This window comes from Meles meles, unplaced genomic scaffold, assembly GCF_922984935.1.
Source record: "Meles meles unplaced genomic scaffold, mMelMel3.1 paternal haplotype, whole genome shotgun sequence".
NCBI classification, from domain to species: Eukaryota; Metazoa; Chordata; class Mammalia; order Carnivora; family Mustelidae; genus Meles; species Meles meles.
Window position 1 is genome coordinate 481,442 of NW_025721111.1, and position 72,089 is coordinate 553,530.

Below are 72,089 nucleotides of genomic sequence, written 5' to 3' on the forward strand. Positions count from 1 at the left end.
GGGAGAGGTGACACAACTTGATGGCACTTATAGTAAAGGAGACTATAGTCCTGAGGTGTCTGAATCCTTTCAAAGTTCTTATCCTGCCATCCAGGACATGGTGGTTGTTCTTTTCAAAGTAAAGACATCTTTAGAACCACATAACATCTTAACAGAAATATGTGATTATAAAGCTTGCCTTCCTAGAACTTATTAGTATCTGAAAATATACTAGATTTCAGTTTAAATTGCCACTAATGCAGGTTTGTAAACTATAAAATATCACAGAAATATCTGGATATATTACTAACACCAAAATTGTGTGTGTGTACACACACACACACACACACACACACATACTGGGCTCGGAAGTATATGTATATATATATATATATATACACTCCTATGTTACATATATTTTCACATTTATTGTTTTATTTCAAAATGTTTGTCTCATAGAAAGAGGAAAGACAGTCAAAAGTCAAAGTATTTCTTTCTTAATCTCAGAAAAGTATTTATAAACTTTTACAACGGTCTGGTGTGGTGACATTTTTGTTAATGAAATGTTCACATTGATTCTGGTTAGGATGTTTATGAATAAATAGAGGATCACACACATCCCAGACCAAAATGACAGTAGTGAGAAGCTTCAGCTCACCCAGCCATCAAAATCTGGTTGTGATAATAGGATGCAGAAGCAAGGTGCAAGCTTAAAACTAATTTTCTTGTTTCCTTGCAGAGCCAGTGTCCCTGAGGTATGTCTCCACAAATTAAATATTACACAAGTTTTGGGAAGACAAGAAAGAAGCAGCTTATTGTTAACAAAATTGAATAGACAGCCACAAAATGATAAATGCTTAAATCTGAATAAGCAAATTCATAAATTTCATTACTTTTTTTCTAGCCTTGAAACTTGAACTCTACAAAAAATAAAAACATATGATGTAAAATTACACACAAATGATGCATATGAATGTACAAAGGAGCTTTATTTTTAATCTCAAAATTGTCAAAAGCCCTACCAGTAGGTAAAAGGGATAACAAAATTGTGGTATACCCACACTGTAGAATACTGCTCAGCAATAAAATGTAACATGGCATATTTATATGAAATTCTCAGAAACCCAAACTAACCTATACTGACCCCAAACAGATCACTGATCACCTGAGGACAGGTTGGTAGGGCAGCAAGAAAGAATGAATCAAAAAGGCACATGGGGAAACTTTTGGAATTATGAAAACGTTCATTATCTTGATTGTTGTGGTGGGTTCATGAACATAATGCATAAAATTCATCAAACTGCATATTTTAAATATGAGTACTTTACTGTCCACAATTATACTAGAATAAATCCTTAAAAATCCTTAAAAAAACAAACAAACAAACAAAGATTGATGAAATAAAAAATGAACACACAATGGTGAAAAGCAACCAAACCAACCAAACCAAAAGCTAGTTTGTTGAAAAGAACTAATAATAATAAATGAAACTGATTCATCCATAGACTGATCTAGGAAGAAAAAAGAATTCAGAAATTACTGATATCCAAAATAAAAGAATAAATGAAAGCAATAACTAAAATGATAGTTCATATATATACTAAACTCATAAAAAATATTATGAATAACTTTGTGGTGATTAAGTTGACAACTGGGATGAAGTGTGCACATTCCTTGAAATAAACTAATTACCAACACTAACTCAAGAAGGAGTGTTTTATTCCTGTTAAAGAATTAAAATCATAGTTTAAAACTGTTCCGGAAAAGAAACCCCTCAAAACTTAGATCACTTTTCTAGTGAATTCAACAAAGCATTTTAGGAGGAAATACTGGCATTCCCTATATGCCCTTCTGGAAGGAAGAGGGAACACCCCCCCAGCTCAATATATGAGTCCACCATTATCCTAGTGCCAAGACCAAACATAGACAGGACAGGAAAACTGCAACCCTATCCCTAATGTGTATGGACTGCAAATACTTAATAAACCCACACATAATGCTACTCTAACTGTAAGAAAACATCAGACAAACCCAAATGAAGGTCATTCTACTAAATGCCTCAAAATTGTCATGGTCATCAAAAATAGGAAAGGTCTGAACAGCTGTCATACTGTAGAGGAGCTTAAGGAAGATATAATGACTGAATCTAATATTGTACTTGGGATAAGATCTAGAGATAGAAAAAGGACATTAGGTAAAAATCTGGTAATTACAGTCTTCAGTCAATAACAATGTATTAATGCTGGTTCATTAGTTGTGACAATTGTGTTACAGTATTTTAAGATGTTTATAAGGTATACTGGTAGATGGTACTCAGAAACTCTACAAATGTTTTGCAACTTTCCTGTATATCTGAATCTATTCTAAAATAAACATTTAAAAATAAATGTTCATTTTTTAATAAATGTTCATTTTTTTCAAAATTTTATTTATTTGTTTGACAGAGAGAGATCACAAGTAGGTAGAGAGGCAGGCGAAGAGAGAGGGGAAGAAGACACCCTTGTGAGCAGAGAACCCGAGGTGGGGCTCAATCCCAGGACCCTGGGATCATGACCTGAGCCAAAGGGAGAGGCTTTAACCCACTGAGCCACCCAGGCACCCCTAAAAGTTTATTTAAAAAAAAAATCACTCTAGTTAATTTAGTTAATACTAAAAAAAGAAAGCAGCAAGAACATATGATAATTCCAAAGTTGCAAGAGACATATTTGTCAAAATTCAACACCCATACCAGACAAAACCCTACAAAACTAAAAAGACAATTCCTCAATTTAATACTGGACATCTACAGAAAAACTCTATAGCTGGCTATAGAGATCACAAGTTGGTAGAGAGGCAGGCGAAGAGAGAGGGGAAAGAAGACACCCCGGTGAGCAGAGAACCCAAGGTGGGGCTCAATCCCAGGACCCTGGGATCATGACTTGAGCCAAAGGGAGAGGTTTTAACCCACTGAGCCACCCAGGCATCCCTAAAAGTTTATTTAAAAAACAAAATCACTCTAGTTGATTTAGTTAACACTAAAAAAAGAAAGCAGCAAGAACATATGATAATTCCAAAGTTGCAAGAGACATATTTGTCAAAATTCAACACCCATACCAGACAAAACCCTACAAAACTAAAAAGACAATTGCTCAATTTAATACTGGACATCTACAGAAAAACTCTATAGCCAGCTAACATCATACATTATGGTGGAAGATTATTTTCCTGTCTAAACTGAGGAACGAAAAAAGTTAAGTCTCTTCACACCGATTCTATTAAACAATATAGTGGAGGTTCTAGCTAGTACATTAAAGTAAGAAAAGAAAAGGAAAATTGAACAGGTCAGAATGGAAGAAGTAAAACTGACTTTATTCATAAAGGAAATGAATGTGTACATAGAATACTCTGAGAAATCTACATTAAACTAAAAGCGCTTTTTAAAGAAAACTAACAAGTGAATTTAGAAAGATCAAAGATTAAAGGTCAATAAAAAATGTCTCAGTTGTATTTCTACATATTAGCAATTATCAAATGGAACATGCATTAAAAAGTTTCAATATCAACAAAAAAACATGAGCATCTTATTAGAAAGTTCAGTAAGGAAATATGATGTTATTGGCAAGAATAGACATATAGAGTGATGGAAGAGAATGGAATTCAGAAGTAGACCTATACAAATATGGTGAGCTGTTTTTGGACAAAGTTTCCAGAAGGAAGACAGACCCTATTTATCCAATTGGCAAAAGAAACTCTACACAGTCATTGGTATTGCAACAACTGGATATCTGTAAGGATAAACAATAAACCTCTACCTTTACTTTATGCCATACACAAAAATGAAATCCAATCTATCATAGTCTTAGTACAGAAGAAAACATAGAATACTATATGTGGAGCTTTCAAATACTCAAATATTTCTTATTTAAGGCACAGACATACAAGCTATGAAAGAGAAATCTTGTCCAATTGGACTTTATCATAACTAAAAATTTTTATTCCTCAAAAACAAGTACTAAAGAAAATGAAAAGACAGATTTAGAGGAAATATTTTCACTATATACATCTGTCAAAGGACCTATATATTCAGAATATGGAAAGAACTCATATAATTCGCTAGGTTGGCATGTAAAGAAATGCACAAAAATTCACTACACAAAGGAAATGGGCAATGATTACATGAGATGATGTCCAGTATCTTAGTCTTCAGGAAATGCCAATGAAGACTGCACTGAGATACCACTATATACCCAATAGAAAGCATATATATATATTTTTTTAATTGTCATTCATTTACTAAGTTTTGGCCAAAATGGGGAACAACTGGAGATCTCATGCATTGTTGGTGGGTATGCAAAATAGTATGAACACCTTAGAATATTGTCTGACAGTTTATTTTAAAGGTACAGAAACACTTACTATAGGATCCAATAATTTAACTCTGTTGCATTTACCCAAAAGAGTGAAAACAGAAAAGACTTGGATACAAACATTCACTGCAGTTTCCTTCATAATAGCCCTAAAGTGAAAACAACTCAAATGTCTATTGACAGGCAAATAAAGAAGCTAACTGTGGTATATCCACAAATGGCATACTGCCTGGAAATAAAAAGGAACAAACTTCTGATGCATGTAACATGGAAGAATCTCAGACACATTCTACTGAGCCAAGGGAGACCGAGACAAAAAACAAAAATCGGACAAAAGAAAAATATTTCCACTTGATAAAAAGTAGAACTATCCTGAGCTTTATGGACCTCACAATCTAGGTTTCAAACTAATCGATTAAGAAGAAGAAATTGACATGCGCACAACTGAAGTGGAAAACAATACACAGCTCTCTTAGTGAGGGATAGAAGAGGACAAAATATTAAGAAGGGACTGATGAGGGGCGCCTGGGTGGCTCAGTGGTTTAAGCCTCTGCCTTCGGCTCAGGTCATGATCCCAGAGTCCTGGGATCGAGTCCCGCGTTGGTCTCTCTGCTTGGCGGGGAGCCTGCTTCCTCCTCTCTCTCTCTGCTTGCCTCTCTGCCTACTTGTGATCTCTCTCTGTCAAATAAATAAATAAAATCTTAAAAAAAAAAAGGGACTGATGATTCACATAACTGATAACATCCTTTTCAACATACATGTCATACTTCCAAATATCTGATTTTGCAACAAGTCATAAAGAAAAGTCATAAATCATATAACATACAATTATATTCCCTGGCAGAGGCCAGAAACTTAGATGGTAACATTAAAAATTACAGTAAACAGTTTGTTTTGTGAGATTAAGAGTCATTTATGACTCTTAATCTCACAAAACAAACTGGGGGTTGCTGGGGGGAGGTGGGATTGGGAGAGGGGGAGGGGGCTATGGACATTGGGGAGGGGAGGCGAACCATAAGAGACTATGGACTCTGAAAAACAACCTGAGGGTTTTGAAGGGTCAGGGGTGGGAGGTTGGGGGAACAGGTGGTGGGTGATGGGGAGGGCACGTTTTGCATGGAGCACTGGGTGTTGTGCAAAAAGAATGAATACTGTTACGCTGAAAAAAAAAATAAATAAATAGAAAACATAAAAAAAAAAAAAAAAAAAAAAAAAAAAAAAAAAAAAAAAAAAAAAAAAAATTACAGTAAACATTGGGGAGGGTATGTGCTATGGTGAGTGCTGTGGAGTGTGTAAACCTGGTGATTCACATACCTGTACCCCTGGGGATAAAAATATATGTTTATAAAAAAATAAGAAATAAATTTTAAAAAAATTTAAAAATTAGAGTAAAAAGTGAAAATAAACCCAAGAACTACAAAATGCAATATACAACATTTCAACTTCCCTACTTTATACTAGAAAATACCCAGAGCTAAGTAACTAATTCCATTAAACAATGTAATTTTTAGCCTCTGTAAGTTGGAGATAAAAGTAGCTGAATCATTTCAGAGCCATTCTATAATTTCGTTTAAGTGATGATCTCTCATCTGTTGTGTGCAACTACTTCGGACAGAATCTAATGGCCACAAAAAGGTTATAATAGTAATAATGCAGTTTCATAAACCTAGCTTCTAAAAATGTTCTTTATTGTATGAGATAGGAAATCCTAAAACTTGAAATGATTTTATTGAGATAGTATATAGTACATTTGGTAAGGTCACAAAATGTAAGATCATAGAGAAATGAGAGTTTTGGAGGGGAGAGGGTGGGTGAGTGGGAGAGTGGGTGTCTTGGGTGAGCCTGGTGGTGGGTATTAAGGAGGGCACATATTGCATGGAGCTCTTGGTGTGGTGCATAAACAATGAATAAACAATGAACCTTGGAAATGGAAAAAAAATTAAATTAAGACGTTAATATATACATATACATATGTATGTGTACACACACACACACAAATACATAACTAGGAACATGGTAAATAATAAGCACTCAATTTAATTTGTAGCTTTTATTAGTGTTGTTAATACAAACACTTTGTCCTATACCATTAGAATTCACCATGTTGAAAATTTGCTCAATTGGCCAATATGTTAATGTCACCATATTTATCCAGTCTTCAAAAGCTAGAATCTTCATGCGTACTTCCTTCTTTCTAACATCCACATCTAATTGTCACACTCTAAAGTTTTCCCCTTCAGCATGCTAGCTCTTCAATAACACTTGCCTGAATTTTTTTCAGCTGTCTCCTAAATAGCCTACCTGTCTGGACCATCTCTCTTCCCATCAATTCTTTGATAGAGCAGTCTTTCTAAGAACAAAAATTAAATCACATGATTAACTCTGATTTTCTTAGATTATAGCTCTACTATCTAGAAATCCAAAGTCCTGACCTGACAAAGGTGGTTACCAATCTGGTCTTTGTTTTGCTATCCTCATCACCTGTCATTCTTTCCTAAGAACTTTGAGCATTTGAATAGTACACTATGTCACCTGTTCCCTCTGCTAAAAGTCTCCTACTTATCCATCAAACCCCAGCATGGACAATGTCACCTCTAGGACACTTTCCCTCAAGGCCTAAGGCATTCACTTTGTTGTTTTATTTCTACCTGCATGATAGCACTTATAGTCTATTAAAGTAATTTATTTCTGACCTTATTTCCTTAGCTACTTGACTGTGAGCTCCCTGAAGGCTAGTATAGAAAAACTCTTATCTAGTAAGAGTGCTTCCCTCAGGGTGGGCAGTCATTGAGTAAATAAATGACATTTTTGCAAGAAAATGCAAGATCTCAGAAATAAAACATATACATTGTTACAACTACCAAAAGAGGAGCATATTTATTCCTCAACTCCATTCTTCATGTTATACGTTAAAGCAAACCCATAGAATTGTATTTATTTTTAATACATTTGCATACATGATCTATAAATACAGTAAGTAGAGAGTATTTCTATCAGGCACAGCATCATACATGGTGTTTGTGATTCAATCATAAAATTACATACAGAAACTTTGAAGCCAACTGACAGAAAAAGGTTTCAAGGTGGATATCCATGAATACAGACCAAAATTTCATTTTTAACCCTTGTATTTTTTTAGATTTTCTAAAATGCACATATTTAACTTTCTAACAACTATGTATTGAACAAACAAACAAGAAAATACTCTGAAAAGCCATGGTTATCCAAAAGTTTAAGATGATTAAATCTCTTAATTATAGAGAATGTATCTCAGAAATCTGCTGAAGACCATGCTTATAGAAATTAATTTTTCCCCCAAAATGGAAGGGTTAGTTTTAATGAAGGAGGAAAAAAGCAACCAAAACCAAAGATACACAATTGCAAAATGAAGTGGACAACTGAAGCTTGGTTGGTCTTTAGTTATCCAGGTGTTTCAGGCTCAGGTGCTTTGGGGGGCCTCACAAGCCTCAAATTAGTGCCACAATCCTGTTCTTTGCTTTGTGTTTATATGCACATAATACTAAAAATGCTGTTTGGCAACACATAAAAAACTCTTTCATTAATAAACTCATTAATAAAAAGACAACCGAATTAAAAATGCTCTAAGTTTTAAATAGAACCTTTCCCCCAAAAGATACAACTGGCAGGTAAACACATGAAAAGATGATCAATGTCATAATGAAATGAGAAGCAAAAAGAGTCACCTCTTCATGCTGGCTGAGGCAGATATAGTCAAAAAGCCAGAAAATCACAAGGGTGCTTAAGGGCATGGTAAAAGCGGAGCTCTTCCATGTTGCTGGCGGGAGTGTATGACAGTACAGCTGTGCTGGAAAACAGTTCGGCAGCTCCTCAATGAGCTAAACAGAGGATTATCACAGGGCCCAACAATTCCACCACAGGTCTATACCCAAGAGAAATAAAACATATGTCCACACAAAAACTTGTATGTGGATTTTCACAGCAGCATTATTCATAATAGCTACAAAGTGGAAATTATCCAAATGCCCATGAACCGATCAGCAAATAAACCAAATGTGGTGTATCTACCACCTAATGAAATCTTATTTTACAATTGAAAGTAATGAAGGACTAATGTAAGGTACAACACGGAAGAACCATGAAAACGTTACACCAACTGGAAGAAGCCAGTCAAAAAAGACCACCCGTGCATGACTGTGTTTATACAAAATGTCTAGAAGAGCTGAAGCCATAGGAACCAAAAAGAGAAGAGTGGCTGCTTAGAACTGCACATGGGGAAGAAGGGACATGCGAGACAAAGCGGAAGGACAGCTAATGGCTATGGGTTTCCTCTAGGAGGGATGATAACTCTCTAAGTCTATGGTAATAGGGGGCGCCGGGATGGCTTCAGTTAGTTAAGCGTTGGACTCTTGGTTTCGGCTCGGGTCATGATCTTGCAGTACTGGGGTAGAGCCTTATGTCCTGTCAGGCTCCCTGCGCAGCAGGAAGTCTGCTTCAGATCCCATCTTCCTCTCCCTCTGCTCCTCCCATCACTTGTGCCAAGGCTCTCAACTTAAATAAATAAATAAAATCTTAAAAGAAGATGACTGTGGGAATAGTGGCACAATTCTGTGACTATACTAAAAATAATTGAATTGTATACTTGCAATATTTTTTTGAGATTTTATTTATTTATTTGACAGAGAGAGAGAGAGAGATCACAAGTAGACAGAGAAGCAGACAGAGAGAGAGGGGGAAGCAGGCTCCTCTTGAGCAGAGATTCCTGATGTGGGGCTAAATCTCAGGACCCTGATACCGTGACCTGAGCTGAAGGCAGAGTTTTAACCCACTGAGCCACCCAGGTGCTCCTGAATTGTATACTTTAAGTGGATGAATTCTATGGCATAAACTGTATCTCAGTAAAACTGTTTAAAGAAAGGAAGAATGCCATCTGGCCCCCTTTCCAACAAAATACATGATCTGGGAAGTGAGCATTTTCATTTGCAAATGGAAACAGTATGTGTTCCCCTCTGTCCACCTCTAGCTGTAAGAGGACATAAAAAGTACATGGCAAAAACATTCTAGAAATCTAGTTCAGTAAAGTGAAGATGACTGTTGGTTATCTATTGATGCCTAACAAATACCCCCAAACATAGCAGCTTAAAACAAGCACGTATTGTCTCACACAGTTTGTACTGGTCAGGAAAGAGTGAGTGGCTTAGCTGGCTAGTCCTGGCTCAGATCCCTTAGGAGGCTGCAGTCAAGTTGGGGCTGCAATCGCTGAAAACTTGGCTGGGGTTGGAATACCGGATTCCAAGCTCTGTCATATGGCTGCAGGTTGGAGGCTTCAGTTCCTCCCCTATCGGCCTCTACATAGGACTGTTCAGGACACTGTTTCCCACAGAACGAGAGATCAGAGAGACAGAGTATGACAACAATTAAGTCAGAAGCTCGGCCTTAATCTTACAAGTGATACACCATCACTTTTGCAATATTCTACTGGTTACACAGATCAGTTCTGATCAGTGTGGGAAGGCATTGGACAAGAGTGTGACTACCAGGAGGTGGGAATCACTAGGGTCATTATGGAGGCCAGCTACCAAAATAACGGAACCTAAAGATCCCACACAAGTGAATGCTTGACCTTTTCAATGAAAGGATAGATGGGATTCGGAGTCCTTAGTAGGACCACAGACACACTCCTGGGGATGCAAGCCTTGTGATAAAAAGTTTTGCAAGGAACAGTCATGCCATTTTCTGTTCTCCATGTGATGAAGCTACAATTCGTATAAAACAAAACTGAGAAGTTGACGACTGATGGGAGAAGTACATAAATGATGTGGTCAAACTCACTCTCCCCTCCTCCCTACCACTGACAGATGAGCAAACAGCCCTTGTTGCAGAAAGGCTGGGTGACTCTACCAAGGTCAAACCCTAATTGAACAGGAACAAGATCCGATTCTCTGTGTCCTCTCAATACACCAGAAGCTATACATCAGAGAACCAGTGGCAGGAACTCATAGTACAGATGATATTGTATACACGTGAGCATTACATCACATGCATTAAATGGCCAGTCACTCCAGAAATGATACTTCGTTTTGTGGTTTTCTGATACTGGCTCTGTTACTTTCCCAGGCAGTAGTGGACTCTTACCCTTATTTCCACTCCAACTGAGAGCTGTCCTACTTAGCTGGAAGTGAAACGACTCACTCTTTCAGCTCAGTGAATATTACAGAGTCTCTGTTCTATACCCACTACTGAACATGGAGATGTGAAGAACAGAAGACATGGTTCCTTCACTCACAAAGCAGATAGTCAAGTTGATAAAACAAGACCTAAACATGGAACGCTAAGAAAATGATGCCCCATGTGACAGGGCAGAGCAAGGATTTATGTATTTCAACAGTTTTATTTAATAAAAATCTTACATAATACTTACAGTGATCCAGATACATTATATTATCAATTCTCTGAAGTCCCTATGAGCTTATACTCATTTTATAGATGAGGAAAGCAGGCCCTGCAGAGGTTAAAGAACTTGTCAAAGTTCTCTGTCTTGTTAAGAAGCAGGGCCAGATTCTACCCTGGTAGGATGGCTACAAGGTTTATATTTTCTTAACCAACATTCTATGAATCTTCTTCATCATAGGGACAATTATTCTCCCATCTACCTCCTAAGTCCTTTTTCAGGGTTTGAGGGAAGGTCAGCAATGGAATTTTAAAGCTCCTCTGAGGAATCCTAGCTTTCAAGGGGCACAGGGGAAGGGAGGATCTAGTCCCGTAGAGTAAGGATGTTTGGGGACAGTGGCCATCCCTGTGGAGAGGGGTGTGGAAGGGGAAGTAAATATCACTATTGAGGCAGTCAGTGCTTTCCTGGTGCCAATATGAAAGATGAAACTGAATCATAACTGTAGTTAGGAAATTAAGCTATAGTTGCAAAGAAGAAATTAAATGGATACATTGATCTGCAAGTGCAAAAATAAATTAATTTGACTATCAATATCCACTAGAAAGTGGAGATTCTTAATATAATCTTCTAATGATGCCTTCGCAGCATCATGACATAGGAAAACAGCACAACATACCAGGAACAGATATATCAGATTATTTTTCAAGAAGATGAAAAGTAGTTTGAAAAGAATAAGGTGACCTGTGGGTCTGAAAGCATTTTTCCTTACAAAAAAGCAGTAACTTCTATTTTGGTAAAAATTTGCCAACTTTGTCATGTCATAAAGCAATCGGTATCTCTTTCCATTGCAATCAAATTTTACACCTTTGGAAAATGTCCTTCACAAGGAAAGGCCTTGCAGGCCACTGGCAATCTTCATGTATCTAATCCTACTTAGTGTTCTTCTCATCACACACCCTGAATTATCTATGCGTCTCTCCATGAAAACCAAAGGATGCATGGTCCCTAATTGTAGAAAGAGGCCTCCTGCAGAGCCGGCTGGCACAGAGTACAAGGCTGCACAATGATGAGTATCCACACAGGTTTTCTTCTAAGACAATGTGTCTATGTAGTTTATTTGTGACTTTGAAAAGCTATTAAGGATTTTTAAATAATTCCTCTAAAATTCAAAATTTTTTTTTCAAAATCTTGTACAAAGAAACTGTATAATGATACGGAAGGTATACAGAGTTCCAAAAGAAAGTCTAGTAACTAACCATTCCTGTAAATTATATCTAACTGTTACCATAACTGTCTTAGGCTCCTCGGTATGAGAATGGCCTTTTTGAGGTCATTCAATTCATTCCAGTTATCATGTCTGGGAATTTCACACTGAATAATCACAAGTGGAGGTGGTTTTGCATTCTGTTATGAAAGTAGACGTGGCCACTCTTCTTAGTAAAACACTCCAGGGTACAAATGCACTCTACTCCTTGCATATGGAAGGATGATGTGTTATCAGCTACATTAGATGAGTATTAAAGTTGTAATGCTAACATAACGTAGAAGAAAAGGAAATGGGGTAATGAGAAGTGTATAGAACACAATATGGGATATTCTAGGTAAGGTAATGTTAGTGTATGTGCTTTTGTGTGGTGTGTGTGTGTGTGTGTGTGTGTGTGTGTGTGTGTGTAGTCATACACGACAGGAGTGATCAGGCCAAAAGGAAGCAGAAGCCAGCCAGCAAACAGCTGCTTGTCCTAGATATCCAACACGTTCCGATGTGGCTCACTCATCTTAGCATCCTTATCCCAAAGTGGCCAATTCTATATGTGTCTCATCTTGATTCATAGCTTTGGCACATATGGCTCTCCTAGAGACCCTATTCTGGAGGGGTCAAGCAAATCACGTCAATCCCCTTGTCTTAGCACCTTATTTCCCAGAATCATTCCACACATACTTTGAACTTCTGCTTAGGGAGATCTGAGGAGTTGACAGGGTCTACCAAGAATAAATACCAGATGTCCTGAGTCAATATTGCATCAGGCCAGATCCAGAAATATAATTATCTTTTAAAATAAATTTAATATTAGAGGGGCGCCTGGGTGGCTCAGTGGGTTAAAGCCTCTGCCTTCGGCTCAGGTCATGATCCCAGGTTCCTGGGATCGAGCCCTGCATCAGGCTCTCTGCTCAGCAGGGAGCCTGCTTCCTCCTCTCTCTCTGCCTGCCTCTCTGCCTGCTTGTGATCTCTCTCTCTCTCTGTCAAATAAATAAAAAAAAAATTAATATTAGAGTTCAGTTTAGCTTCTAGATTGCATCTTTCATCCTTTTTAATTTCTAATTTGCCCCGGGGCTCAGACAGTTTTCCTATGAGCGTTCTATTTACTTCTACTTCTGTTATTACTACTGCTACTACTAGCACTACTACTACTACTACTACTACTAACAATAACCTTCATACACAGAGCACTGATCACATGCTGGTGATTCCACTAAGGAATTTTCATATGGAAGACCCACTGAGCCTTCCTTACCATATTAAGAGATAGCTAAGTATCCCTGGTTTAGAACCTTACAATATCATAAAGCTAGTAAGGACCAGTATCACGAGTCACACCTGGCAATCTGGCTCAAGAATCCATGCTCTCACACTCTAGACCATAGTCCTTCTGTTTGAACGATTCAAAGAATACACCATCAAAACCAGAGGACTGTCATTTCCAATCCCATCTCTAAGTCTATTAATCAAGCATGTGACCTAGAGACAATCTTTGACTCAATGTTCATCACATAAGAAGCCAGGCTCAATGATTTTCTTCTGGTTACACAATGCTATAATGATGAAGTAGGGACTCTTCACTAACAAATTTGACTTTGCTGGATGAGTCAGGAGGTTTAAGGCCTGAAAATGAAATGTATCTCAGGGAAGGAAAGAGGCAACGAATAATAACAAAGTCAATCTTCTAAGAATTTTCCCACTTTGTATTTTGTGATGCAAGCATTAGATTTAAACCTTACAGAGGAAACCACTGAGACTCAGAGATTAGGTGATTTTTCCAAGGTCACACAAAGGATGGACAGCGGGCATGGGAATGCAGCTAAAGCCCCAGCCCTTCCTGTGACACCACAATGCTTCCCTGCCTGTCCTCTTAGCAGCAGGGAGGAGCAGGGAGGCTAGATCAAAAAGGGAAACTATTTAAGTCTCTAGCATAAAGTCTTGCAAAGAGCACACACACAATCAAGTAATTTGGATGTGGGGATGGTAATAGGTGAATATCAACTGAAAAGTGCTAACAGATGGCAACTTCAAAAAAAGCAGAGACATTTCTCTGTAACTTCTACAGGGTGGTACCTATCAAAACAAAACAAGTGATTTTCTGGGGGAAAACTTTGTATGACTTGAATCTCTGTATGATTTGAATCTGTATAACTTGAATCTCGCCCTGAGTAAACAGTGAAGAAATACGATGAGAATGTCAATAAATGTGGTATTTCTAGATCAGATATATGAGTTCGTGGGGTATTTTGCTGCATGAAAAAAACTTTCTAACAATAACTCAGAGTCACTTTGTCAAAAGGACTCTGCCTTTCTCTCTAGCCAGAATTCACCAATAATACCGATGAACAAGGAAAGTCTCTCATGTGTTGACTACCTACAGGAGGGTAGGAAAGGCAGAAACTTAAGAAACTACTAAATTGTGCAAACTTACTAAGATCTGTTCTGGTCTGGAAATGGACTCACTTATTCAGTCACTAATTCAGCCAACAAATCATAATTGAACACAAGTTATGTACAAAATGTCATTTTAAGTGGCAGGGACCCACAAGTGAGCATGGCGTAGATGGTGATGTCAAATCAGGGGCAGGAGTGCTTACAATGAAATGCTCTAGAAGCCTGGATGTTATCTCTAATGGGTTAGAGGCGCACCTGAAGGAAGTGACAGCTGAGCCAACGTGAGAGTACAGTATTCCCAGGACACTGCAAGTAATTAAGAATGACTAGGATTCAGAGTATGCGTAAGGAAGTCTATGCACTTATTTTCACAAATCATAATTATGTAGCCACAGAACTGGAGGTAGAAGGGTTTTATGACATGATAAGTTCTACACACTCTCATTTTATGTTTAGGGAAACTAATCCCTCTCATTAGGTGCCCAGTATTTTACCATGAGGACGCTAGCACATGAAGTGAGGCTGTTCTCAAAGACAGAACTGAAGCCGTTACATTTGAGAGTAAAAAGAGCTGAATGCAGCCACATTGGAGAACCACAATGACACTTAACTAAAATAATTACTTACAGAAATCACCTCTAGCTGAACTGAAATGTATCCACATACAAAAAAGAAAAGTTAAAGATCTATAAATGACCACTCCTTATGTACTGTAAAGGCTAATCGAAGAACACTGGAGATAACACTTCAACACAGTTAACTCACCAATCAACCTAAGTCTTCCTGTCTTTTAAAACTAGCTGCTGGTGGGTATTAAGGAGGACAGGTGTTTCATGGAACATGGGGTGTGATGCATAAACAATGAATCTTGGTAAGTGGAAAAATAAAGTTAAAAAAATTAAATACAAAAAATAAACAAACATACTGTCTTATTAAAAACATAAATAAAATGAGATCTTATTCGTTACATTCAATAAAAATTGAGGTGCAACAGCTATCAAATGAAGTGATTCTTATAAATCCCATGTGCATGTTTGCTAAACCTTGGACAATAATTTTACCATCATTAATTACTAAGCAACGCATTACTGGGAAACATTAGAAAGAGCAATACCCTGTCACAAAGCCAAAATTAAGTAACATACAGTACAAGAAATATGCAATGTTATGGTGACTGTGCAGGGTCATAGGGAAGTTCTATTTTTAATTTCTTAAGGAATCTCCACACTGTTCTCCAAAGTGGCTGCACCAACTTGCATTCCCACCAACAGTGTAAGCGGGTTGCCCATTCTCCACATCCTCTCCAACACACGTTGTTTCCTGTCTTGCTAATTTTGGCCATTCTTTCTGGTGTAAGATGGTATCTCAATGTGGTTTTAATTTCAATCTCCTGATGGCTATTGATGATGAACATTTTATGTGTCTGATGGCCATTTGTATGTCTTCATTGGAGAAGTGTCTGTTCATATCTTCTGCCCATTTTTTTGATATAATTATATGTTTTGTGTGTGTTGAGTTTGAGGAGTTCTTTATAGATCCTGGATATCAACCTTTTGTCTGTACTGTCATTTGCAAATATCTTCTCCCATTCTGTGGGTTACCTCTTTGTTTTGTTGATGAAGGTCAAAATTTCATTTTCGTTTTTGTTTCCTTTGCCTTTGGAGACATAACTTGAAAGAAGTTTCTGTGGCTGATATCAAAGAGGTTACTGCCTATGTTCTCCTCTAGGTTTCTGATGGATTCCTGACTCACACTGATGTCTTTTATCCATTTCGAGTTTATCTTTGAGTACAGTGTAAGAGAATGATCTAGTATCATTTTCTACATATAGCTGTCCAGTTTTCACAGCACCATTGATTGAAGAGACTGTCTTTTTTTCCACTGGATATCTTTTCCTGCTTTGTCAAAGATTATTTGAACACAGAGTTGAGGGTCCATATCTGGGTTCTCTACTCTGTTCCACTGTCTATGTGTCTGTTTCTACAACAGTACCATGCTGTCTTGGTGATCACAGCTTTGTAGGAAAGCTTGAAATCAGGCAATGTGAGGCTGCCAATTTATTTTGTTTTTCAACATTTTCTTAGCAATTTGGGGTCTCTTCTGATTCCATATAAGTTTTAGGATTATTTGCTCCACCTCTTTGAAAAATACCGGTGGAATTTTGATCGGAATGACATTAAAAGTACAGATTGCTCTAGGCAGTATAGACATTTTAACAATGTTTATTCTTCCAATCCAAGAGCATGGAATGGTCATCCATCTTTTTGTGTCTTCTTTAATTTCTTTCATGAGTGTTCTGTAGTTCCTCGAGTAAAGATCCTTTACTTCTTTGGTGAGGTTTATTCCCAGGTATCTTATGGTTCTTGGTGCTATAGTAAATTGAATCGATTCTCTAATTTCCCTTTCTGTATTTTCATTGTTAGTGTATAAGAAAGCCACTGATTTCTGTCCATTGACTTTGTATCCTGCCACGTTACTGAATTGCTGTATGAGTTCTAGTAGTTTGGGGGTGGAGTCTTTGGGGTATTTCATATCAAGAATCATGTCATCTGTGAAGAGAGAGAGTTTGGCATCTTCCTTGCCAATTTGGATACCTTTTATTTCTCTTTGTTGTCTGATTGCCATTGCTAGGACTTCTAATACTATGTTGAACAAGAGTGGTGAGAGTGGACATCCTTGTCGTGTTCCTGATCTCAACTGAAAGACTGTGAGCTTTTTCCCATTGAGGATGATATTTGCTGTGAGTCTTTCATAGATAGATTTTATGAAGTTCAGGAATGTTCCCTCTATCCCTATACTTTGAAGCGTTTTAATCAGGAACAGATTCTGGATTATGTCAAATTCTTTTTCTGCATCAATTGAGAGGACCATGTGGTTCCCTATGACCCTGCAATTGCACTACTGGGTATTTACCCCAAAGATACAGATGTAGTGAAAAGAAGGGCCATCTGTACCCCAATGTTTATAGCAGTAATGGCCATGGTCACCAAACTGTGGAAAGAAACAAGATGCCCTTCAATGGATGAATGGATAAGGAAGATGTGGTCCATATACACGATGGAGTATTATGCCTCCATCACAAATGATGAATACGGAACTTTTGTATCAATATGGACAGGACTGGAAGAGATTATGCTGACTGAAATAAGTCAAGCAGAGAGAGTCAAGTATCATATGGTTTCACTTATTTGTGGAAAATAACAAATAACATGGAGGACATGGGGAGATGGAAAGGAGAAGGGAGTTGAGGGAAATTGGAGGGGGGAGATGAACCATGAGAGACTATGGACGCTGAAAAACAACCTGAGGGTTTTGAAGGGACGGAGTGGGTGAGAGGTTGGGGGAGCCAGGTGGTGTGTATTATGCAGGGCTCATATTGCATGGAACACTGGGTGTGGTGCAAAAACAATGAATTCTGTTATGCTGAAAAGAAAGAAAAAAAAGAAATATGAAGTGCTAGAGAAGTCTATTTCTCTTACAGGATCATTCCCATGATATTACTCATAAAGAAATAGTAAATATTATTTTTCTTTCTTTCTAGGTTCTAGATTTTACTCTACATAATTTGACTTAAAACAAGTGTGCTATCGGCTTAGCATTTGAAAAGTTTTCATGTTTCCTGGGTGCAATTGACAGTAAAGCAAAATTCTTTTTTTTAATAATGTATTCATTGATTTATTTAAGAGAGAGAGAGAACAAGCACATGTGTGAGGGGGTGGGGAGGTGCAGAGGAAGAGAGAGGATCTCATGCAAACTCAGTACTGAGCATGGAGCAAAACACAGGGCTTGATCTCACAACCCTTACTTAGACCATGTTTCTAAGTGGAAATCAAGAGTCAGACACTTAAATGACCAATCCATCCAGGCTTCCCTAAAACTACTCTTTGAATAAAAGGGATTCTTTTGTAGCTTGTCATAGTGGTTCTCCACCAAGGGTGTATTGAAATCAACCATGAGGAGTCTCTGACAATTGTGCAATTCTCTGGATCTCACTGCAGAACACTAACTAGAAAGCTCTGGAAACCACCAGATTAGAAGACATTTATGGTTCTTTCCGATGCAGAGACTACATTATGTACAAAAACCTTGTACACATTCAACACCCAACAGCTTTCTTTTTGTACACATTGACTGCCCAGCACTGCACAGAGTAAAAACACTGTTTCTGTACAATAGATGAAGACCCTATTCCCCTGTGCTATGCACTCACTTTCCTGACCTGGAGAAACTCGTAAGAAATAAATTGAAGATTAAAACATATACAACCTCAACTTAAATATACTTTTATTTCCTGTGGTTATCTTGACACAAGTTCTCCATATTTCATTATTCCTGAGACAGAAATTTAGGAACTGGGTCTAATGTAAGCCCTAATTATTGCAGAGGTAATGGGAAGGCAGGATAGGGAAGGACACGGTTGTGTCTTAGTGCATTGGTTCTCTAACGCACCACAATTTCACAAAGGTGGGTAGGTGTTTTCAGCATTATTGACCCAGTACTTCAACTGCCTCTTCCTTCTCAACCCTATGAGACCCAGATCCCTAATGGGATAGTGATGTCTACATGTATGTATTCATTTCCATTCCTTCTTTTCTACCATGAAATGAAATTCAGGCATATTTAAAAGAATTTCAAAAATATCAATACAATTCCTAATAGCAATACAAAGAAATTAAAATAAATGTAATCACTACTAAATTATATATTTCAATAGGTATATGCTCTCGCAGGACTATACTAAAAGACAATGACAGACCCATATGGTTATAGAACTTTCAAATGATACATTTAAGTTTAAGAAAAGACAGAGGGTAAGAAGCCATACCACACAAGTACAGGAAAATGAAGTCAAATGATTTCCTGAAATCGTCCCAAACAATATAAGGTACAACTAACTTTTGATAGGCGAGGTAGTGGCACTTTTGGAAAATTTAGTGTTTATTAAAACAAAAGCATATAAAAATACTTTGTCTTTATACCTCAGACAAAGTGAAGTTATAGACAGAAACAATCACATAAAGTTTTTCAGCTCCATGCTGAACATGGAGCTGAACACAACATGCCATGCATGGGACCCTCAAAGCCATGGAGGTTCCCACAAATCGTTGATGTGCAGGATACCCTGTGCATTACATGATGCCTACCATCTCTGGCCATTGCCCACTAAATCGCTGAGATCAATGCAAATGCTCCACAATATTCCAAACTTCCAAACACAAACTTTAAGTATCTACATGCCTGCGATTACAGAGTCTCACAAGCTTGGGGGTAAGTAGGCCAGTATGACCCCTGATCTTGGGCTAAAATTCCACTGATAAAAGGACTCCTTATCATTGAAAAGCCTGAAACGTATCTATCATAGAAGCTTCCAATAAGCAATTATACCTAACACTGTTTTTATAAAGTAGATAATAAAGCTATTTTTGTATTAACAATATATCCATATATACAGTTGTACTAATAATTCTGCCTCTTCTGTCTGCCTCTATCGAACAACACTTACTCTTGAGTTTTCTAGATAATCATGGTCAAACTGTGAAAATATTACTGTTATTTTTTTCCACACAAAGGCCAAGGTAAATTAATGCCAATGATCCAGAAGTCATTTCTATAAACACCGAAAAGTATTATTTATTTGGAAGAAGAGTATCTTTCTAATTACATTTTGATTCGGCTTCAATCAAAAGTAATTTATATTTCCTGTTCAACCTAATGCCTAATGTGTCTTCTAGGGACACGTGTGGGAACTGCCAGAGCTGAGAACATACTGAGTACTAAGAGAGTGGCCACAGTACTCTAGAAGTTTCACTAATTGGGATTTGGTTCTATAATTTATTTTTGGCACTGAAAAAAAAGACCACCACGACTTCATACTGATTTTATGTTCAATTAGCACATCATTCACAGAAATTTCAGTTATACTCTTATTTTAAGAAAATGTGATAAGGATTTCACTTTATATAAAATGATTCACAGATTAGAGGAAAATCATCACAGGATTCCTTTGAACATAAAAACTCCTCCTGTGTAAAATGCCATTGAAAAATTAATGAATAAGTTAATGACTGAATATTCATTCAATTTCTACATATTATGAAAGACTTGTTGAAAATGTCTATCGAAATGATATTTAGTCTTCATGGGTAAAATGGTCATTTCCATAGAAAGTTAGCCTGTTTTCCCACTTCAAATTTCCTGATACATTCATTAATTAATTTAATAATGAATATAAGAAATCAGCATTCCATTTTTTATAATCTCATTTTGGTTATCTTTCTTCATATTTAAAACAGGAAAAATTTGCCTCATGCCCAGGCACAAGTATTATTTGGCCTTTTCTGTAGGGCTTATTCCAGGGTAAGAGATGGGGCACTCCTCCTCCTTTCTGCAAGTGTTTTCATTTTCTGTTGAGAGAAAAAAAAACTAATTAAATAAAATGAAGACCATGTGACTTGTAAAGTGAGTAAGTGCCAATTTTGAAACCAACTCAGCAAATTTTGTATTGCCTGCCCTTACCTCTCAAAGAGACCCCAATCTCACTGTGGAGATAACTTAACATTTTCACTAGGATAGTAAGGGTCCAAAAGTGGAAGAGGCTTTAAATATTTTATGGACAGAGAATAAGGAGGTTAAAAGTTGATCAGAGCATTTGGGAAAAGTAGTATCATACCTATTATCATGAACTGGAGCTAATAGATACGTAGATGGTTTACTATGTTCCAGCCACTCTGCTAAAGGCAGAAGTGAATTATCTCATTTATATTCCAAAATGCCATTGAGTAGCTCTATTATCTCTCTTTCATAGGCAGGACAGAACATAAACTGGGCTTCAAAATAAGTCAGGATTTGAAGAGATCAAGTAAAGGGAGACAAAAGATCCTCTACAGCAAAAGAGACTATCTTACATATTTAATAGATTTAAATACTTACATATTTAGGATCCCATCTTCCAAACAGATTTTTTTTCTTGCTGTAACTTAAAAAAAAAGATATTTTTTTTTCTTTTTCTTAGTGGTATATACACATAGGATTAACTATAATTCAAGTACTTTGTTTCAGAGGACCTCTGATTTTTGATAAGTGGAGAATTATTTGACTTGTATATTCCAGATAAATCACTCTCTAAATTACACCTTATAGATTTACCATTCTAGATAGAGTCAGCGGACCTGCCACTGGAAACAAATAAGTAAAATCACCAATATGCTTCTCAATGGCCAGTGCTGAAGTTCAAGCTCTGGCCATTTTTCCTGCTCTACTCTCTCACCTTATACTGGCCAGAGGTCTCCCCTACCACCAGAGGGCCTAGGTCAGCAATCCTGGGAACTGGGTGTTGCTTTAGGGGGAACTAGAGAAAACTAACTGGCTCAGTATCAGCACACATCATTACATTATTCATAAGGGAACTGCTTCTAGTAAAATCAAACCTAGATCCTAGCACAGGAACAGGGGAACCATCATTCCATTGGAAAGGGATACTGGACTTCTTTGGCACAATTCTTATCCCCTAAATTCACTGTGTCCTCAGGATCTCTCCACAGTTACTGTCACTAGCATCGTGCCTCAGTGTTGCTATCCCCACCTTAATCTTGTAGCTCACATATGGAAATTCTATGCCCCAACCTCCTTAGTACAGCTCAGAGGGCAACTGACACAATTACATAAACCATGAGTAAAAGACAGGAAGCAAATGGGTGAGAAATAGACAATACCATACTTCTCGGTCAGGAATTATTAACCAGGAATGAGTTTCAGGGATGGTTCAATTGTGTACTTCTCCTTTTTAGATGGTATGTACTTATGCCTTCTTTTTGGAGAGAGAACCCACAGTTTTCATCAGACTCCCAGAAAAGTCTGTGGGTTTGATAACCTACGTTCTATCTTACAGATGGTCAGCTCCATCCCACTGTTGCCATTACTCACATCTCTTGGGGACATAACTCTCCTCAATCCACCATTCTGAGTCTAGTGTGACTGCAGAGGTGGCGGGGAGAAGAAAATCTGGGAGACAATTACTTGCACTATGAGGTCCAGTGGCTTGTCCCCATGTGAAGAATGTCAACTGTAAAAGACGGGTTAATGTTCCTAAGAAGGATAGGGGTTTGTTCACAGGCACATATTCTTATAATTCTGTTTCACCTTTGAGCCTGTGCTAGATTCCTTACACCAATCCTCCAAATTCCCTTTATTCAGCATCTATTTACCACGCTTTGAACTTTGAAATGTGCGAATCCTTTAAGTCTTCCCTGGGTTCCTTACTCCGTGTTGAGCTAGATTAGGATATGCCTAGTCCATCTTAGTAGAACCACATTCCTGGTTCTATCTCAGCAGCCTTGCTTATGTGGCCCCTAAAACTCTGACATCATATGCAGCAGATCCGTGCTCCTCACTGCAGCTTCATTCATAGAGGATTTCTAATTCTGCACTCCTCACCTTTCAGGTTTACAAAGAATTTAGAAATGTTCAAAAGACAACCATAGATAGTATTGAAAGTGTTGGGGGAAGAAGAGTCTGTGAGAAACGCTAATATGATCTGAAGTTCTTCATTTGGAAGGAGAAATAATCTTCACTTTAATGCTGAGTCATAATATGGAGGATAGAAAGTGTCTTCCAAGGAAGGCAACACAAAAAGAATCATTGCTAATCTGTAGACTGAGAAACTACATTGAAACCTAGGGGAGAGGTTCTCTGAAAAATTTAAAAAGCTGTGAATTACATTGTGCATGTAACTCCAAAGGGTTCAGAGACCTGCGTAACATGGATTCCTTAGGGATTCATGGACCCCAAATTTGAAACCTTTGGACAAAGAAATCTTCTTGAGAGCGAAGGCTGGTAAACATGAGAATGAATAATCAAGTAAGGGTCACCAATCTTCTTCTGTAAAAGTGTCTTTAAAATAGGAGTTTTTCATGGAGAATCTCATGGATTTTCTCATGGAGACCTAACACAGAGGTCCATATCCAGGCTAAGTTCACCATGTTTCCTTAGTTACAAAATTATCAGATGAACAAGGAATGAAATGAAGAGTGTACCTACCTCATCTTTTGGAGTCACATGCAACAGAATGTAATCAAACTACAGGAAGAATGTTATTTTTATTTGAGATCCTACTGTTTGCAGTAAGTCTCACCACTATTGAGATATGCAACCCAAGGCAGTTCAGTCACTTCTCTGGGCTTTCATCTACTAATCTAGGAAATGAGAGAATTTGAACTACACAGTCTCTTAGAGCCCTTCTATTTCTGATATTCTCATGTTGAATGTCCACCAAAGATATACCCTGGGCATGCAAGAAAATAAATAAACATTATACGATCCAATTTAAGATTCAAGGGATTCATTCTTCTTGGAAGTAATTAGAAGTCGTAGCTGCACTGGGGTGGTTTAGTGGTTAACCTTCGGACTCTTTTTTTTTTTAAGAGTCCAAAGGTTATGGGGCACCTGGGTGGCTCAGTGGGTTAAAGCCTCTGCCTTTGGCTCAGGTCATGATCCCAGGGTCCTGGGATTGAGCTCCGCATGGGGCTCTCTGTTCAGCAGAGAGCCTGTTTCCTTCTCTCTCAATCTCTATCTGCCTGCCTCTCTGCCTACTTGTGATCTCTGTCTGTCAAATAAATAAATAAAATCTTAAAAAAAAGAAACGTCAAAAAAAAAAAGAATTAAGAAAACTTACCTCATTTAATTGATGTGGATTATATGTAGTTAGGTATTCACTTAAAGAAGTTTTAAAATTTCCTCTTATTATCCCATAAAATATAAACATTAATTGTTATCTTTCTGTTCAAGTTTCTACATTATTTGATATTTCTTTCCTTCAAAGTTGACCACTTGGAGCATAGTGCTAGGGACTGATGCTTATCCCACCTAAATTCATATGACGAAGGTCTAATTTTAAATGCATTGTATTAGGAGGCAGGGGTTTGGGGAGCTGATTTAGGTTTGGATGAAGTCATGAAAGTGAGGCCCCCTAGGATAAGACTTGTGCCCTTAAAAGAAGAGAACAGAGGTATCTAGTTCCATCTCCACCTCTCTCCCTTTCTTCTCCATTCGCCGATATCCTCCCAGTCCCATGGAGACACAGAAGAAGATGGCCAACCACAAGCCAGGGGAGCCCTCTACCAGGAACTGGATGGCGCCCAGATCATAGGCATCCACCACCTCCAGAGCTGTAAGAAATCAATGTCTGATGTATAAACCACACAGTTTAGGGTATTTTGTTATGGCAGCCTGAGCTGAATGAGACAGATAGCATCCATTCATTTGCATGTCAATGTTCCCTTATCAAATTCAAAGAAATAAAACTCTTTTTATTGGTTTACACCTTCTTTCACTGGGTAAAAGATAATGATTTGGCTTCTCTACCTAAAAGTGCAGAATATACATTCTTCTTCTGACCCATAAGAAACAAATGTGAACTATACAAGATATCGATTATTACCACCATTTCACAAAGAAAAAAAGTACACTCACAAGTTTGGAGATCACACCAGTGAGAACAGAGGCCATTTCTGATTAATCTCATTCAGATTTTGAACACTTCAGACTCCTCTGAGACAATACAAGAAATGTGCCTGATTTTATCAAGTCATTTTGTGAATTTAACACAAGAAAAGAATTCAGGAAAATATCAGTTTATCCACAAGCATAATATTTTCTCAGTATTATAGACTAAAACTAAAGCTTACTCACCAAGATGTTTCCTTCAAACCCCAGCATAAGACACACACATGGCCAAAGCTGGCTCTTGGGGGTATTCTACCATGAACCGCTATAAAGAAATCAGGACCCAAAGAATGCAGAAAGACTAGACAGAATGACGTTTTCAACAACAGCTGCTACATTTTAATATGTTGGAGCTATTTCAAAATCCCATTGCTCCAACTGACTTTCTTTGCCTTTAAGTCTTTCTTTCCCATCCAAGCACCCATCTTATTCAAGGGGTTTTCAATTACTATGGGAAACCAGAGGGTCAGAGTGACTGAGTTTGACACAAATGATCCCTAACCGAAATTGCTCTAATACGTGCTTCCATTTCATTCTATAAAAAACTGTTCTAGCCAAATGTGGATATCCTCAAGGATACATTATCCAGAAGGATTAATCCAGGATTCTATCCAGAATGCATTATCCCGAAGCATTATCTCTACGTTCCTATTATCTTTTAGATCCATATGTTTAGAAATTACTAGAAAAATCTCTTGTGCATTATTCTGTAGAGTCTAAGTGACAGAAAATCCTTGATTTCTAGAAATAATCAAATCATCTGACTAGTGAATAAATGCGGATGAACCAGGTATGTGATTCTGCTTCAGGTTAAAATACTAAATGTGACTATAAAATAAAGAGAATAGCTTCTTATATGGCCTCCACACACTGGCTCCTTTCCTACCACAGGATCCTTGAATAATTACTCCTACTTCTTGAAATCTTTTTTACAGCATCTTGTTTTACTCACAAAAGAGTAAATCCTCACTTAAAAGAGGCCTTCCTGGAAACCTTAATGAGAGTGGCCTAGCTCCATTTCCATGTTTTTTTTTTTTTTTAAATAAGAGTTATCACCATTTATTAATTCTTGTTAATATAACATTTGTCTCTTTCTCCCAACATACACTGTCCAGTCTAGTATCCAATAGACACCTGTGGCAATTCCAATTTAAATTCAAATAAATTATAATTAAGTAAAATTACAGAAAAATGATGACTTTGATTTCATTAAAATTGAGAACTCTGTTCCTTTAAAAACACTGTGAGAAGAATAAAATGACTAGCCACATAATGGGAAAAAGTATTTGTAAATCACATATATGATAAAAAATTTGAATCAGAATATAAAACTCTCAAAACTCAGTAATATAAAAACTAAAAATCCAACTAAATTGGGCAAAATCTTTGAATACGAACTTCACTCAACTTAACATATGGATGATAAGCACGTAAAAAGATTTTCACCATCACTAGTCATTAGGAAAATGCCAATCAAAGCCACATTGAAATGCCACATCATTCCCTCTAAGATGGCTATAATCAAAAGGACAGTAAGTCTGGGTGAAGATGTGGAGAAATTGTACTCTTATACTACTGTTGGTAAGAATATAAAACCACTTTGGAAAACAACTGGATATTTTCTTAAAAAGTCAAATTTACAGATAAAATATGACCCAGCCATTCAACCCCTAAGTGTTTACCCAAAAGAAATGAAAGTGTTGGTCCAGACAAAGACTTATACATGTATGTTCATAGTAACTTTATGTATAGTAGCCAAAACCTGGAAACAACACGAATATCCACTACTAGGTGAATGGATAAACAAGCTATGGCTTCTTTGCATGATGGAATACTACTCAGCAATGAAATGAACCACTGATAAGTGCAAATACATGGGTGAATCTTGAAATAATTATATTGAATTAAAGATGTTAAAAAATACATAGTATGATTCTATTTATATATAATTCTTGAAAATGCAAAATAATCTTCAATGACAGAAAACAGACTGGTGGTTTCCTAGGAATGGGGAGCAACACCTGATTTGCAAGGGACATAAAATTTGGGAGATTATAAGTATGTTCACTGTCTTGACCATGATGGTTTCATCAATACATACATGTGCCAAAGCTTCCTGGTGTATAGACCTTAAATATGTACAGTTTCCTGTATGTCAATTATACCTCAATGAAGCTGTTCCTCAGTTGTACCAGCCACAAGTCAAGTGCTCAAGAGCCACATGTAGCCAGTGGCTATCAGACTGGACATTGTAGATAAAGAGCAGTACTATCAGCACAGATAGTTCTAGTCAACAGCAATGCTCTAAAGCAGGGGGTGAGCAAACTATATACCAGGGACACACTGCCTGTTCTTCTAAACCCATTTTTTATTGGAACACACTTATGCCCAGTCATTTACATACTGTCAGTGGCTGCTATGGTGCTACCAGGGCAAAGTCGATAGTAGCAATAGAGACCTTATTGTCTACAAATCTAGATAATTTGCTATCTGTCCCTTTAAGAAAGGATTTGCTGATCCTGGTCTAAATAAAACACTCTGAACATGGGCTACATCTGTCCTGTTCACTGCTGTATAACCCAAGCGGTGTTTATGGAGTACCTCATGAATGCACTGTCCTAAGCACTAGAGAGGCAGTCTTCAACAATACAGAAAATAAGATCACAATTCTCATGGTTTTCACAATCTGGCAAAGGGTTCAGGTCACATGAGAAGTAAATAAGAAAAGATGAAAATCAAACAGAAGTATGGAGCATGAGTGAGGGCAGCAACTTCCACTTAGGTAGTCAGGACAGAACTCTGAGAGGACCAGACACCTGAACATGAGAGAGCCAACACTGCAGAGACCTGTGGCGGAAGCCGAGGGAGGAGCAACACCCAAGGCCTCAGGACAGGAATTAATTGGAAGACCTGATGTGTGCAAAAGAAGGCCCATGTGGCTGGAGAATACACAAGGTGGAAAAGGTAGGTAAGGAGGGAGAAATAGAGAAGGCTAAGAAAAGGTGTCTGAATTTTATCTAAGTATGATGGAAAGCCACTATAGGACTTCAAGGCAGGGAGCAATCTGATCAGTGCACATTTTTACAGATCACTCTGGTGCTGTGAAGTGAAAACCGGGCCAGGCAAGAGCAAGGAAGGTGTTAGAAAAGTTACGGAGTTTCTGGAAAGGTACACGTGAGAGACGGTGATGTTCTGGCTTGGGCTACGTGGCAGCAGTACAGAGGAAGTGGAGAAAGTAAAGTTATGTTGTGAAGTAATAGTTAACTGGCCTTTCTGGTGGTTGTGGTAGAGTAAGGAAATGAAGGAGTTAAAAATGAACCATAGATTTTAGCTTGAACGAGTGGGAAAACAGTATGAACCGCAAATATGGGAGAAACTACTAACTGTAAGACCTAATACTGTGTGCTTATTCTATGACAGTATTCACTCCATTTCACAGTTAATACTCCCAACCATCTTGAATAATAGGTACTACTGTCATGTTCATTGTATAAATAGGAAACTGAAGGTGAAGGTCAGAAAAATAGGACCAACACAGTGAAGACTTGAACCTGGGTCACCGCACTCGAAATTTCACCACATTGTATGTAATAGCCTCCTTAACAGTAATTTCGGGGAATATGAACTTCATTAGAGGCAATGGCGGTACCACTGGATTAACAGTCTCTCAGAATGACTAGTTTGAAAGATGCTACTGTTCTGCTTTATCTCTTAAACATCACCCTGTATTCTTAGAATAAAAGAAATAATTGGCATCTATGCATTTTTCAAAGCACTTCCTGCAGCATTATCCCTTTGATTCCCATTTACAGAGGAGGAAACTGAAACAAGTCTAGTGATTTCCTTAAGATCATCAAGATTGTAACAGAACCAGAACTAAAAGCCAGATGAACTGACTCTATGTAGTGATCTGGCCAATAAGTGTGTCTTTAAAAATTCAGACCGTTCAGAAAAACAAACAAACAAACTAACAAAAACGTGTTTTATATCACTACCCCAAATACGGATACATATGTGAAATGGAGAAAAAGAAGTAATACAAAACGGTTCTCACCATTACTAATTTGTTAGGATTTCTTTTTCTTTTTTTTATAATTTTGATTGTAACTAGCAATTTAAACAACATTGATCCACACTTTGGTATTAACACTACAACACATACTGCAATCACATGGTAGACTTTTTAGGAAATAAGTCTCATGGCTCACAAAAACTATCAAAACCCAAAAGGGCAAGATGGAACATATAGATGAGTTTGCTGAGTATTTGGGTTACCTGAGGACTAGTGTCTGTAAGAGTATAAATGGCAATGATTGCATGAACTACAGTTTAGAAAAATTCTTTATTATGATTATTTCCTATCTCTAATATGGAGGTCTGAAATCAAGGCATGCCTGCTAATATTTAAAATGAGAGAGGTGCATTATGGAAAAAAAAATTAAAAACAACAACAAAAAAAAGTGCTTCACCTTGTCTTTGCCCCAAAGGTAGTAAAGAGCTACAGAATGCCCAGATTAGCAATATCTATTTCCTTTGGAAAGAAAGAGAGAGAAAGAGAGAGAGAGAGGAGACTGGTGATAATGTGGCAGCCCATTAAGATATATAATGAAAGACAGCATCTTGAGGACAACGGCTTAAGATGCAAGGCAATCTTTCATTTATTGGATAAGTACTACTTGTTAAATGATCAAGCTACTCAAATATCCTTTGCCAGAATGCTTAATTTCCCTTAGGAAAGGAAGAAAACTGCTCAGGAGTATCAATCTTTGATTTTCCCCCAAATGCTTAAGTTTACAAGAATAAAAGAAAAGTGCTTTAAAGTCCATGTCAATTACTCCGAACATTCCTGAATGTGGTGCTAACTTGGTGAATTTTCTCTCTCTCTCTCTCTCTCTCTCTCTCACACACACACACACACACACACACACACACACACACACACACACGTTTATCCCCGCATCTCATCTCAGAAGGGGAAAAGCCACAAGGACACTCCACAGTCTCAATATATCAAAGGACACCAGCACTTAGGCCTATACATCATCAAGTGCACAGGCATCCCTAGGTGCCCCGCAACACAGCCAAGATCCCAGGGAGGCCCATTCCCTTCCATACTCAGAACAGCATCTCCCCTCTCCTCAAATGACCTCTTGCCAACCTGGGATCCTGGTGCGTGGACTCAGAAAAGGCTGTGAGGTCTGGACCATCAGAAGCGCCCCATCGCCCCTCCAGGTTCTCACAATAGACACCCAGTACCTCCAGACATTTCTTATGCAACAGTTCAGTGACTCCTCTAATCCCAGTTGGTTTCCAGAGAAACTGGAGGGGCACCACCAGGACACAGGGCAAAATAGGGGGTCCAAATAGTAGGTCTTTGGGGGAGGGGTGGAGGAGGAGTGGACAGGGCCAGAAAGCCCACAAGGCCGCCAGCACACAGCAGGGCTGCAGAGGTCTGCGACTCTGCGCCATGTATTCTTGCTCAGGGGACCCTTTCCAGACACCTGGCTGGTCCGCACCAGCACGCCACAGACCGGGCCGCCCTGTGCACCGGAACCAAATGCTCCAAGTGGTCGCCAGAGTCCCCGCTCCAGACTCTGACAGAGCACCCGCGGGCTGCCCCATGCCCCCGCCCGGGCCCCTACGGAGCACGCATTGGCCTGGGGACCAAGGGACCCCGCAGGGCGCAGGGCGAAGGCCCCTGTGCCGGCCTGGGACCCTCCGCCGCAGTCCACCGGTCAGCCAGGCCGGTTCCAGCCTAACCAAACCTCCGTGCCCCTGCGGGATGGACCGTGAGCATCCCAAGCACACCTGAGAGTCAGACCACCACCTCCGCACCCGGGAGCCTTGGCGAAAGCGCGGTGCGGGCGCCGGAACCTCCCCCCACCCCACCCACCAGAAAAAACCTCTCAGGGGCCATACCTCAGCCTCCAGGTGGGAGGCCCAGCGCCTCAGCCCCTCCGCCTACTTTCCTCAGCGCGGGTTGTAGAGGCCAGCGGAAGCCGCGGGCCCTGACGACTTGGAGGGGACCCTGTCTGCAGATGGTGAGCGCCAGGGAGACCTCGGGGGCACCCAGAGGCCAAACCCTCAGGGAGGGAGGGGGCCGGGGAAAGGCGAAGCCCCAGTGTCCGTCCGCGGGCCCAGATTGAAGGAGGGGCCCGGCCATCAGTCCGGCGGCAGACGGAGATGAGGAGCCAGACTGGGGGTCCCTCCGAGAGCCTTTAAGACTCTAGACTGGAAACCCGGGGACTCGGGGTGACTTGCCAGACCTGGGCGCTGGAGGGCGGGGATGGCGGAACATCGGGGAACTCAGGCTGCAGGCTCGGAGCCGCTAGTCCAGAGCATAAAATCCCCCAGGCGGCGATCTCCAGCGCGCCAGTTGCGGCGCAGAGGGCGCCCGCGTGGAGAGGGTGGGGGCGGCAGCGGCAGCGGCAGCAGGAGCAGCTCCATATCCTCACGTTCTTGGTGCCCGGGCCTCCTGAGGTCCCAGACTCGCCTGTCAGAGAAGAGGAGGGCCCTGGCTGCTCCCCTAAAGTGTCCTGCTGGGGGGACATCGCTTGCATGAAGAAGACTTTCCCGCAAATCCCAGCCCAGGAAGAGGCCGCACAGTCATGTCCGGGGGAAGCTGGCCAAACAGGCGAGGACGCGCGGGTCTAGGCTGCTGTCGCGCTCAGGCTGGGAGCCGGGTTCCGGGTGCTACCGGCGTGCCTCCCATCGGGACCATGCACCGCCGCTGTGCTTGGCACCATGGGCTGCAGGCCTTTGCAGCGGCGACCGCCTGTTGGCGCCGGGACCGCCTGGCTTCGGGCGTCCCTATTCTGCACAGGGCGCCCATCGCCAGGACACGCCCCCCGTTCTGCGGCTTCAGTGGTCCTGGCCGCTTCCTCCGACTGGGGCGCAGCCAGGCTGGGTGTCTTTCTCTGCTTGCAGAGATCTGCTGGGGGACAGGCAGCCCACGGACCTTGCTAGCCTGCGACTCAGGGGCCCGTGTCACGAATGGGAACCTCTAGGGCACCAACGCGCGCCTCTCCCGCTGACCAGCCCAAGAGCTCCTGGCCGCGTCCCTGCCCGCCCTCCCAAAGAACCACCCCCCCAACCCGGACCCGGGGCCCCCACTCAGGAGGTCTTAGGTTGGAGCTGAGCATGGCAGGGTGCCAGGGCTGTGCAAATTGGGAAGCCCCAGGCATCACCTGGCCTCCTGAGCAATCCTGAACATTTGTGTAGCCCTCCTCGATTTCTGCAGCTGCAGGTCAGCAGCCTCTGCACCATTTGCCCCAGTGGTTTCAGCTGTCTGAGGCTGCAAAGACAAGGGCTTTCCAATCCTCAAAGTGCAATTAGGGAAAATGCAGGCAAGAAGGACTCTGAAATATGGCTTAGCCATTGAGAAGGCTATGATATGTGGGAGTGTTTATCAGATATCTGCGCTGAGAGCATGACTTCGGACAGCCCCAATAGTGGGTGTTTGTTGTTGTTGTTGTTTGTTTGTTTGTTTTTGCCAGAGAATAATCAGGAAGGGGATTTGGAACCAAACCAGGTTGAGTTGAGTGTTGTACTTTGCAGAACTGACTGATGGGTGCAGATGATTCCATAGGTGGCCTTCCTCCTTGGAGTCAGGTCTACATGAAGGGTAGATGAGTGACAAAGGACACACCCTCCATGATACTATGTTGTTGAAGGACGTTTGTTTGTTTTTGTCATTTTTTTTTAATTGAGGTTCCTGTGGGGTTCAGCTGTTATCAAGACAAGCTGTACAAGAATAGGGCTCTGGCAGACTCGGTTCCCAGCAAGAGATGCTATCCAACACACACACACACACACACACACACACACACAAACACACACATACACACATACACACATTTACATACAACCCCCACCCCCAGTCACTGGCAATGTTTATTGTGCAAGTAATGGGTAGAAAATGTTCCAGCCCATTTTTTTTCCATTTTATTTATTTTTTCAGCGTAACAGTATTCATTCTTTTTGCACAACACCCAGTGCTCCATGCAAAACGTGCCCTCCCCATTACCCACCACCTGTTCCCCCAACCTCCCACCCCTGACCCTTCAAAACCCTCAGGTTGTTTTTCAGAATCCATAGTCTCTTATGGTTCACCTCCCCTTCCAAATTTTTTTTTTAATAAACATATAATGTATTTTTATCCCCAGGGGTACAGGTCTGTGAATACTATGCAGCCATCAAAAGAAATGAAAGTTCCAGCCCATTTTTAAGCCTTGTCCACACATTGTTCAAAACAAACTTACACAGGCTGTAAAAATCTTAAATTATTCCAATGTATATGTATGTATATGTGTTCAGATGCAATTTTTCAGGGGTAGCTGTCTTTCTGCAGCTTAGACCCAAGTGTACTGAGAGGACTTTGCACCCACTACAGAGTTTATCAAGGATTGTATACTGCAGATGGCTTTGCAGTTCCTTTCATCTGGGCTGAAATCATGCTATTATGTTTCCGATCATGAATGGACAATCCCAGGTTCCTTACACTGGTTCATTTTTTAAATTTCAATTATACTCATCTCTTTTTAATATTTCATGTGATTAACTTATTATCTTTAATATTTATTATCTGTCTGTCTTCCAGCGGTCAGAAATATTTTTATTATTGTTGTTTAGAGTTGTGCCTGGCACAATAAATGTTTCTTGATTAAATGAATGAATGAGACACAAAAAGGATATGGGATCGGTTCCAGAAGGACCAACCCTGGATGGTTATTTTGTGCTGAGAGCCTCATGGATTATAAGCTTTCTTTTGGAGATGATACATCATGCTCTAATCACATGTGGAAAACTCACTTTCACTTTAGAATTTGTAAGTGCTTTTATTTCAAATTCCAAGTTTTGATTTGCATAAAAAGACCCATCCCACCCCTCTCCTGTAAGGAGCTTTGAGGGAGAACTCACTTCCTAAGGAACATTGTGTTTGCTCAGATTAATATTATCACCAGAGTCATATTGGAAAGAACACAAATAAGATCACAGTCACTCCTGGACTTAAAATCTTCCTTGGCTCCTATGTCTATGGGATAAATATCAAATGCTACAGTGTGATAGACAAGACTCTCTACAATCTGATACCTCACTCCCACTCCCTTGTGTTATCACCTGCTCTACTTCAACTCTAGCCCTGTTCTCCCTCACACTGAACTATGTGCACTTCCAGGAACGGCTTGATCTAGCCCATGGTCATGGCTTTGAACCTGCTGTTCTTGTTGCCTAGGAAGTTTCCCTTCTATATATTTCAACCTGTTGTTTTACATGGATTCCTCTAGGGCCTGCTGCATAGCAAATACCTGGTATGCATTTGTTGAGGAAAGAAATCTTTAAGGCTTATATCTATAAGTACCTCAAGAAACTCTTTCTGTCTTTCTTTTTACCTAGCTTCCACCACACACCAACCACACACGCAAGGTTAAGTGCACCTTCTGTATTAGTAACAAAATTGATTGAGTCGCTTTATGCCAGGTACTAATCTAAGCATTTTACCCATTTTAATTCATTTAAATCTTAACTACAAGCTAGAGTCCCTTACACCCCATTTTAACCATGGGAAAACCCAAGTCACAATGATGTTAGATAACTTGTTCCAACAGCTGGTAAGTAGTGAAGCCAAAGTTGGAACCTGGGAGTCTGCTCCAGAATCAGTGCTCTTAACCCCTTGTCCATCCTGCCTCTCCTGTGTTCTTCCTTCTCCTTACAGCACACATTACACTAGGCTGTTACCATCTGGTTGACTTGACTTTAAACTCCTTGAAATTAAAGGTTATGTTTTGTCTTCCCTCTCTTCTCTCTATTTTGTGACAAGCACAGAGTTAGACTCTCAATGATTCAACCCCCCCGCCCCCGTGAGTTAGCTTTGAATGAATGAGTGAAGTAGTAAAAATAACCATTTTCATTCTCTATACAGGTTAATGAAGATGCTCTGATGTGGGAGAATTATTGGTAGACTAGTCCTCTCATTCCTTAGACAGTGAAAGCATTTTCCCTGCACTGGGAATCTTAGCTTGTAGAAAATGTGAAGCCAGAAAGCAATACTGATAACAAAGGCAACTGGAGGGGTGTGATGACCACGTCTGACACAAGCAGGATGCATCCAGAATATTTTGAAATAAACTGTAAAGTAAAGTACTAAGAATAGCGGAGATTAACAGCTGGGAAATACCAACACCAGACCTTTAACAGGAACTCCTCTAAGAATGAAACCAAAATGTTTGGCCAACCATTAGATTGAGAAATAGGGAATAAATTTAACTATGAAAGGGGATGTCTGCACAACTCATTTGTCCAATGTATATTTATTGTGTCTGCCATGTGCCAGGCACTGTGCCAGGCACTTCGAGTATAGTCAGGTTGAGTCCACAGCTGTCATGCTCGTAAGCCCTAAGATGGACATTAGAATCATTGTAGTGTATCAGAATATTCTAGAGCAGAGATTGTGACCTGATGAGCCGCAGAGTGAATTCAGGCATATTTTTCAGCATAATGATTTGTTTTTTTTTTTCTTTTTCAAAGTACTGTTCATGGCCTCCCCATAAGACAGAGGTGGGTCCTGCTATTTAACTACAGACAATGGAAAACAGTCTTCATATAAGCCTCTGAGATGACACAAAGTGATTGGCTTTGTATCTAATTAACTTAGAACCCAGACATAAATGAGTGATAGCCAACAGCAATGATGTTTGTCCTTTATAAGACCTTATATACAGGGAAAGGCAGATTTATTGGAACAGCAAAGCAAGTACCTCTGCAATTCTTATTGATTTGTTCTGTAATGAAACTGCATTGTACTATGATCACACTGTGATGTGTTACAATATTAGAGTTAGTAAGATTCAACCACCTCATGTAAATAGGTCTTATGATAATACCAATATTGACAATCAAGTGTATTGAGAGAATGAATTAAAGTCTCCTCAGGATGTGATACCCTTAGAAAATGACTTGCCTGGGGAATAACTGAATCTAGCTAACCACTAGCTGATTTCTGTGCTCAATAGTTCGGAATTAGATTATCATGAGGTACAAAGAGCAGTAGGTTGGTGCCTGAGAGAATAATCAAATTGTATAAGAATATGAAAATGCAATAGTTTTGTAAGGCAAATTAGTTGTCTCTCAATTCATCTCTTTTCTCACAATGACTTCTCCAAGTATTAGGCATATCCATGTTGCTACCGCTGGTGTATCTGTTCTACAGCAAATATAAATGCTCTGAAAAATCTAATGACTTTGCTCTAAGAGGACCATGGCCTGAGACCAGAGTATGGACTGTGACATAGTAAGGAATGTCTATTTGGTTTCTGTCCCTGGTTCCAGACGAAGAGCTCCAAGTCATTTAGAAATCATTTATGATAGGATTATATTTCAAATTAGGCAACCCTTGGAGTGCTCCTGGATGGTGAGTTGTCATTAGAAAGACCAAGCATGATTAGAAGCTTGGAACTTTCTGCCCCATCCCCCATCCTCCAAGGAAGAAAGAAGAGCTGGAGATTAAGTTAATAAATCAATCATGATTATGTGAAAAGCCTCCATGAAAGTACCTAAACTAAGAACTTCTAGGTTGGAGACTACGTTCACATGCTGGGATGTTGGCACACCCCAACATCAAGGGGACAGAAGTCCCTGTACTTGAGATGCTCCCAGACCTTGCCCTACTACCTCTTTATCTTGCTGTTCATCTGTATCTTTTTTCATATCCTTTATAATAAAACAATAGACATAAGTCTTTCCCTGAGCAATCCACAATAAGAAAGTTATCAAAGGTCACACAATTAATCAGCGATTGAGAAAAGACTTGAAAGTAAATCTGATTGCAGAATTCAAATGCTAAGTATTGTACCGGGACTCAGGAAAGGCAACTGTTTGTCTTACAGTAACCCGGTCAACTGCATATTCATCTCCTTCATATTTTTGCTCTACTGCTCGCCATATTGTTTTGTGATTGACTTACTTATCATGTGTCTTTTTATTTTTATAAGATTGTATTTATTATTTGACAGAGAGAGAGAGAGATTTTATTTATTATTTGACAGAGAGAGATCACAAGTAGGCAGAGATGCAGGCAGGGGTGGGGGGAGCAGGCTCCCCTCAGAGTAGAAAGCCCTATGTGGGGTTCCATCCAAGGACCCTTAGATCATGCCCTCATGGCCTCAGCCTAAGGCAGAGGCTTAATCCACTGAGCCACCCTGGTGCCGCTATCATGTGTGTGTGTTTTTTTTGTTTTTTGTTTTTTTTTTAAGTAGATCTCAGTGCCCTCTAGGGCAAGCAATGTGACTGTCAGAGTCCATTATTTGGCAAATGAAGTCAAGGAAGGGAGGGACAGGGGAAGGGTATATGGAAAGGAATAAAGAAATAGGAGTAAGAAGAGAAAGAGATGAGGATGCCTGGGTGGCTTAGTCAGTTGAGTGACTGCCTTCTCCTTGGGTCTCATGATCATGGAGTCCCAAGATTCGCATCTGTGTCTCTGCTCAGTGGGGAGTCTGCGTCTCCCTTTGGCCCTCCCCCTTCTGGTGCTCTCTTTCATTCTCTCTCAGGTAGGTAAATGGAGTCAAAAATTAAAAAAAAAAAAAAGAGGTGAAGATGGATAATGTATACAAACAAATACCTGGTCCTGATTCTGCCATATATACTGGCTTGTAACTGGGGAGCTATAGACAATCAGGAACCTCCATATGCCCTTGTTCAGTTTCTGTGGGAAATGTCTTCAAATAATACAAATACAATTTATAAACAAATTGTTTAAAAGTTGTTGATGCTAATAAGTGATGAGTAAAATCTACTTATTTCTCTCTGCCCTGAGTTCACAAGAGTGACTGTGCAAAGTCAGATATCCACTAGAACTCCAAAGCATTAGAAAAGCACAGAATAAGGTGGTTTCCATCTTTAAAGATTGGTCAACCTCCAAGGGATGAGTTTGGCAAACCTCAGGCTGCAGGAATGGGGATGATTCTTCTTTGGTTAACTAATACCTAATGCCTAATACCATCAACCCTTATCTGAATAATCAGTCATTTTAAAAACAACAAAAGGAATATTGTTTTACATGACATGAAAATTCTATTACTATTAAAAAAATCAGCTTCATCAACCCAAGTGTCCACTGATGAATGAATGGTTGAAGAAAATTTAGTGTACACACACACACACACACACACACACACACATACACACACAGTGGACTATAAGTCAGCCATAAAAAGAGAATTAGGAGCACCTGGGCAGCTCATTCAGTTAAGCATCTGACTCTCAGTATCAGCTGAGGGCATGACCTCAGGGTCCTAGCATCAAGCCCTGTGCTGGGCTCCTTGCTCAGCAAGAAGTCTGGTGGAGATTCTCTGCCTCCCTCTCCTTCTGACCCTCCCTGCTGTGCTCACTAAATCTCTCTGTCTCTCCCATTCTCTCTAAAACAAATAAACCTTGGGCACCTGGGTGGCTCAGTGGGTTAAAGCCTCTGCCTTCAGCTCAGGTCATGATCTCAGGGTTCTGGGATGGAGCCCCACATCAGGCACTCTGCTCAGCAGGGAGCCTGCTTCCCTTCCTCTCTCTCTGCCTGCCTCTGCCTACTTGTGATCTCTGTCAAATAAATAAATAAAATCTTAAAAAAATTAAAATAAATAAATAAAATAAAATAATCCTTTAAAAAATGAGATCTTGCCATTGTGATGATATGAAAGGACCTAGAAGGTATTATGCTAAGTGAAATAAGGCAGAGAAAGACAAATCATTTAATATATTTTTTTTCTAAAGAAAGAAAGCAAATGTCAAAAAAAAAACAAAACACAGAAACAGACCTATAAATACAGAGAACAAACTGATTGACCCAGGGAAGGGGAGTAGTGGCATGGACAATATGGGTGAAGGAAGTGGGAGATACAGGCTTCCAGTTACAGAATGAGTAAGTCACTGGGATGAAAGATAAAACACAGAGCATATAGTCAGTGGTACTATAACAGCGTTGTATGATGACAGATGGCAGCTAGCCTTGTGGTGAACATAGCATCACAATTAGAGTGTTCGAATCATAATGTCATATGCCTAAAACAAAGGCAACAGTGTGTGTCAACTTTTCTTCAATTAAAACATTAGCTTGATTTTAGTAATTTATAAGTTAATATCTCTCCCTCTAATCGATATACATCCAAGGTACAGTTTGGACAATTGTTGATGTGGCAAGAATAAGCAAAAAGAAAAATGCTTTTAAAAGTTCATAAACCATATGATTACATTTTCAACACATATAAAATCATGCTAATACTTCAGCATTATTGTTATTGGTTTTTTAAAATCTTTTTGTTTATATCCACATTCCTGTATGTATTCCACATACCGATAACAATTCTATGAGTATGTAAAAGCTATTACTTTGTACTCTTTAAAAATGAGAAAATTAAGAGCAATATTTCATTATCTTTCCCTTTTTTGCTGTTATCAGTATTTTACTCTATTAAGGTTTTGAAGATTACTTTCTGTTAAAACATCAAATCAGACTAATTACTCAGAGACAGTTTAAAGTTAAAGATAAACTGAATAGTTCCAAAGATAAAAAGCACACCCATATTCTCTAGAGAATCCTCTGTGGATCAGATTTGACTGACTCTTAGCAATAACAAAACAGAATCTTGAAATAACAACAGGCAAGTACAAAAGAGAGCAGGTCACTCGTGGAAGGGTTTTCCTTTGAGACTGCTCTAAATTTATTTCCAAAGCTTTAAGCAACAATAAACCTCTCTTTCTCCCCACATTTGCAGTACCATTAACTCCAAGTCCCCACCAAAACAGAATGATGAAACCAGATTCAGAATCTTTGCAACTTCACAAAATGCCTGTCCACTAATCCTAAGCAAATGTGATCTTCATTCCTTAAATTGATTGGAAAAGTGACTTTTTCTAATGAATTAAATAAGTTAAATGAATATGAAGATATCATCTCCTTCAAATGCTTCTCCCCACTTCACATACAAGTCTGATCATTTTCCTTGCTTGACATTGTATCCCTACTAATTTTCTCCCCTAGGGTACTTTAGAAAGCTATGGGAAAAAAGTGAAAGTTATATCCTAATACATACATTTAGTTTTAGCTTTAATTTACTATCACTATCTCATTGATCAGGTATATGGCATAAAACAGGCTCCAGGATGATATGTAACTATAGCTATTGACAAAAAATGCTGGAAAAAAATCTGTCTTTATTTTTAAAATCTCAAAACTGAGCCTTGACGACTTTGTTAATTAAAAAAAATCCATTTATTTGCTCCACCAAAAGAAATATAATCACAAAGTGTTGATTCCAACATTAATATTGATCTACCCAGTAAAAAATAATGTTCTTTTTATGGTAAACACAGTGGTCTAAACCATTTTAGTTACTCTGCCCTTCTCATTATTTTTGCAGGTATTTATGTTACAAGTGACTCCATGAATTCTTGGGATGCCATCTGCCCCATAGTTGAAGATAAGCATCTCATAACTGAATCCATTTCCAATTAGGAAGCTGAGGCAATGGTCAAGGTAGAGAATAGTTTAGTGCCATAAGTATTCAGAGTCCCTTAATCCCCAGTTGTTTACAGGTATTGATCTCAGTGTGGGATGGCAATTGTTCTGAGTTCATATTTGAAGTAGTTCAAAGACATTTGTTTTACCACCCAACTTCTGTAAAGGAGCCAGAGTCCAGCTTAGAAATAGCACAGTACTTTGCTTATCAAGCACCTTATTAAAGGGGCATGGTATTTCGTCTACAACTTGGTAGACAAGACAAGCATTATTGGGAGAGAATGTAACACATTGTCCTCTCCTTAATCTAATTCCCTATTGACCTTTGCCTATAAAACTTTCTACTCATGCACTGCTCTCCAACTTCCTCTCTGTGATCAGTACTCTTCCTTCATGTCTGAAACTCTTAAAGAATGATTTCTTCTTACTGAAACCCAGGTCCTCACTGGGACTCCTCTGCAAGACTGTCTTCCAGGGACAGTTTTTTCTGTCTCACACTCTGCATACCTCCATCTGGGAGATTTAGAGGTCCTCCTCATTTCCTGTGCTTTTTCCAGTCCATACTTCCCTTTGTTCTGATCCTTGGAATTCATCCTTCTGGCTACAGCATCCTCTCTATAACTACTACCCCCTCTTTCATTGTACTTCCTGCTAATCTCCTAGCCATACTTCATCAACGAAACACTCTAGGTAGGTCCTGACTCAGGGTCTTCCTCATTCCCCCAGCTTCTCGCCAGTATTCTCGGCATTGATAATATTCACATTGGTGGGCTAACAGTTTACACTTTTGGTTCTTTGGTCTCCTTTTCCTTGAACCTCCACCTCCTACACACTACCTCCCTGCACCTTGTCTTCACCAGACTTTACAACACTTCTGAAAACTGGATTTCTGAACACACCAGTTCACTTGCTCAGGTATACCCCTATCAAAGGCACATTCCATGACCGCCTGATACCTCCAATCCATTGACACACCCCCCAATAGCAATCCCACAGCTTTTGGTCCCACCTTAACAGGTCCCACCCACTTTCTTGTCCAACTTCTTTCCTTGGTGCATGATTACAATCACTCCTTTAAAATGCCTTTGACTTTGTGCTCTACACTTTTTTTTTTTTTTCACTGTGTTGGGAATAACCACAACTTATTTGAAGAATATCAACCTACAGAGCACCTCAACCAACAATCCAGGTGATGTGTTCCCTTTATCATCATGATTGTGAGTCTCAAGTTGTGAGTGAACTTAGTACTACTCACTAATTCTGCTATTTACTAATAAGCTTACTTTCCCATCCCTTAGAGGAATACTTCATACATTCTCTTACCTGTTAATACCATTTCACTTATCCTCCTCACAAATGATTAATGATTTTTCTTGCCTTCTATTTCATTGAGATAACAAAAATAATCATACATGAACACACTCAATTTTCCAACAACCAATCTGTGTATCTACCTGTTCTTGAATCCATTTCCTCCTTCCTTCCTATCGCAGGGCAGTAAGTGCCTCATATCGGCACAGAATACTTAATACCTCAAAGCCTACTTCCTGGACCCATCCAAACCCTCCACTCATGTGGTTATCCCCACCTTCTCTTTAAACTGGATTATATTTACAAACAAGCTCACTTAAGTTTCTATTACCTAAAAATAAATTAAACTAAATTAAAATAGCAACATAAAATTACATAGAGAGATAGCTATATGCACACATATGCTTTTACACGTTTTTGTTCTTTTTTGTCCCCTTACAGCAAAAAGTCTCAACAGAGTTACCCCTAGAAGTTGCCCAATTCCTAACATCCAACCCAGGACAGTCGAGCCTGCATCCCCACTTCTCGAAAGACACCACTCTTGTTATGCTCAAAAATGACCTCCATATTGCTAAGTGCAGCCTAAAAAGCAATAAGTGTTATTGGCAACTCATGTCTTAGTTGTGAAATTAACAATTCATAGTGATCCTCCAAAGAATTAGGACTGAAGTATGGTACAGATTCACAAGTTACTCTGCAGCAGAGATGAGGCAGGGAGTGGCTCAGAACCACACAAGGAGTTAGGAGGAAGTATAGAAAAGTGAAGGTCAACACAAGGCCCTAGTCAAAGCCAGGAACTGGGGCCAGGAAGATATAAACATAAAGAATGGGGTTGGGGTGCCTGGGTGGCTCAGTGGGCTAAAGCCTCTGCCTTCAGCTCAGGTCATGATCCCAGGGTCCTGGAATCCAGCCCTGCATTTGGCTCTCTGCTCAGCAGGGAGCTTGCTTCCTCTTCTCTCTCTGCCTGCCTCTCTGCCTATTTGTGATCTCTGTCTGTCAAATGGATAAATAAAATCTTAAAAAAAAAAAAGAATAGGCCAAAGAACAAGCATGCTTTGTAATGATAAAACTAAAACCACTGACTGGTTCTCCAGAGCCCAGGGTCACCTTGGACATAGAGAAGTCATTTGACATTAAAGTTAAAAGAATAGAGAGAGAGAGAGAGAGAGAGAGAGAGAGAGAGAGAGAGAATATATGCATTTACACACACACATATTTGACGCAAATATAAATATTTACAAACATACAATTTGACCTTTGGAAAGGATACAACCTTCTATAAATTATAAATCTTTTGTAGTAATTCCTTGGTACATACACACATAATTCTGTTTTTATAACTGTGTTTATTTTCAAACACATATACATTAGGTTATCTTATGTAAGTATGGTATTGAAAAAAATGACTTTGTTGAACATTTGTCTGTCTACATATAAATAGAATATTTTGAATAAATAAATACAGTTCTATGTACTGTTCATGAAAATGCAGCAATCTCTACATTGGCACTGTTCTCTTTTATGTCAAGCCAATCTGTTGCAATTATCCAAATGTCTATTTTTACTATTCAATTTCCCAATAACATGTGTCTGTCTTCCTTGTCTCATTAACTCTCTATTCTTTTATGTGCTTCCTATAGAATAATCGGATCTATTCACTATATTCCAAAGAATATTTTAAGAAAGTAAAGGGTATTTTGGATGATGGGCAGCTTTATATAGCTGCTGATGATTATTGTGATCTTTGATATACTACATCTATTTACCGTTTAAAGAAGATTTGATTCAGGCAGAATAATATTTTCATAAATTTATGTAGTAAATATAGTGCTTAGTATAGTAATAGTAACATCAAGAGTAATTGTCTTTACCCCTCCCTCTAATCTGGTTGAATTATACTGTACAATATAGTGCCCTCCAAATTAAAACACAGATGACTCGAATGTGGAGTTTGTGGTGGCCGTCAAAGATTCGTTTTCTGGATAGAATTCACGTCTCTTCTTTCTTGCAAGAGCTCTCCTGACATATGTAACAGAGTCCCTGCCCTGGGTAATGAGCAGGCGCATGCACACTTTCCATGGGTTGTCCTTATTTCCAGAGCAGGAAACTTAGCATTGTATTCACATCAGCCAGTCTGCCCAGCTAGTGATCTCAGACTCATTTCTAGTTTCAGGAAAAATGCCAAGAAATCTCATAACTGGATCGAGCCTGAAGTCAAAACTGATTTTTGACCTAGTGTTGTATATGGCAAACTTGTTTGCTATCGGAGCCCTATAACCAGATTGTAGTCTGCTCTGACCTATAAAGTATGTCAGAGAAACGCTAAGGGTCCAATGACCACTTTAAAATAATTTCATCAAAGGACAAATGTTCCTGAAAATAAATACATCGAGAAACTATGTTTCTTTGTCCTTTTATCTTAGTCAAACACCTTATTCATAACCGTCTAATGTAACAGAAAGCTGGATTTGACAACTACTTCTAGATCAGACACTAATTGGAACTTTCTCTTAGGGAAGAGATTTAACCTCCATTCATTCAAATGTATTTACTGACTATCCACTGTATGAATGTAGGTTAGGCAGAGTCCTAGACTTTCCTGGTCATAGAACCTTCAAATGAATAAAACTTTTGGGTTTTAGTGTTGCAAAATTCTGTATAGTTTTATGACTTGTTATAAGATCATGAACCAGGGTAGAGCCTGTTTTATGCATTAATAACTGGTATAGCAAGGTGGGAACACATTTTGTGTATTATTTTAACCCAGCATCCACCAAACATAGCATTCTTTTTTTAAAGATTTTATTCATTTATTTTACAGACAGAGATCACAAGTAGGCAGAGAGGCAGGCAGAGAGAGAGAAGGGGAAGCAGGCTCCCTGCTGAGCAGAGAGCCTGACCTGGGGCTCGATCCCAGGACCCTGGGATCATGACCTGAGCTGAAGGCAGAGGCTTTAACCCAGGCACCCAAAATAGCATTCTTTTGCGCACCAAGACATCTCTTAAGCTGTTATTTTCTAATAAACAAAATATAGTTCTATGTTCTGCAGGAGTAAAAATTATGGTTTTAGGTTCCCTTAGCACTTCTTTTTAAAACTTTTAAGTTTTGTTCAAAGCTTATTGAAAAGACGTCATAATGTCCCTCTTTGGAACAGGCTACCCTCAAGCGCAGCTCAGGACCTCTTTTTCCATCAAAACAGAAATACATTCCCAGGAAAAAACTCCCCTCAAAATAAACTGAAGAGTGTACTGCTACATCATATCAGTACAAAGGAAAGCACAATAAGGATATATAACTAATATCATGCAGTTTTTCTAGGTGACAAACATATTCTCTCCCAAGACCTGCTTATAACCTATCCCTTCAACCAGTTATCCTAGCTCAGTCATCATGTATGATCTGATGAGCAAATGAAATATTTATCCCGATTCCATGACACAATTTTTAAACCACTTTATTAAGGTATAGTTGACATAGAAAAGCTGCCCATATTTAATGTACACAACTTATTGAGTTTGAGGATAACGGTACACCCTAAAACTATCATGAAACAATTGTGAAAGGATTGATTTCTGAATCTTGAGCTATCTCTCCCTCTTTTACTTTTGAATGGGGCAGATAAGAAAAAATTGCAAATACTAGGTTATAAAATGTAAATATTTGCTTCCAAAGTACTAATACCTCCCTACAAATGTATATTGATATTGCTTCTTGAATTACTTGCAAAATAAAATGAGAAGTATGGAAATGATGCACTTCAAGTTAGGAGTTAGTAGATTTCCAAAGCAAAGTATCTCATGATGTAAAAGTACATGATGTTATACAACTGATTCCAAGAAGAGAGCACCTTCTGGGAAGGAAATACTCATGATATTTGGAATAAGACTTTATAAGCTATATGCCAAGAGGAATAATCACAAGGTAATAATAAGGTAAACTGGGGCACCTGGGTGGTTCAGTGGGTTAAAGCCTCTGCCTTCAGCTCAGGTCATGATCTCAGGGTCCTGGGATCGAGCCCCACATTGGTCTCTCTGCTCCGCGGGGAGCCTGCTTCCTCCTCTCTCTCTGCCTGCCTCTCTGCCTAGTTGTGATTTCTCTCTGTCAAATAAATAAAATATTAAAAAAATATGGTAAACTTACTCTGTTTATGTGATGTACGTATCATATTGCATATAATTATAGCTCAAAAAGATATTTTCACATGCTCTATTCTAGAGATATTCTTGTTTTCATTTTCATTTTATGATCCATGATCCATCCCAAATTGATTTTGGATTATAATGTCACATAGGAATACTTTTTTTTTTTTTCCATTTGGACGTCCAAATGACCCAACACCATCTTCTTTTTTTTTATATACTTTTTTTTTAAAGATTTTACTTATTTATTAGTCAGAGAGAGAGAGAGAGCACAGGCAGACAGAGTGGCAGGCAGAGGCAGAGGGCGAAGCAGGCTCCCTGCCGAGCAAGGAGCCTGATGTGGGACTCGATCCCAGGACGCTAGGACCATGACCTGAGCCAAAGGCAGCCACTTAACCAACTGAGCCACCCAGGCGTCCCCCAACACCATCTTCTGAAAAGATTTTCCATTGTCACGGCAGAGTAAATTTTATCTATAGCACAAATAAGTGTGGGTTCCTTTTTGGATTCTGTTTTATGTCAATTCTAATTGTCTAGAGTAGCACCAATACCAAACTATATCATTTAGAATAGCTTTATTGTGACTATTGTATTTGATAGAATAATTCTTCCATCTTTATTCTTCTCCGAGACTCTCTTATTAATGCATGACCCTTTGCAATTTTAACAATATTTTGAAATCAACATGTTAAATTCTATCAATAATTTTGATGGTGGATTGATTAAATCTATATAGTTCTCTTTAAATACTACTTTATAATATTAAATCTTCCAACCCTTTGCCATGGTATATCCCACCCTTTGTGTTCTTCTGTAACTACTCAGTTTACATAATTTTCTTTTAGATGTTCTATGTAAGCTTCAGCACACGTATTCTGGCACTTGTTGTGTTTTTATTGTACCACTAATGCTATTTTTAACTTTCTGACCATGATCTTTAACACTTCAAATTCAACTTATGTTCCAATTAACCGAATCTGTGTCCATGACTCATGAATGTTCCATAGTTTTATACTAATACTTTGTCCAATATGTGAATTAATTGAAAAAGATCATAGCTATGAGCACAAAGGCATTTGTTATAAAAGTGTTTTGTTATTTGGATTTATTGGCCTATGTCTCATCATGATGGAGGAGGAAAATGTTTCTCACAAGACATTCAGAGAGCTTTGATCACCATTACGAGGGCTCAGAAACTAAAACGATCAGCACAGTAACTCAGAAATTGAAATTATGGAAGTGTACAGAAATGATAGAACTACCCTATGACCCAGCAATTGCACTACTGGGTATTTACCCTAAAGATACAAACATAGTGATCCGAAGGGGCACGTGTACCCGAATGTTTATAGCAGCAATGTCTACAATAGCCAGACTATGGAAAGAACCTAGATGTCCATCAACAGATGAATGGATCAAGAAGATGTGGTATATATACACAATGGAATACTATGCAGCCATCAAAAGAAATGAAATCTTGCCATTTGCGACGATGTGGATGGAACTAGAGCGTATCATGCTTAGTGAAATAAGTCAATCGGAGAAAGACAACTATCATATGATCTCCCTGATATGAGGACATGGAGAAGCAACATGGGGGGGTAGGAGATAGGAGAAGAATAAATGAAACAAGATGGGATTGGGAGGGAGACAAACCATAAATGACTCTTAATCTCACAAAACAAACTGGGGGTTGCTGCGGGGAGGTGGGATTGGGGGAGGGGGAGCGGGCTATGGACATTGGGGAGGGGAAGCGAACCATAAGAGACTATGGACTCTGAAAAACAACCTGAGGGTTTTGAAGGGTCAGGGGTGGGAGGTTGGGGCAACCTGAGGGTTTTGAAGGGTCAGGGGTGGGAGGTTGGGGGAACAGGTGGTGGGTAATGGAGAGGGCACGTTTTGCATGGAGCACTGGGTGTTGTGCAAAAAGAATGAATACTGTTACGCTGAAAAAATAAATAAAATGAGAAGTTTAAAAAAAAAAAAAAAAAAAAAAAAGAAATTGAAATTATGGTAAATGTAAAGATATGGGTTCCATCACTAATGTCACAAAAGGAAATTTTCAAAAATCCATTCCCAGGAAAATTCCCACGTAGCATAACTGGGCACTTACCCAGAGGGGATTCCGTAGCTTAGTGCTGGCAGACAAGTAGCTTTCTTATCTCAAACTTAAGGTGCAGAACTGAGCTCTGCAGACCACTGGATCTCTCTTTGTTGGTAAAAAGATTCTCAGCAAACACCCAGATCCTGTTCCTTGCTTTGTCCCACATTCACCTGCTAGTAATGGTCACCAGAGGTGAACTTTGAGGGGAGTTCCAGACACAAATTGAGTAGTTGAATCTCTAACACACACACATACAGCTTCTGTCTGTTCTTCCCACATTGCATGTTCCTCAGGTCATCAAGAATCATGAGGAATTAACTGATTCTGTCAGTATCCATGGTTATATCCACTTGGACCTTGAGCATTCCTGGATTCATCTGTGGAATAGCTCAGCTGGAGTTCTCATTCCTTGATCTTGGATGCCAGTTCTCCCATTTGGCAAGTGGATCTCACAGTGTTCTGCTGAGAGAACAAAGAGCAGAGGGACACAATAAGTAAACCCTCTTCATTGAGTTCCTTCTGCAGGTTGATGATATATACCATGTTGATTGACTTGTAAATTCTGAACCACACATGCCTCCCAGGAATAAATCTCACTCGATCAAGGTAAGTGATTTTTTTAATGTGTTGTTGGATTCAATTTGTAATAGTCAGTTGAGGATTTTTGCAACTGTGTTCATCAGAATTATTGACATGTAGTTCTCTTTTTTCATGGTGTCTTTATCTGGTTTCATATCAGGGTAATACTGGCTTCAAAGAACAAATTTGAAAGTTTTCCTTCCTTTTCTTTTTTTGGGAAAAGTTTTAGAAAAGTAGATATTAACTCTTCTTTAAATGTTTGGTAGATGAGCACTGGCTGTTAAAAGCAACTAATGAATTGCTGAACACTACATTAAAAATTAATGTACTATATGTTGGCTAATTGAATGTAATAAAAAATAAAAAAATAAATGTTTGGTACAATTCACCTGTGAAGCCATATGATCTTGGACTTTTATTTTGATTACTGATTCAATTTCATTGCTGGTAATCAGTCTGTCCAAATTTTCTTCTTAAAGCTTCCTACTTCAGGTTTGGTAGGTTGTTGTTTATAGAAATTTATCTATTTCCTCTAGGTTGTCCAATTTGTTGGCAGGTAATTTTTCATAATATTCTCTTCTAATTGTTTGAATCTGTGGTGTTGGTTGTTAATTCTCTCTTTTGTGATTTTGTTTATTTGAGTTCATTCTCTCTCTATTTTGATGAGTCAGTCCTCTTCAAAGCGGAATGTTAGGCTCCCCAGTGTGATAGTCTGTTTCTCTCCCTTCTCTTGGCCTGGGGGTGTCTCCCTCCAATGACTGCCTTAGCATCTTTTTAGGTCCCCACTAGGACTCTGACCTTCCTATCCTTTTCAGTGTGACCTCTTTTTTGTTGTAGTTTTGTTTTTTTTGTTGTTGTTGTTGTTGTTGTTGTTGTTGTTCCTACCTTTAATTGTGGATTTGTTCTGCCAGTATTTTGGTCATTTTCTGGGTATTGACACTGAGATAATTGTTATCTAGTTGTGTCCAGGGGACAAGGTGAGCTTAGGGTCCTCACTGCACCATCTTCCCCCAAGGTACTTTTTTCCAGTTACTTCTTTAAAGTGCTCACAATGGCAACTGCCTGACCTCCACTAGATATATAGATGCATGGATATCTTTCTTCATTCTTGATTCTGTTCCATTGTTCTAAAGCTCTGTCTTTATGCCAGTACCACAAAGTCAATTATCATGGCTTTGTTGTAAATCAGGAAATGTAAGTCCACTAAATTTGGTCTTTTTTTTTTTTTTTTTTAAAGACTGTTTAGGCTATCAGGATCCCTTCCATTTCCAAATGAATTATAGGATCTGATTGTCAGTTTCTGCAAAAAAACACAGCTAGGATTCTGAAAGGTGCTGTGTTGAATCTGTAGATCAATTTGGATAGTATTATCATATTACTAATATTAAATCTCCGAGCCATGACTATGGAATATCTTTCTATTTATTTAGGTCCTTAGATTCTTTCATCAATGTTTTGTTGTTTTTAGTGTACAAGATTTGTTGTACTTTATTTTTAAAATTTATTCCTGAGTATTCTTTTTGATACTATTCCAGATAAGAATTTTTTTTAACTTAGAGTTCAAATTATTCATCGCTAGTGTACAGAAATACCGTTAGTTTTTTATAGATCTTAAATCCTATAAACTTTATGAATTTATAACTAGATTCTGTTATGTCCCAATATTGGTTCCGTGATTAAAGGAGGGAGACTGATATAAAGCGAAGGACAAGCAAAGCTTTATTTCGCGCCAAGCATCCAGAATCTAACCGAACATTCAGGGATGCACCTCTTACAAGAGAGGGCGACCCTTCTCTGTTTCACAGACTAGCTTTTAAGGGCAAAGGCCATGCAGTCAGGCCTGGCCACGCACAGGTGGCCAATGAGATTGTAACACACACAGGAATCTCCACAGTGATACTAGGTGACCAGTTGAGTTACAATTTACCCTAGCAGACATTTGAACCAGCTTATTACACCTTGATTAGGATTGGTGCCAAAAAGGCTCCCAGAGAGCTGGAGTCCCTACTCCTTGGTAGCTAGGGAGACAGTATGCAACCCCCCCACTGATCAGATGTCTCCACCTGGCCTGACCCACCCCTGTATCTGGGCTTTGTTACCTGGAGCTGGTTTCTGGGACTTGTCTCCAAGTAAATCCCCTGGGGGAAGGGGAGCAGGGACAGTTTCTAAATAGGTCCTTACAGATCCTAAGTAATTCTTTTTTTTTTTTAAAGATTTATTTATTTATTTGACAGACAGAGATCATAAGTAGGCAGAGAGAGCAGAGGAAGCAGGCTCCTCGCTGAGCTGAGAGCCCAATGGGACCATGGACCCTGGGACCATGACCCAAGCTGGAGGCAGAGGCTTTAACCCACTGAGCTACCCCAGCGCACCTAAGGAGTTCATTTTTAAAGATTTTATTTATTTGGCAGGAGAGAGAAAGAGCACAGACAAGCTGGAGTAAACGCAGGCAAGGGAAAGCAGGCTTCCTGCCCAGCAAGAAGCCTGAGGCAGGACTTAATCCCAGGACCCAGGGATCACAACCAGAGCTTAAGGCAGATGCCCAACTGACAGAGACACCCAGGTGTCCTGAGTCTATGTGATTTTATCTCTAACCCTCACAACAGTGATATACAAAGGATGTTATTATTATTTTTTACAGATGTTGCTAAGAATAGGAAAGAAGAATTATGAGACTAAGGGAAATTAAGAATAAATTTTGACAAAAATAATACATTGTAAAGACTATAAAACAATCGACAGGTTAAAATGTGCTCTAATATCATCTACTTTCTAATATGCCATGTGCCCTCCAGTGACCCTGGCTCTCCTTAACCTTAGTAATTTATTCTTAACACCACCTTATGAACAAATAATCATTTTGCCTATCGGCGCACCTCAAGTATGCCTTATCTTTTTGTTTGACTCTGTAAATCTGCAAAATATCAACCATTTGTATTTTGTAAAATGACTTAATCCTTAGTAGCATATCCTATTGTGATTCATTACTCAAGAGTAAAAACTACCTGCTATGTCATAAGAAAGACTTTTTTTTTCTTTTTTTTTTCTTCTTACAAACATTTATTTTCATTTTTCCACATTTAATTTTTTTTCCCTTTTTATTTATTTATTTCTTTTTCAGCGTAACAGTATTCATTCTTTTTGCACAACACCCAGTGCTCCATGCAAAACGTGCCCTCCCCATCACCCACCACCTGTTCCCCCAACCTCCCACCCCTGACCCTTCAAAACCCTCAGGTTGTTTTTCAGAGTCCATAGTCTCTTATGGTTCGCCTCCCCTCCCCAATGTCCATAGCCCGCTCCCCCTCTCCCAATCCCACCTCCCCCCAGCAACCCCCAGTTTGTTTTGTGAGATTAAGAGTCATTTATGGTTTGTCTCCCTCCCAATCCCATCTTGTTTCATTTATTCTTCTCCTATCCCCCAACCCCCCCATGTTGCTTCTCCATGTCCTCATATCAGGCAGATCATATGATAGTTGTCTTTCTCCGATTGACTTATTTCACTAAGCATGATATGCTCTAGTTCCATCCACGTCGTCGCAAATGGCAAGATTTCATTTCTTTTGATGGCTGCATAGTATTCCATTGTGTATATATACCACCTCTTCTTTATCCATTCATCTGTTGATGGACATCTAGGTTCTTTCCATAGTCTGGCTATTGTAGACATTGCTGCTATAAACATTCGGGTACACGTGCCCCTTCGGATCACTATGTTTGTATCTTTAGGGTAAATACCCAGTAGTGCAATTGCTGGGTCATAGGGTAGTTCTATTTTCAACATTTTGAGGAACCTCCATGCTGTTTTCCAGAGTGGTTGCACCAGCTTGCACTCCCACCAACAGTGGAGGAGGGTTCCCCTTTCTCCACATCCTCTCCAGCATCTGTCATTTCCTGACTTGTTCATTTTAGCCATTCTGACTGGTGTGAGGTGATATCTCATTGTGGTTTTGATTTGTATTTCCCTGATGCCGAGTGACGTGGAGCACTTTTTCATGTGTCTGTTGGCCATCTGGATGTCTTCTTTGCAGAAATGTCTGTTCATGTCCTCTGCCCATTTCTTGATTGGATTGTTTGTTCTTTGGGTGTTGAGTTTGCTAAGTTCCTTATAGATTTTGGATACTAGCCCTTTATCTGATATGTCGTTTGCAAATATCTTCTCCCATTCTGTCAGCTGTCTTTTGGTTTTGTTAACTGTTTCCTTTGCTGTGCAAAAGCTTTTGATCTTGATGAAATCCCAATAGTTCATTTTTGCCCTTGCTTCCCTTGCCTTTGCCGTTGTTCCTAGGAAGATGTTGCTGCGGCTGAGGTCGAAGAGGTTGCTGCCTGCGTTCTCCTCAAGGATTTTGATGGATTCCTTTCTAGGAATTCAGTAAAGTGTCAGGATATAAAATCAATGCACAGAAATCAGTTGCATTTAGCAGGAAAGCAAAACACAATTTAGCTTATGAAGAAACTGAAATTCAAGTGGGTCAGCCTTGAAGTTCTAAAATTCCTTGCAGGGGCACCTGGGTGACTCTGTGGGTTAAGCCTCTGCCTTTGGCTCAGATCATGATCTCAGGGTCCTGGAATTAAGCCCCACATCAGACTCTCTGCTCAGTGGGGAGCCTGCTTCTCCCTCTCTCTCTGCCTGCCTCTCTGCCTACTTGTGATCTCTGACTGTCAAATAAATAAATTAAAAATCTTTTAAAAATTCCTTGAAGAACAATATCCACTTTTTTTTTTCCAGTTCTTATTATACCATGCTTGTAAGAGGCAAACACTTAAAATCTGGTTGCATTTAATTCCAAAGTGTGTTAAAGGGAGATTAAAATTAAAAAAAAAAAGAAAAACGACATAAAAGACGTTTTTATCTTACAAAGATAGGTCTAAAGAATGAAGTCATTCCTCCAGGATTCTAGGACAATGGCATGCAGGTCACATAGCACTACTCCAACTTCATTGTCAATATCCTCTTTCTAGAGAAGGTGATAGACCAGATAAGCATGTTGTTGGTGGATCAAGAGGGTCCAAGGACACAAGTCCTGCTGGGATTTCTGAGGAAGGAATTTAAGGCATGGTTTCCTTCTCCAAGGGATCTGAAACAAAAGACAAGTTTTGTCTCTCTTCAGTCTGAGGAGAACAGTTCATGAGTGGTCTCAGATGACTGGATCTTGGGATAAGAGGCAGCACATGTCTATTTATTTCTTTTGATCATTAGAACAGCTACTCAACTGTGTAAACCTTTGGGGGCACTGGTAGAAGCAGTGCTGAGGGCCAGAGCTGTCATCTGGGACATGGTAGCCAACCCCTTAGAAAAAGAAAGCATAGTGGGATCCTCCCCAACCATAAAAGAATGGTTAGAGTCTACAGCTTACTCAGAGCTGCAAGAAACTGCCAGGCATTCCATCACCTGCTAATTTGCCACAGGGAACAGATCATCTGTCATATGACTTTCAAAAAGAGATAAACTGAAGATACATAAAGTTGGGTTAATAGAAAACATGGTATCAGAAGGATTTAAGATATAAGAGCAACTGTGAGACACCAAATGAATTCTTGAGGAAAACTATGAAATTTGATCCAAGAGATGAATAATCTTGACAGACACATAATCACAGAATGGGCCATTAATTAAAAATCTACCTTTCAGATGACCTCACTCCAGTGTGTTTTATAGCTGATTCTACCAAATTTTAAATATTTTATCATTTCTTTCTAGGTCATAGGAAAATATGGAAAGAATTTCAATTTGCCCTATAAAGCTAACATTTTTGCTAATGATATTAAAGGAAACTTAGCCCTGGTCTCAAAGTATAAAAATAAACTTCACAATAAAAAAGTATGACAGTTGTTTTAGAGAAAAATTTTGTAACAGATTTTATTAGTCAGTATTCTCCATAAAACTAGAGCCAGTAGGATAGACAGTAATATCTATAAGAGATTTGTTATAGGAATCTGTTCAGGCAGTTATGGATGCAAGAAGGCCCACAATCTGCATCTGCAAGCTGGAAAACCAGGAAAGGTGGTGGTATAATTCAGTCCAAGTTCAAAGGCCAAAGATTCAGGTTGATGTTCTAAACCCTGGTCTGAGTCTGAATGCCCAAGAGAGTCCAAGGGCAGGGGAATATGGGTGTCTCAGTTCAAGCACAGAAAGAAGTTGCCCTTCCCCTGCCTTTTTGTTCTGTTCAGGCCCTCAACAGATTGGATGATGACCACCTGTAATCTTCTTTACTCCTCCTACCAGAAATGTGTTCTGGAGAAATCCTCAAAAACACAGGCAGAAATAATATTGTGCTAGTGTCTGGACATCCTTTAGCCTTGTCATGATGACACATAAAATGAACCATCACACATACTGAAGGGATCTTCCTAAGCAAACCCTATTTTATGACAGAAAATAATCATTTGCCAAAGCTTCTATGAAAAATGTAAAAGATAATAGATTGGGAAAAGTATTTATTCTGAATGAATATGACCAACAAAAAGGTAGTAATTTTTAAAGATTATATGTATTTATTTTAGATATGAGGAGGGGCAGAGAGAGATGGAGAGAAAGAATCTCAAACAGACTCACCACTGAACTGTGTGCCCCACAATGGGCTTGATCCCACAACCATGACATCATGACACGGCACTTAACTGAATGAGCCATCTAGTTGCCCCCAAAATAATATTTTTAATATATACAAGTTCTTCTAATTAATAAGAGTAAACTAAAAAAAAAAGCAATAGAAAATTTAGTGAAGGATATTAACAGACAAGCCACAAAGGACATATAATGGTCCTTATATTTACATTATATAGTTTTATAATTCAACATATAAACATATGTTTAAACAGAAAAAGATTTTCAGCATCACTAGACATCCAAATTATGCATCATGAGGTCACCTGGGTGCCTTAATTGTTAAGTGTCTGCCTTTGGCTCAAGTCATGATTCCAGAGTCCTGGGTTCAAGCCCTGCCTGAGGGTCATAGTTTGGTGGGGAGCCTGATTCTCCCTCTTCCTCTGCCCCTGCTTGTGTTCCCTCTCTCACTGTGTCACTCTCTGTCAAATAAATAAATAAAATCTTTAAAAAATTTTGGATCATAAATGACATACACTTTTTCACTCATCAGATTAGCCGAAGTTTAAAAACTTTATGGTATCCCATGATTTTGAGGAGAAAAGTCATGTCCACCATTGATTTGCAAGTATGAATTGCAAAATTCTTTTGAAAAATAATCAATCTCTGTAAATTTAAAAGGCACCTCTTATTTAAACAAGTTATCCTATACTTTGGATGTCAATTCCCTCCTCTGTCACTCATGAATAAACAAAATCGTTTTTAAAAAGTCTAAAAAAATAAAAATGAAAGAATAAAAAATAGAAAAAAGAAAAACATGAGGACAAAGAAAAGAATACTTGCATATTCCTCAAATTATCAAGAGACAGGGGCGGGGGGGGAGGGTAAGGTAATACTGCAAAGGTGATTATTACATTTATTTTTAAACACTTCTACTTTTTTCTCTAAGCATTTCTATTTACAACTATGAATTTGTACTTTTTTCTTTGTGATAAAAAAGTATTATATATATAAACCTAAACATAAGTATATCTTGTGTAAGTCATATATATCACTATATCATATAATATATTGTATATACCATGCATATTATACATGAATTTTGTGCTAAATCTCTATCATTCATTTATAAATTATAGTTCTTAATCACAAAAATAAACAGTCACAAAAAACTTACAATAAAATGTTCCTTGGACTCAACTAAAGATTTGGGAAGTATGAAGATGCCTTGATGTATCCTTTCTTGACTGCTGACAAGGCAACTTCCCACTCTGTCCGATGCGAGATGAGACTTACCCAAACTGCCTCTTCTAGTGATCTGCCTCTTGATCTTGATTTAAAACAGTTTCCCCAAAATTATACTATCGCAGCAAGGATCGTATGGGTTATTTCTACAACCCAAAGATCAACTGTTTTAAAAGGACCCAGAATTTATGTAATGCAATTTACCAGGAATAATACAGTTAATAATAAGGCACGTGCTTGCAATTTGTATAAAGGAGCATAGATAGTAAAGGAACCAGAATTTATGGTCAGACCTGAATCTGGGTCAGGTTGGGCCCCTAAAGTAAGTGACAGCACCTCTGTCAACTGCCAAACTTAGAGAATAACAGTAATTCCCCTGTTGGTTGCACAAATGCTTCACATTGTTGGTTTCATGTACACATTAGGGAAAAGACATCTAAGTAAAATCCCTAGTCCAGGATTTTGTGGTTGCTCAATGACTCAATACATGGTGGTTACTTTTATTATTATTAGGTCGTGACTGTACAGGTATGGGGTGATACCTTATAATGTCATCTCATCGAGGAAAAACAGATTATATTTTATTTCAGTTTTATGTTATTTTCACTTTTATTTAAAGAAATGTTGGGCAGACACATGAAAAAATGTTCATCATCACTAACCATCAGGGAGATTCAAATTAAAACCACATTGAGATACCACCTGACACCAGTTAGAATGGCCAAAATTAGCAAGACAGGAAACAACATGTTTTGGAGAGGATGTGGATAAAGGGGAACCCTTGTCCACTGTTGGTGGGAATGCAAGTTAGTGCAGCCACTTTGGAGAACAGTGTGGAGATTCCCAAAGATATTAAGAATAGAGCTTCCCTATGACCCTGCAATTGCACTGCTGGGTATTTACCCCAAAGATACAGATGTAGTGAAAAGAAGGGCCATCTGTACCCCAATATTTATCGCAGCAATGGCCACGGTCTCCAAACTATGGAAAGAACCAAGATGCCCTTCAACGGACGAATGGTTAAGGATGATATTGTCTGTATACACTATGGAGTATTATGCCTTCATCAGAAAGGATGAATACCCAACTTTTGTAGCAACATGGATGGGACTGGAAGAGATTATGCTGAGTGAAATAAGTCAAGCAGTGAGAATCAATTATCATATGGTTTCACTTATTTGCAGAGAATAACAAATAGCATGGAAGATAGGGAGAGATGGAGAGGAGAAGGGAGTTGAAGGAAATTGGAGAAGGGGATGAACCATGAGAGACTATGGACTCTGAAAAACAAGCTGAGGGTTTTGAAGGGGTAGGGGTTGGGAGGTTGCGCCAGCCTGGTGGTGGGTATTGTGGAGGGCATGTATTGCATGGAGCACTGGGTGCAGTGCATAAACAATGAATTCTGGAACACTGAAAACAAATTTAAATAAATAAATAAACATAGTACCATTGATTATATTCCTAAAAAAAAAAGGAAAGAAAAAGAAAAAGAACAAGCACTTGACTTAAATAAATAAATAACAAAACAAAACAAAAAACTTCACCTAATTGTTAGGCACACCATTTTTCCATGACAAATTATTGTTAGTTTGAGTAACTACAATGGACACATTTACGTATGACTTTTACCGAGACACAAGAAATAGTTCACTGATATAATATGAAATTAGTTTTTATACATATCTAACCAATATGGATGTTTCCTATCTCCTAGGCTGGTCTGAAAATGAAAACCTGTATTCCACAATAAAATGTAGCACATCTGTTTCTTTTTTTTTTTTTTTTTGCCCTTTTAATTTATATATATTAGTGGGGTTTAGTGCCTTTTCATGTATTTATTTAGTTTTTGCTTTTTTTTTTTTTTTTTTTTTTTTGGAAGGGGAGGCGAACCATAAGAGACTATGGACTCTGAAAAACAACCTGAGGGTTTTGAAGGGTCAGGGGTGGGAGGTTGGGGTAACAGGTGGTGGGTAATGGGGAGGGAATGTTTTGCATGGAGCACTGGGTGTTGTGCAAAAAGAATGAATACTGTTACGCTGAAAAAATAAATAAAATGGAAAAAAAATAAAAAAAAAAAATCTGTTTCTTATGTGCATGGGGTCTTTATTCATTATTTTAACAGACTTGTGTGTTTGCCTGAGTTGTCATTAATGTTTTGCCTCATTCCCGGTGGCAGTTCCTTCCAAGTGCTGAAAGTGACCTACCCAAATGAGGGTGTTCTCTCAATCTTTTTCATTTGATCCATAACATTTTTTTTTAGTTTCCTATTACTGCTGTAGCAAATCACCACAAAATTAACAACTTACGGTTTTGTAGGTCAGACATTTGGTGAGGGTCTCATTAGACTACAATAAAGGTACTGGAAGGACTGTGTCCCTTTCTGGAGCCTCTAGGGGAGGACCGTTTTCCTTGCTCATACAGGTTATTGGCAGAATTCAGTTCCTGTAGTTGCAGGACTGAGATCTCTGTCTCCTTCCTGGAAAGCAGCTGAAGGCATTTTGGAACCTCTGTAGGACACCCACATTCCTTGGCTCATTGCCCCCTCCTCCTTCTTTAAATGCAACACTCTCACATTTTGAATTCTTCCCTCTTCTTCCATTACATCCCTCAATGCCCAAGCCAGATAATATTGGGTCCATCTGGATCATTAAGGATAAGGTCCCCATGTATCTCTAGGTGCATCCTCTTAATCACATTTTCAAAATTCCTTTTACCATGGGAGGTAACATATTCACAGGTTCCTGAGAACAGAGTGTGGACATATTTGAGAAGACCATTATTCAGTCTGCCACACTACTGCAAGAAACTCTGTGGTCCACAGACTGGGCATCCTACTACTGTAGCACATTCAGGCTTTCTCCTCTCCTCACTGTCATGCAGAGAAAGTCATGGCACAATGCACAAGGACTATCATTTTCACTTGCACTGGATTTTCAGCCTCTCAGATTTGGTGGATACGCAAATGGTGTCACTTAATAAAGACCAGTCTTTGCCACCATCCAGTTGCAGATTCTCCACAAAGGACCCAAGGCTATATTTATATTTTCTAATATGCATATTCAATACCTTCAGAACACACCCTTTTTAAGAACCATAAAATGCAAAAAACATGAGAGAAGCAAGCAATAACTTGGTTTAGACTACTTCCAGGGAAGGTGCTTCAAAAATGTTTTCAATTAGGACCAAAAAAAAATTATAATGCCTAGATGAACTTTAAAAAATAAAAAGTGGGAAAGAAAAGATTCCTCTTTAAATGTAAATGAATTTAAATATAATAATTTCTTAACTGAGCTACTACTTGAATCGCTATCAAAATCATCTCCAGGGTGCCTAGGTGGCTCAGTGGGTTAAGCCTCTGCCTTCAGCTCAGGGACCTGGGATGGACTCCCGCATCAGGCTCTCTGCTTAGCTGGGAGCCTGCATCCTCCTCTCTCTCTGCCTGTCTCTTTGCCTACTTGTGATCTCTCTCTGTGTGTCAAATGAATAAATAAAATCTTTAAAAAAATCATCTCCAAATATTTGGCTTTTGTATTGGAAAAATAAAGCTAACATATCCATTCACATGGCTGAAATCTTTCTAGATGCAAATGAAAATGAATGTTAAAATTCAGTACATTTAAAGAAAATGGTTTCTAGTATGAATTCATTTACTTTTGAATAATCTGCACAAGACTAAGGGCATGTCAAAAAGGCCAATACCTCATCTTCATGGTTATGACCCCATTTTCTTAGTGCCAGTGTCTTTGCCCATATCTGCTCCATATGGACTATTTGGGATATAGCTTGCAAACCTGGGAAGTGTTTTTAAAATACAATGTTCATGGGGAACCTGGATGGCTCAGTCCATTGAACATTTGCCTTCCAATCTGGTCATGATAACAGGGTCCTGGTATCAAACCCCCATCAGGCTCTCTGCTCAGTGGGCAACCTGCTTCTCCCTCTCCCTTTGCCTGCCACTCTTCCTGCTTATATGTGTGCTCTCACTCTCTCTGTGTCAAATGAATAAAATATTCAAAAAATAAAGATTTAATTTAATTTAATTTAATTTAATAATATAGGATGTTCCTATACTTGTCCAAGGTTGGCCATCCATCAAGGTTACCTCCCTTCCTTCACTTTCGTTTTCTCTCTACCACTTACGATTCAATATTCCATATAAAAGGCCCATTTATTGGTGCATAAATAAGTGATTATACTCCATTTGAAATGATTATACTCCAAACATATAACAACAGCCATGAGGCTCCTTGCCCTTTGATGCACTATCAAACAGTATGAGTTTTACAGTCTAGAATGTTATATGATGATGACATCATAGGTCCAAGGCAAGGAATATGACATTTAGTATGAATGAATCATTATTCTTAGAAGTCTTTATTTGAATTCTTCTCTTTCCTTCTCACTTGAGGGTGTGTTGCGGAGTAGTGGTGTTTATCTGATTTATCTTACTGTCTGCACATCTTCTGTTGCTCAATTCAATTTTCTTCCCCTAGGGTCAACTGAACTATAACAGCAAAGACCTAGGTGATGACAGGACAATTCTGAGTAACAACACCCACAAGAATGTGAGCGAGCATGTGTTCTGCAGAAACCAAACTCTTAAACTAATGTCCCTGCCTGACCACTTTCAGTGGGCACATCATGTCATCTCTGCAAAAGAATGCACGTTTGAAATAAATAAACAAACAAAAAGCAGAATCAGACTCATAAATATAAAGAACAAACTGATGGTTGCTAGAAGGAAGAGGGCAGGGGGACAGGTAAAAATCTGTGAAGATGAAAGGGAGAAATGGGCTTCCAATTATAAAATGAATAAGTTATGGAATAAAAGGCACTGTATAGGGAATACAGGCTATATTGTAATGGCATGGTTTGGTGACAGTACCTACACTTGTGGCAAGCACAGTATAACATACAGAGAAGCTGAATCACTATGTTGTATACCTGAAACTAACATAACACTGTGTATCAACTATACTCAATTAAAAATAAGGCACATCAGTATACTTAGAATGGTAATGTTCTGCCTCAGATAAGTTTATTAACTACCACCAAACCAAACTCAAATATCATGGTGGAGCTCAGAAGACATCCATTTCCTTCTTACATGAGCTGATGGCCCGTGGCCTGGAGTCTGTCCCTAAATTCTCAGTCCCAACTACTTAACTGTATAATGAACATTCTCTGGTAGAAGATCGGTAAGCTTCCTTCCATCTAGAAATCCCTATAATTTTAGTCATTAGAACAGAATAACCATTCTCTAATGAAATAAAACATGCTTGGAATGCAAAGGCACAAAGAACTGTAACCTAATCCTGGAAGAAGTTATTTTTTCCTTGTGGTATCTTGAGGTCCAGTCCACATCCATTCTCAAGAGCAAAGATAATGGCTGATGAGGAATGTCCTATTTCATACTATAATTCATTCTAATGATAAAGGAAGACTTGAGAGCAAACTGTGTGTCGCTTCCCATACAGCCACAGGAATGAATAATTAACTCGCTTCAACCACCATTTGTGGAACTCCAACCATGTGCCATGATGCATTGGTTGGTTTAACCACCATGAGAAATAAGGAAACAGTTCTAACACTAATATGATCAGGACAAATGAAAAAATATTCTTTAAATACTCCATCCAATACAATATGATCAGGGTGATAATAAGTGGTGGTATAAACAGAATAATGATTAACTCTAATTTATATTGACACAAGGCCTGCATGTCCAAGAAAAAACTATATATGTGCCATAACTATGCAGTCAGAGAAGATAAAAGCAATTGTCTCTGAAAAGCTGACACTGAAACAGGACTTCAGTTTTTGTGCTAAATAAAGACATCAGTTTGTCCACTCTTCACACTTATGGTAAAATCAGGATGCAACGTTAAAGGAAATAACTGGTAATGATCCTGGAACAAAGCTGCATGATGCAAGTGCTCCACTGGGTAGAAACAGACAAGGAGCAAGTTTGAGGGTTCTGTGCAATGAAGGTCATTTTCCAGTCCATTCAGCAGAATCAATACAGTGCCTTGGACTTGCAATAGGTTTCATAAGTCATACATTGACTGGGCCATGTATCAACCTCCGCCCTGCATAGGTTTCAATGCCCCTCATTGACAAGCATTGCTGAATAAAAATGTGTGATCAGAATCTACAATCGGAGTGGAATAGTGCCCACACATAGACTGGCTGAGAAACCGAATGGACAACCAACAGCAAAAAGTACCATCATTTTCAGGAGACTATGTTAATTCTGAAACTGATTTCCAAAGTCAAAATTGAAACTGCCATCAGAGGCTACCTCTGAAATTCCATTTCATGGAAGACGTTTGTCTCAATTAAAATAGCATTCTGTCCAAGTTGGAAAGGTCCAGAGAATCATGCCAATGTCTGGCATTCTTTCTGATATGGTTTTCTCATGGGAAAAAATACTTGACAAAATAGAATAAGAAACAGACAAGGGGAACTGTAAGCACCAGGAAACATCATTCATTCCTCCAGGCACTCTTGCAGGTGCTAACAGTGAGCAAAAGTTAAAAATCCCTGCTTCCTGGAGCTCATACTCCACCAAGAGGAGACAGAAAATAAAGAAATAAATAAGCATGTCATACATAGTATATGGGAAAATGATAAGCACAATGGAAAAACCAAAACAGTAAAGGCAGGGAAGTAATCTGGGGGGAGTAGGGCTGCATCAGAGCAATCCATGTTGCAATCAGCTACAAAATATGATATCAAAGCACAATTTTCGGATGCCACCACTCTCAGTAACACCATCAATGTTCACTGTCCAGGCAAAGGGAAGAAAATCCCTGGGATTCACTCAAATTCAGTTTACAGTTTGACCTCCAAGGTGGCAACCAAAAACTATGCAAAGCAGACATTTCCCAGGCCCTTGTCTCCATCTGGAAATTTATTTGATGGGCCAGAAAAATAAAACTCTCACTGTAATAATAGCTAATAATTATATAACATTTTCTGTGATTATCCAGGCACATTCTAAGAGTTTACAAGTGTTGAGTGATTCAGTGGCTCACGTCACTTCAATAAACTATATTAATTATCAACCCGTTTTCCAAAAGAAGAAGACCAAGACATTGAGGTTCACATGAAATGTGGACTTGGGATTCCACACCAGATGTTGCAGCTCCAGAACTTAACTACGGCTGTACAGAGTCATGGGCCTGCGGCTAACAATCTTCCCATTATCTCCACGTGGACAGCAAACGGGCAACATGAACTTATTGTGCTTAAAGTAAAACTTCGGATATTTAATACATCTTCCCTCCCTACCTTTTCCACCTCTGCACACCTGCTCCTCACTCAGGCTCCCAGGACTCTCTTTATAAATTGCATACCCTTCACACAGCTGCTCAGGCCCAAAACATAAGCTCTGATTTATCTGTCTCTCTCACAGCCTTCATCTGATATGTCTGAAAATCCTGCAAAATATTTCTCATATCCCGCAATCTCCAGTCACTTCTAGACTGCTGTCAGGTATCACCCACAAGACAGAACAGCCTTCTGGCTAGACTCTCTACTTCCCTCTTGCTACCAAGAGTCAATTCTCCCTCTTCCAAGTATGAGAGATCTTTCAAAATGCAAATTAGATCATATCATCCCCTTGTTCAAGTCAATCTGACAATTTCTCTATGAGTCAGGGCTCTCCAGAGAAACAACAATAGGATGGAAAGAGACACAGAGAGACAACAAGAGACAGAGAGACAGAGATTTATTTATTTCAAGAAATTGGCAGGATGCCTGGGTGGTCCAGTTGGTTAAGCCTCTGCCTTTGGTTCATGTCATGATCCCAGGGTCCTAGGATCAAGCACCACGTTGGGCTCTGTGCTTGGATGGAAGCCTCCTTCTGTCTGTCACTCTGCCTGCTTGTTCTCCTTTCCATCACTCTCTCTCTCTTTCTGTCAGATAAATAAATAAAATCATGCGGAGTGGGAGGAAGGTAAGAAAGAAGTTGACTAATGCATTTTTGGATACTGGCAAGTTCAAAATCTGAAGAGTGGGCCAGCAGCCTAAAAATACCAGCTAGAGGTAATGTAGTAGTCTGCCGTCTCTAGACTGAAAGCTCAGGAAGAATTACTGTGTTTCAGGCTAGAGAAAGAATTCCCTCCTCTTCATTCTTTTCTCTTGAGGCCTTCAACTGATTAGATGAGGCCTGCCTACAGAAAGGAGGGTAATCTGCTTTACCTAAAGTCTACTGATTTAAATGTTCATCATATTTTAAAAAGCACCTTCATAGCAACGTCTATACTGGTGTTTGTCCAAACAATAGGGCACTGTAGACTTGTGAAGTTCACACATAAAATTAACAATGACAGCTTCAAAAATTCAGAACAAAAACCTATGGCCTATAGGTCTCTTTCTACATTTCTGCTCTCCCCTTATCCTTTCTTTGAACCACTTGGGCTTCTTGTTCTGGGTATGTGACATGCTCCTTCCTATCTGCAAAAATGCCATTTCTTTGTTTTTCCTGTTCTTTGTATCTAGAATGTTCTTCCTCCAGGACTCCATATGCCTTCATCCTTTACTTAATTTAGGTTTGTCTCCAATGTCACCTCCTCAGGGAGGCCTTCCTGAGATATGCCTTCAGCATATCTCCAACAGACCAGTACCCCTTAGTAACCTCTAAGCCCTTTGTTTGCCATCATAGTACTTCCCAGTGTCTATAAGCATACTGTGTGTTTGTTTACTGTCCCCGTTTGCCCCACCTAAATTTTTTAAGTATTTTATTTATGTATTTGAGAGAGTGATCAAGAGAGAGAACATGAGCACAGGCAGAGGGAGAGGGAGAGGGAGAGGGAGAAGCAGACTCCTGCTGAGCAGGGAGCCTGATGTGAGGCTTGATGCCAGGGCCCAGGGATCATGACCTGAGCCCAAAGCAGATGCCCAACCAACTGAGCCACCCAGGTGCCCCCAAGATGTTTTATTTAAACATTTAAAGCTCTAGTTTTATTCACTGTAAGATTGAATACTGTCTGCCACATTGCTTGTTCTCAATAAATGAAGCTCAATAAATGAAGGACACTATAAAAGTAACTTTTTAAATTACTTTGGCAGAAAGAACTATGGAAATTTTAAGAAACATTAATATCAGTTTTCAAATATTTATGATGTGAATGAAACTATAATGGTATAATTTTTTTGCTGTATTTTTTATTACATTCCACATTCTGTTTTGCTGTAGTGGTTGTTTTTTGTGTTCATCTAAGGTTCTTACCAACCTTCCATGTTTCTGATTTTTTTTTAAATTTTCTTTATTTATTTGTGAGAAAGAGAGAGAGACCATGAATGAGATGAAGGGCAAAGGGAGAAGCAAACACCCTGGCAAGCAGGAGTCCAATATGGAACTCAATGCCAGGACTCCAGGATCATGACCTGAGGCAAAGGCAGATGCTTAACCAACTGAGACACCCAGGCACCCGGTGTTTTTTTTTTTTTTTTTTTTTTGTTTGTTTGTTTGTTTGTTTTAAGGTCACGACTCTTAATGTTCTTTCCTTCCTAGTACATTACACTTGGATCAACTGGCCCCATCAAAGCACACTACAGTGAATTACCATCATTTTTTTAAAAATCATACAACATGGGGCCACCTGAGTGGTTCAGTTGGCTAAGCCTCTGACTGGTTCAGGTCATGATCTCAGGATCCTGAGACTGAGCCCTCCATCAGGCTCCCTGGTCAGAGGGGAGTCTGCTTCTCCCTCTCTCTCTGCCCCTCCCTGACTCATGATCTCTCTCTCTCTCTCTCAAATAAATAAAAAAATATTTAAAAAAATATATATAACTCTATGTTGTACAGGTCTCCAGAGCTTATTCATCTTGCGTAACTGTAACTTTGGAAGCTATATTAACCATAAAATGTTGTGCACTTAAAGTCATGTTAATAGGGTAGATCTCATGCTAAAAATCTTCTTACCACAAAGAGTTCTGCCCTACTTGTTCCCTATGCTCTTTTCAGAAGGAGGTGTCACTAACCAGAGCAGATTTCCAATGTCTCCATTTGTATTCTCCTGTGTTATATCACTTTCGGGTAGCCAGCTTATCTGGTGCCCCAACATTCCATTTATCTTCAGTTATTTCCTCAGAAGACTCCACTTTCCACACCTAATTCTCTGCTTGTGGAGATCCAGATAAATCTTCCACCTCAGGATGAATTTGTGTCTGTTCAGAATGGCTTCATAGATATCCAGCTAAATTTGAGGCCAGATTAAACGACCTCCCTACTCAGCTGCCCTCTTGCCCAAGAAACAATGTTTTCTAATAAAAGTCCTCTGGAAATGTCCACATTGTACATAGACTGAGCATAGGGTGATTTTTTTTCCTTTTGGATTTTCTTTTCAATTTAAGATTTTTTTGTCTTCAAAACGTTTTATAATTACTATATAATAAACATTTCATTACATTATTATTTTTCCCAAAACAACATGATTTCTTAAAAGTTTTTATTTTTTAAATTTCTTTTTTTTTCTGTACCAATGAAATAAACATATTTTATTTTTAGAAGTTTTAAAAGGGCAGGTAGGTGCCTAGAAACCAGTGTCAGAGAGCTTGATAAAAGAGAAAGTTCAAAGCTGAATGAATGAATGATTAACAAATCTCTTACCATTGCTGGTATTTTAAGCTTTGAGTCTTTTTTTTTCACCTTTTTTTTAAATTTCTTTTCAGTGTAACAGTATTCATTGTTTTTGCACCAAAACAAGTGCTCCATGAAGTACAGCCCTCCCTATTACCTACCACCTGGTTCCTCAAGCTCCCAACCCCCACCACTTCAAAACCCTCGATTGTTTTTCAGAGTCCATAGACTCTCATGGTTCATAGCCCCTTCCAGTTTCCCTTAACTCCCTTCTCCTCTACATATTCCCATAACCTCCATGTTCTTTGTTATGCTCCACAAATAAGTGAAACCATATGATACTTGACTCTCTCTCCTTGAATTATTTCACTCAGCATAATCTCTTCCAGTGCCATCCATGTTGCTACAAAAGTTGGGTATTCATCCTTTCTGATGGAGGCATAATACTCCATAGTGTATATGGACCAGATCTTCCTTATCCATTTGTCCGTTGAAGGGCATCTTGGTTCTTTCCACAGTTTGGCGACTGTGGCTATTGCTGCAATAAACATTGGGGTACAGATGGCTCTTCCTTTCACTACATCTGTATCTTTGGGGTAAATACCCAGCAGTGCAATTGCAGGGTCATAAGGAAGCTCTATTTGTAATTTCTTGAGGAATCTCCACACTGTTCTCCAAAGTGGCTGCACCAACTTGCATTCCCACCAACAGTGGAAGAGGGTTCCCCTTTCTCCACATCCTCTCCAACACAGGTTATTTCCTGCCTTGCTAATTTTGGCCATTCTAACTGGTGTAAGGTGATATCTCAATGGGGTTTTAATTTGAATCTCCCTGATGGCCAGTGATGGTGAACATTTTTTCATGTGTCTGATGGCCATTTGTATGTCTTCATTGGAGAAGTGTCTGTTCATATCTTCTGTCCATTTTTTTTTTAAATATGATTATCTGTTTTTTTGTGTGTTGAGTTTGAGGAGTTCTTTATAGATCCTGGAAATCAACCTTTTGTCTGTACTGTCATTTGCAAATATCTTCTCCCATTCCATGGGTTGCCTCTTTGTTTTGTTGACTGTTTCCTTTGCTGTGCAGAAGGTTTTGATCTTGATGAAGTCCCAGAAGTTCATTTTCACTTTTGTTTCCTTTGCCTTGGAGACATATCTTGAAAGAAGTTGTTGTGGCTGATATCAAAGAGGTTACTGCCTATATTCTCCTCTAGGATTCTGATGGATTCCTGTCTCACGTTGAGGTCTTTTATCCATTTATTTATTTATTTTTAAAGATTTTATTTATTTATTTGACAGAAAGAGATCACAAGTAGGCAGAGCAGCAGCCAGAGAGAGAGGGAGAAGCAGGCTCCCCACTGAGCGGAGACCCTGATGCAGGGCTCCATCCCAGCATCCTGGGACCATGACCTGAGCTGAAGGCAGAGGCTTAACCCTCTGAGCCACCCAGGCGCCCCTCAAATACATAAGTTAGATAGATATACTAAGGAAACATTCCAGAAATAAAAGATTTTAATCTGCAGAATCAAAAGACATGTCTCAGGAAAAACTGACAGATGCAACATGCATACTGAAAAAAGAAAGTAGTAAGTATATTTTATAAAGGAACATTAGAATAAAAATACAAATCTTGGAAAATATTGAAAGAAATATACACATACCAAAACACCAGGCCTCAAAGATAACCTCAAGTCATTCCCAAAAGTAGAAATAATAAGACAAAATGCCTTGATCACAATGAACAAAGAAATTAATAATGAAACCAAAACATAAAAATAAAAACTAACAAAGTCTCTACCACTTGGAAACTTAAAGACTCAGTTCATATTCAAAGAAGAAATAAAAACTAAATTTTTGCTATAACTACAAAACAGCAGTAATTAAAAGGATGCCTAGAAGAACCTATGGGTTACATCTAAAGCAGAGCTCAAGGAAAAATGCATAGTCTTATATGTATATGATAAACAGAAAAGATAAAAATACATGTATTTTTACATGTTGACCATCTTTCATTACATGCAGGGTTTACATGTAGATTATCAAATGGTTGAAAATAGAAATTATAGAAAAATTATTAGAAAATAGATAAGAAAAGAAAACCAAGAGTAATGGGAGAATTAGTAAGCATAAACTGAAAACAAACAGAAAAGTGAAAATGATAGTAATGATAAGTCCAAGAATTTCAGTACATATATACAGGCATACAGACACCTACTGTTACCTAGTCTAATTTCAACAAACAAGAAAGCACAAATAAACAATCTATGAAATTATAAGGGGAGGAACTTTAGGAATCCTAAGCCTGAACTTAATGTGACTTTAAAAATCTGAAGAAATCATTTTCTTCAAAATATAAATTGCCAAAACTTATATAAGAAGTGGAAATTCAAATCAATTACTCTAGAGGAAATACAAAAAATTGATACTGTTGACGGCTCCCTAAATCAGTGAGTTTAGATGATTTGACAAGGGAATTCTATCATTCCTTTAAGAAACAGATAATGCCACTGTACTTTCAAACTATTCTACATCAGGGAAGGATAAAGAAGACTTTCAGTCCTCTGCTTTAAACTACTATAACATTGATTCACAACAACAACAAAGATTACATTAATAAAGAAAATACAATTCATGAATGTCAATGCAAAATCCTTAAGAAAATATTAAAAGAACACTATACAACAAGCCAGTCACCTTAACCTCAAAATTCAAGAGTGGATAAAATTTATTGAGTTGATTAATGTAAATCATCATTGAGGAACTTCTGGGGGAGATGACAGAGTAGGACGATCCTAAGCTCACCTTCTCCCATGCACACAACTAGATTACAGCCACATTAGTGTAAAAAACCTAGAAAATGACTGGAAGACTGGAAGAACACAATCTCCACATATAAATGTAGAGAATAGCCCAAGTAAACAAGGGTAGGAGGTGTGAGGACACACCTGGGAGCCAAACAGACCCATAGGACTGCTCATGTAAGGGCAGGACATGGTGGTAAGGAGAGGGGAGAGGTACAGATCCCCACATGTAGCTCACAAATGTAGGGTACCCACACGGGGAAAACGAATCCCCATAACATTTGGTTTTGAGAGTTGGAGGGGCCTGGCTACCTGAGTTCTTACAATCAGTGGTGTTTTGCAACTGGAACTTTAAAATTCAGTTGGTGCTTGGCTTTGGGAGAGTGGGAGAGCAAGAGGAAAATGAGTTTTCACCCTTAAAGAGACAGCATAACAGCAGACCATGCAGAGATAGGGGAACCTAGATCCCTGGATACCTGCAGAGATAGACCCAGCCTAGGTCCAGGGACACTTGCCTCCCATGAGGGGCTGGGAGCCTGGCCAGACTGCAATCCTGAAACGCGCGCCTCCCACACCCTCCCCTGGGAGAGGTGCTCATAGGTGCTAGCCTGGAGCTCTGGCATCTGGAAAAACCAGACATTACCAGCCCAGGACAGCGGGAAAATCTCTGTGTGCGATCTCTGCTTGGAACCTCTCTGGCGGTCTGGAGCTGCCAAGACAGCCTACGCTGTCCTGGTATTGGGTACAACGAAGAAACTCCTGCATCCCCAGGGACAGTGACTCAGAACCGGCTCTCCCAGCAGCTCTGCAGAGCATTCTGAGGCTTCTCTCTGAGAGGGAGGTCGGGGTGCAGTTTGCTCTCCTCTAAACCTCCAAAAACCATCAAAAACTGTCAAGGCAAGAGAAAACAGATGAAAGAACATAAAAACCTCCAGAGAACAAAAAGCCTGAAAAAAACAGTTTCCTCAGAGCCCACCCCCTTGAGTGGAGCGGGAGGACCTAACTCAGGGAACATCATTGTCTGAAAACCCACGTGGCAGGCCCCTCCCCCAGAAAAACAACCAGGAAGGAAGAAAAAAAAAAAGAAGAAGACTACAGGAGAACAACCACCACTACTTCATAAATACAACTTTTATTTTTAACTCTTTACCAATATTCTGGTTCTTTTTTTTAATACATACAGATAATTTTTAACCTATTTACCATCACACTGAGATGTCCAGTACATCAAATTCCTTAATAACCTTCTAACCTGAACTTTTTGATACATACACCCGTGTTTTTCTTTTGCTTTTCTATTTTTTTTTTAATTTTAACTCAGTTTAGTCTAGTTTCTTCTCTTTTAATTTTTATTTTCTAATACACATATAGATTTAAACATCAAGGTAATCCCCTTTCCCCAATCAATGTTACCCCTATAGGCAAACCAGTTTCTAATCCCCCTGTAACTTAGGAAAGTTGAGTCCCTTAACAAAAACATCAAGATACATCCAGGAAGAATCAAAATAACCTTCCTCACCCACAATGAGAATTTAAAACCACTCTCCCAATTTTTCCTTCTGCCAGTGTTTCTGTGAATTTGTGTTTGTCCTGATAGTATATAAATCTTATACTTGGGGTTCTTTCTGATGAGGTTCTTCCCTTTTTTTGCTTATATATATATTTTTTTCTCTTGTCATATACTTTTATCAGTCTTTTGTTTGTCTGTTTTTGTTTGTATAATTCATAAATCTTACCTTGGGGCCCATTTGGGCTGAGCCTTCTCTTTTATCTTCCCTTTCCGCCCCCCCGTCTCTCTCTCTCTCTTTTTTTGCCTTTTCTCTTTTCCATTTTTTTTTCTTTTTTCTTCTCTATTTCTTTTTCACTTCCTTTTTCTCTCATTTGGGTGTGGAACCCTGATTGCACAGAAGTGTTCCATAGTGGACCTTGACTGCACCACAATCAATACATCCAGCTGCATCTGTTCAGTCATCTCTTACCAAAATGACTAGGAGGAGGAATACCCAACAGAAGGAAAATACAGAGGATGGACCTTCTGCAACAGAGCTAATGGCTATCGACAAAGACAATATGTCAGAAAAGGAATTCAGACTAACAATTATCCAGGCAATAGCTAGGTTGGAGAAAGCCATGGATGACCAAACAGAATTGATTAGGGCAGAACTGAAAGCCAACAGGGATGATGTTCAAAATGGTCTCAATGTGTTCCAATCTAATCTAAATTCTCTAAAAGCTAGGGTAACTGAGACAGAAGATAGAATTAGTGATCTGGAGGACAAACAGATAGAGAGAAAGGATCAGGTGGAAGCCTGGAACAAACAGTTCAGAAGCCACGGAAACAGAATCAGGGAAATAAATGATACCATGAAACATTCCAACGTCAGAATTATTGGAATCCCTGAAGGGAGGAAAAAGAAAGAAGTCTA